General features: G+C 41.9%; 2 protein-coding genes, 1 non-coding gene and 1 pseudogene across 3 annotated transcripts; 2 read left to right on the forward strand and 2 right to left on the reverse strand.

Annotated features, from left to right (window-relative positions):
* Positions 1–13,820: 13,820 nt before the first annotated feature.
* On the reverse strand, positions 13,821–14,006 carry LOC121560036. The gene has a single exon (XR_005998866.2). It is a non-coding gene; the product is annotated as a U2 spliceosomal RNA (small nuclear RNA).
* A 12,411-nt stretch (positions 14,007–26,417) lies between these two features.
* Positions 26,418–27,763, forward strand: LOC123484643. The gene is made up of 2 exons (XM_045215208.1): positions 26,418–26,741; positions 27,374–27,763. The coding sequence occupies exons 1-2, from the start codon at positions 26,418–26,420 to the stop codon at positions 27,761–27,763; spliced, it is 714 nt and encodes a 237-aa protein (XP_045071143.1).
* A 1,733-nt stretch (positions 27,764–29,496) lies between these two features.
* Positions 29,497–30,520, reverse strand: LOC121559840 (annotated as a pseudogene).
* A 3,885-nt stretch (positions 30,521–34,405) lies between these two features.
* On the forward strand, positions 34,406–39,185 carry LOC123484644. Its single transcript, XM_045215209.1, has 4 exons — positions 34,406–35,245; positions 35,728–38,455; positions 38,579–38,666; positions 38,977–39,185. The coding sequence occupies exons 1-2, from the start codon at positions 34,890–34,892 to the stop codon at positions 36,818–36,820; spliced, it is 1,449 nt and encodes a 482-aa protein (XP_045071144.1). The 5' UTR covers positions 34,406–34,889; the 3' UTR covers positions 36,821–38,455; positions 38,579–38,666; positions 38,977–39,185.
* Positions 39,186–72,089: the final 32,904 nt, after the last annotated feature.

Consider the following 72,089-nt stretch of genomic DNA (forward strand, 5'->3'; position numbering starts at 1 on the left):
GGTCTCACCACTGCCCACATTGTGAGGAGAGTTTCTCAATTCTATCAAAGTTAAAAATACACCTACAAATACACACAGGAGAGAAGCCTTACTCCTGCTCTGACTGTGTAAAATGCTTCACAACATCAACTGAGCTAAAAGTTCATCAGAGAACACACACAGGAGAAAAGCCTTACTCCTGCTCTGACTGTGGGAAGAGTTTCTCTCGACTGGGCCACTTTAAAATACATGAACGTATACATACGGGAGAGAAGCCTTACTCCTGCTCTGACTGTGTAAAATGCTTCAAATCATCATTTGAGCTGAAGGTTCACCTGAGAACACACACAGGAGAGAAGCATTACTCCTGCTCTGACTGTGGTAAGAAATTCTCTCGACAGGAAAGCTTAAAATTGCACCAAAGGATACACACAGGAGAGAAGCCTTACTCCTGCTCTGACTGTGGGGCATGTTTCTCTCAACTGGGCAGCTTAAAAACACATGAACGTATACACACAGGAGAGAAGCCTTACTCCTGCTCTGGCTATGGGAAGAGTTTTTCTCAACTGGGCCACTTAAAACAACATGTACCTGTACATACAGGAGAAAAGCCTTATTCCTGCTCTGACTGTGGTGCAAGTTTCTCTCAACCTGGCAACTTAAAACAACATTACATTTACATTTTAGTCATTTAGCAGACGCTCTTATCCAGAGCGACTTACAGTTAGCGCATACATTATTTTATCGAACCCACAACCCTGGCGTTGCAAACGCCATGCTCTACCAACTGAGCTACATCCCCTGCCGGCCATTCCCTCCCCTACCCTGGACGACGCTGGGCTAATTGTGCGCCGCCCCATGGGTCTCCCGGTCGCGGCCGGCTACGACAGAGCCTGGATTCGAACCAGGATCTCTAGGGGCACAGCTAGCACTGCATGAACGTATACATACTGGAGAGAAGCCTTACTCCTGCTCTGACTGTGTAAAGTGCTTCAAAACATCATTTGAGCTAAAAGTTAATCAGAGAACACACACAGGAGAGAAGCCTTACTTCTGCTCTAACTGTGGGAAGAGTTTCTCTCGACTGGGCCACTTAAAACAACATGAACATATACATACATGAGAGAAGCCTTACTCCTACTCTGACTGTGGAAAGATTTTCTCTCAAATAGGCCGTTTTAAAAAGACACTAAGGTAAACATAAAGGAGAGAATCTTTACCACTGATCTAAAAACAACAGATGAGCTGCAAGGTCATCAGAGAACACACACATGAGAGAAACCTTACTCCTGCTCTTAATATGGCAAGAGTTTCTCCCGATTGGCAACGTAAAAACACACCAACGGTTACACACTGGAGAGAAGACTTATTACTGCACTGACTGTGAGACGAGATTGTCCATGCCCCGACGATTTAAGCCTGTTCTGATGACAGACTATGAGCTGTTCAGAAATGACAGGTCCAGCAAGGGGATGCGAGGAGGGGGTGTGGCTATGTATGTGAATCACAGTATGCAGGCAAAGAGAATAATAACTGACCTAGAGAAAGAAGAGTTTGAGTGTCTTCAGCTCTGTCCTAAACAACACCCCAGCTCAGTTTCATCTCTGGTAGGGGAGTGCTCTAACATCCACCATGGGCACATGACAAAACACTGCAGCAGAACACTGTGGATTATCTCATAATCACTGTCCATGTGATCAGGATGTCCTCTCCCCAAATGGATCTCATCCTGTGTGGAGACTTTAATCACCTGCCCATCAAGATGCTGACAAACTCCCATCCAGACATGAAACAAGTGGCCAAAGACAAGACCACAGAGGGGACTCTATCCTAGATCTGATCAACACAACCCACTGTCCTTGCCCCTCTCGGATCCAGTGATCACAAATGTCTGCTGTTCTCTCCAAACACAACATCAGGAGGGAGAAGAGAGGTGCAGCGGAAAAAAGGACATCTGGTAACCCAGAAAAGAAGGGAGACCTTTACACGATGTATGGCCAGTACTGACTGGTCTGCCATATATGAGGTGGAGAGTATTGATGCAAAGGTGGAGATGTTCAACTCCTGCATTCAAACTGCACTTGATGTATGCATGCCAATAAGAAATAAGAAAACAACAACACTGGACCAGCCCTGGATGACTGAAAGAATAAAGGCTGCCATCAGGAAAATACAGAATATTTTCAACAGATGGGGAGAAACAATGACATGGAGAAAATACAGAAACACAGTGCAAATGCTTATCAAGGAAGCAAAGACAAGCTACTACAAAACTGAAATCCAGGACCTAAAGAAGAAAAACCCTAAGGAATGGTGGGACTTCATTAACAAAGGACTGGGACCAAAGAAAACATCAGGAGGGAGAATACAGGTCAAAGGAATTGAAGACGACAACGTGGCTGATGTTTTGAATGGTTTCTTTGCTGAGGCATGGACAAGCACCACACCTCTTGCCATCTTCCCCCTGCCCATGCCTACAAGGCAGGTTGAGCTGTGCATCATTGGCCAGTTAAAGCAAGCTCTGACCAGACTCAGCCCACGTAAAGCATGTGGGCCTGATGGCATTCCAGCCTGGCTACTAAAAGAGCATGCAGAAGATCTAGCCCCTGTCATCAAACACATTGTTAAAACTGTCCCCTGCCAGTAGGAGGTGTTATCTGAGTGCACGATTCAGTATGACTACCTCCCAAAGTCCAGCACTACTACCGCCCTTGTGAAAGCCACATACTCCTGGCTGACAGCTACAGACTCCATAAACCCAACAATGGTGAGGGTGTTACTTGCTGATGTGTCCAATGCCTTTGATCGAGTAGATCACGCATAGTTCCTGCAACATCTGTCTGACATTGAACTGTGTCCAAGGTTACTAGCCTGGCTCCACAGCTACACCACCAAAAGAGGGCAGAGGGTGATGGCAACTGGCACATTTAGCCCTTGGTCAGAGGACCATCCACAACCTGCACCACTAATCCTAGGAGGACAGGAAGTACCAGTGGTAACAACAACCAAGTATCTTGGTTTTCATCTAGACTCTAACCTCAGTGGTGACATGTGGAGCAGCCAGTGAGAAAGGCCTCAAAACGCCTTTTTGACTGTTCTGGAATATGGTGGAGTGCTGTTAGTTGGATGCAGTAAAAGCAGCAGGCCCAACTAGACAGGGTGGAGAGGAGGGCCTTGAGGATCATCTCCAGAGGTGGAGCAGTCCAGCCACAGCTCCCGTCACTGCAGAGCAGGCGAGAACAGGCTGCAGTGCACCTGGTGAAGGACATGCACACTCTTGACCATCCACTGAATGACCTGCTCCCTCCAAGAAGAGAGAACTGCACCACCAGGCTCCTGAGAAACAGCCACAAACTGTCCTGTATAACTGCCCGTACAAACCGCCTGCGAAACGCCACTCTACCCACTGCTATCAGACTTCAGAATAACTCCAGCTCTTAAATGGTTTTCCCAAAAACTCTTTTTTTTTCCCAGTAACATTTTAATATTTCAATTTCCATCATGAAAAAATGTTTTCAGTGTTCTGTATTCTACTTATTTCACGTATTGTGTTATGTATTTAACAGGTAGCCTAGCGGTTAAGAGTGTCAACTAGGTCAAAAATGTGTCATTGTGGCCTTGAGCAAGGCAATTAACCCCAATTGGTCCTATAAGTCGCTCTGGATAAGAGCATCTGCTAAATTACAAATATGTAATGAAAAATCCTGTTTGTACATTATGCTGGGCAACCTCTTCTTCTCTTGTGCATAAATATAACAAAGTGTTTAAAGTGAAATAGTTAGTCTATACAGTGCATTCTGAAAGTATTCAGACCCCTTGACTTTCTCAACAAAAAAATAAGTTACAGCCTTATTGTAAAAATGATTATTATTTTTTTTTTTACAAACAACAACAACAAAAATCCAATCTACACACAATACCCCATAATGACAAAGTGGAAACAGGTTTAGACATTTTTGCAAAACCTTATTTACATTAGTATTCCAGACTCTTTGCTATGAATCTCAAAATTTTGCTCAGGTGCATCCTGTTTCCATTGATCTTCCTTGAGCTGTTTCTACAACTTGATTGGAGTCCACCTGAGATAAATTCAATTGATTGGACATGGTTTGAAAAGGCACACACCTGTCTATATAACATCCCACAGTTGACATTGCATGTCAGAGCAAAAACCAAGCCATGAGGTCGAAGGAATTGTCCGTAGAGCTCAGAGACAGGATTGTGTCGAGGCACAGATCTGGGGAAGGGTACCAAAAAATGTCTGCAGCATTTAAGGTCCCCAAGAACACCGTGGCCTCCTCCATTCTTAAATGGAAGAAGTTTGGAATCACCAAGATTCTTCCTAGAGCTGTCCGCCCGGCCAACTGCGCAATCGGAGGAGAAGGGCTTTGGTCAGAGCCTGCTCCAGAGCGCTCAGGACTTCAGACTGGGGCGAAGGTTCACCTGGCCCAGCCAGAGCCCAGACTTGAACCCGATTGAACATCTCCGGAGAGACCAGAAAATAGCTGTGCAGCAACGCTCCCCATCCAACCTGATAGAGTTTGAGAGGATCTGCAGAGAAGAATGAATGAAACTCCCCAAATACAGGTGTGCCAAGCTTGTAGCATCATACCCAAGAAGACTCGACGGTGTAATCGCTGCCAAAGGTGCTTCAAGAAAGTACTGAGTAAAGGGTCTGAATACTTAGATATTTCTGTTTTTTATTAATAAATTAGGAAAAATGTCTAAACCTGTCTTTTGCTTTGACATTATGGGGTATTGTGTGTAGATTGATGAGGGGACAAAATATTTAACGAACTTTAGAATATGGCTGTAACGTAATATAAAATGTGGAAAAAGTCTAGGGGTCTGAATACTTTCAGATTGCACTGTATTATAGCCAAGCTATCATTGACTAGGTATTGGCACCCCATGTATATAGCCAAGCTACCATTGACTAGGTATTGGCACCCCATGTATATAGCCAAGCTATCATTGACTAGGTATTGGCACCCCATGTATATACCCAAGCTACCATTGACTAGGTATTGGCACCCCATGTATATAGCCAAGCTACCATTGACTAGGTATTGGCACCCCATGTATATAGCCAAGCTATCATTGACTAGGTATTGGCACCCCATGTATATAGCCAAGCTACCATTGACTAGGTATTGGCACCCCATGTATATAGCCAAGCTACCATTGACTAGGTATTGGCACCCCATGTACAGTGGGGAAAAAAAGTATTTAGTCAGCCACCAGTTGTGCAAGTTCTCCCACTTAAAAAGATGAGAGAGGCCTGCAATTTTCATCATAGGTACACGTCAACTATGAATGACAAATTGTGAAAAACATTTCCAGAAAATCACATTGTAGGATTTTTTATGAATTTATTTGCAAATGATGGTGGAAAATAAGTATTTGGTCACCGACAAACAAGCAAGATTTCTGGCTCTCACAGACCTGTAACTTCTTCTTTAAGAGGCTCCTCTGTCCTCCACTCGTTACCTGTATTAATGGCACCTGTTTGAACTTGTTATCAGTATAAAAGACACCTGTCCACAACCTCAAACAGTCACACTCCAAACTCCACTATGGCCAAGACCAAAGAGCTGTCAAAGGACACCAGAAACAAAATTGTAGACCTGCACCAGGCTGGGAAGACTGAATCTGCAATAGGTAAGCAGCTTGGTTTGAAGAAATCAACTGTGGGAGCAATTATTAGGAAATGGAAGACATACAAGACAACTGATAATCTCCCTCGATCTGAGGCTCCACGCAAGATCTCACCCTGTGGAGTCAAAATGATCACAAGAACGGTGAGCAAAAATCCCAGAACCACACGGGGGGACCTAGTGAATGACCTGCAGAGAGCTGGGACCAAAGTAACAAAGCCTACCATCAGTAACACACTACGCCGCCAGGGACTCAATCCTGCAGTGCCAGACGTGTCCCCCTGCTTAAGCCAGTACATGTCCAGGCCCGTCTGAAGTTTGCTAGAGTGCATTTGGATGATCCAGAAGAGAATTGGGAGAATGTCATATGGTCAGATGAAACCAAAATATAACTTTATGGTAAAAACTCAACTTGTCGTGTTTGGAGGACAAAGAATGCTGAGTTGCATCCAAAGAACACCATACCTACTGTGAAGCATGGGGGTGGAAACATCATGCTTTTTGGCTGTTATTCTGCAAAGGGACCAGGACGACTGATCCGTGTAAAGGAAAGAATGAATGGGGCCATGTATCATGTGAGATTTTGAGTGAAAACCTCCTTCCATCAGCAAGGGCATTGAAGATGAAACGTGGCTGGGTTTTTCAGCATGACAATGATCCCAAACACACCGCCCGGGCAATGGAGGAGTGGCTTCGTAAGAAGCATTTCAAGGTCCTGGAGTGGCCTAACCAGTCTCCAGATCTCAACCCCATAGAAAATCTTTGGAGGGAGTTGAAAGTCTGTGTTGCCCAGCGACAGCCCCAAAACATCACTGCTCTAGAGGAGATCTGCATGGAGGAATGGGCCAAAATACCAGCAACAGTGTGTGAAAACCTTGTGAAGACTTACAGAAAACGTTTGACCTGTGTCATTGCCAACAAAGGGTATATAACAAAGTATTGAGAAACTTTTGTTATTGACCAAATACTTATTTTCTACCATAATTTGCAAATAAATTCATTACAAATCCTACAATGTGATTTTCTGGAGAGAAAAAATCTCATTTTGTCTGTCATAGTTGACGTGTACCTATGATGAAAATGATAGGCCTCTCTCATCTTTTTAAGTGCGAGAACTTGCACAATTGGTGGCTGACTAAATACTTTTTTTCCCCACTGTATATAGCCAAGCTACCATTGACTAGGTATTGGCACCCCATGTATATATCCAAGCTACCATTGTCTAGGTATTGGCACCCCATGTATATATCCAAGCTATCATTGACTAGGTATTGGCACCCCATGTATATAGCCAAGCTATCATTGACTAGGTATTGGCACCCCATGTATATAGCCAAGCTACCATTGACTAGGTATTGGCACCCCATGTATATAGCCAAGCTACCATTGACTAGGTATTGGCACCCCATGTATATAGCCAAGCTACCATTGCTCATCGTGTATTAATTCCTTGTGCTACAATCTTTTTCCTATTATTATAATTGTTGTATTGTGTTCTCCATTGTTGGTCAACATTTCACTGTTAGTCTACACCTGTTGTTTACCAAACATGTGACAAAATGAAATGACTACGTATTTAGTTAATTGTCTTCTAAAACTATACTGAAAAAATATATAAACTTGACGTGTAAAGTGTTGGTCCCATGTTTCATGAGCTGAAATAAAAGATCCCGGATATTTTCCATACCCACAAAAAGCTTATTTCTCTCAAATTTGGTGCACAAATTTGTTTCCATTTCTGTTAGTGAGCATTTCTCCTTTGCCAAGATTATCAATCCACCTGCGAGTTGTGGCATATCAAGAAGCTGATTAAACAGCATGATCATTACACAGGTGCACCTTGTGCTGGGTACAATAAAAGGCCACTCTGAAATGTGCAGTTTTGTCACACAACACAATGTCTACATTTTGAGGGAGTGCGCAATTGGCATTCTGACTGCAGGAATGTTCACAAGAGCACAGGACCTCCACATCTGTCTTCTTCACATGCAGGATCATCTGAGACCAGCCACCCGGACAGCTGATGAAACTGAGGAGTATTTATATCTGTAGTAAAGCCCTTTAGTGGGGAAAAATCATTCTTATTGGCTGATGGGTGGGCCCCTGTCATGTGAAATCCATAGATTAGGGCCTAATGAATGTATTTCAATTGATTGATTTCTTTATATGAACTGTACCCCAGTAAAATTGTTGAATGTTGTGTTTATATTTTTGTTCAGTTAGTTAAAATATTACAAAACAACTGATGATGAATATGTTTGTAAAACTGCATTGATCTGCCAATGAAAAATAACATTAGTACATGAATTTGTACTGGTCAACCTCTCCTTCTCTTTTGTATTCAGTTCTTCCATATTAGATCTGACAGTATGAATGGTTCTTATGGGCTGAGTGCCTGGAGTGTTTTGGTATGACCACAGTCAGGAGTTTTCTCTGACCCTGTGATCTCACCAGGACAGAACCACGTCTCTATCACACTCCAGCCCAGAAGGTGGCAGTGATGTAACGTTGGTCTGAACACCACCAATAAACACCATAGAAGAAGAATGCCTGCTTAGCAACAACCAAGGGGCCATGCAGCTTTCCACTGTTCCAAAGACTGTCTATTATATGGAACAGATTGGCATGTGACCACTCTAACAATGTAGACATGTCCTCAAAGATTGGACATGAATCTGTGTTGGTCAAACTCTTCTCTTCTCTATCATTAAATACAACAAAACTATGTTTTAAGTTAAATATTTAGTGTTTGAAGCTGGAAAAAATACTTGAAATGAGCATCACAAAGATACATTTGACCTATGCACTAACAAGCTTTTTCAAGAGACAGAATCATTAGATAATTTGTTTTGGTTCTGTCCATTTGTAGCTTGTTTTTGGACACAGGTCCAGGAATGGCTAAAGGATTGCAATATTTACCTGGAGCTAACCTTGCAGATAGCATTACTGGGTGATCTGAAAAGTCATAGTCAATCGATCAATAATATAATAAAATTTTTAGCAAAAAAATATATTTTTAATTCACAATCTGTAGAAGCAATGAGAATAGAAAGGTTCAGAACGTTTGTAAAACATCACAGTACGGTTGAAATATATATGGCAAATAGAAATCCTATATGGATGGTGTTAAGAGATAGATGGGAGGTATTGAATGGAGTTGAAGGATGGGACTAATAACAAATAACAACAAATAATAACAAAGATAGCTAATAATGTAAGAATACTGTGTCCATAATTTTTACCTCACGAGTGACGCAGTGGTCTAAGGCACTGCATTGCAGTGCTAGCTGTGCCACTAGAGATCCTGGTTTGAATCCAGGCTCTGTCGTAGCCGGCCGCGACCGGGAGACCCATGGGGCGGCGTGCAATTGGCCCAGCGTTGTCCAGGGTAAGGGAGGGAATGGCCGGCAGGGATGTAGCTCAGTTGATAGAGCATGGCGTTTGCAACGCCAGGGTTGTGGGTTTCGATTCCCACAGGGGGTAGGAAAAAATAAATAAATAATGTATGCATTCACTAACTGTAAGTCGCTCTGGATAAGAGCGTCTGCTAAATGACTAAAAATAATTGATTAGGATTCAAACCATGTCTTAAACTGCTACCTAGCAAGTTACAAGCCACAACACACATGTAGAGATGCTGTAGAACTGTTTCATGGGGTGTGAAAATATATGTAATCAAAACTACTGGATATCTTTAGAAGGAAAATCTTACACTTTGAAAATGTGGGATAGTTTTTGTAGGTCGGCAGGATAAAAACTACATTTAATCTCTATTAAGATTTAAGCTTGCAATATCTAAAGGGTGTGTAGACTTTCACTGTGACTGTATACGTACCATTGACTTGCAATGGATTTGTGCCACAAATGCTAAAAAGTTAGCAGTTATAACAATAGTAAGATAAACAATATATGCCCAGGACTATATTGAGGGACAGACTGTTGAAATGCCCAGTTGATTATGGAAACAGTCTTGTAGAACTCTGGCATTGATGGTCCATCTGAGGGTGAGTCATTGATATGAATGCTCAGAGTAAAAGAGCTGTGAACTCACCTGTGATGGCCCACGTCTACCACAACCTTTCCTATTGTGTTTGTAAGCACCACAGCATTTTAGGCAGCCATTGTTCAAAATGTGTTCATACATACAGTACAATGGGAGGGTGTGTGGAAGGAACAGGGGAGAAACAGGAGTTTGATCTCTGACTTCTATTTAGGACTGGGATCCCTCTGTGGGCCGGCCTTTTCAGAATATCTCTTGATTCTCTTTTAAACATGCTAGAAACCTAAAGGACAGCCTAGTAAGAGCAGATGAATATGTTCCCCCTCAGCATTTACTATCCACCCTCCCCTCAAATCATTGTGAGAACTGTAATGCGATGACCAAGGGGGATTTCTTTCTTCACCCTCATACTGGAAATAAAATGTATGTCCTGGGTAGAATTTCCTGTAAAACAAAATGTGTGGTATATTTCCTGATGTGCCCATGTGGCTATTATTATGTTGGAAAGTCTAAGAGAAATTTGAAAGTTGAAAGAGCAACTCCCCTGCAGGGTTGCCAACTAATTTTCAGGGGAAGTTGTTAGAGGCAGGTCGATTTGTTGCTAAAAGACGTTGTGATGTCATTGCGTGATGACATCATTACATTTACATTTTAGTCATTTAGCAGACGCTCTTATCCAGACCGACTTACAGTTAGTGAGTGCATAAATTTTTCGTTATAACATAAAATTGCATTATTACGTAGAATACACAATAACGTTATTCAAATTGACTGGCGTCTCGGCGACAAATATTATTTGACATTTGTTAGTTTAGATTTGTTTGTTTATTATCACATATTTGTATTCCTAAAAGTAATATAAACACATCACATTTATATGATCAGATATTTGTATTTATAAACACAACACATTGAATTATTGAACAATTACACATTACACATTATTGAACAATTACACATTACACATTATTGAACAATTATATTTGATTTATTTTCTTATTAACTAGTAAACCTACACATTCTGAACAATTATAGTTTCAAGCAGTGTATTGGTAGTTAGTTAACATGCTACCTGACTGATCAACCATTATAGGTACAAGCTAATAACAAGGTATACAGTGAGGGGAAAAAAGTATTTGATCCCCTGCTGGTTTTGTACGTTTGCCCACTGACAAAGACATGATCAGTCTATAATTTTAATGGTAGGTTTATTTGAACAGTGAGAGACAGAATAACAACAAAAAAATCCAGAAAAACGCATGTCAAAAATGTTATGAATTGATTTGCATTTTAATGAGGGAAATAAGTATTTGACCCCCTCTCAATCAGAAAGATTTCTGCCCCAAGGGGGGCACTTACCCTGCGACTTAAAAAAACGCCCCTTTTCTAAAAACAACATTTCATTAAATAACTAAAAAAGTGTAAACTGTAGCAATTTATTTCCCTTTATAGTTTATTAGCCTAAGCATGACCTTCATCCACATAATCCCCCCCCCACCAATTTTTTTTGTGTGTGTCAGCAATTAGACATTGTTCTTAGGGGGGCGAGTTACCCCCTAGTACCCTACCGCCAGTCTCCTCTAGGTACATAGGATGGCTACTTCCCAACCAGAACCCTGGCCTGATGCGAACGTGAGTAGATTACGTTGAAAACAACGGTTGGCCATTTTTAATGTGAAATCCTGTTAAGATCGGAGAGAGAGGACAAAGGAAAGGTGAAGGAGAGAGGTCTCATGGCCAAAACTGCCTATGGGGGACGAGAGGGACAATACCCAATCTCTGTCTCAGCCAGCATAGGTGGAAAAGTAATGATATGACATGGAATGTACCATTTACAATTCTTTTTCACAACATAGGAGCGTCCCTGAAAGCACACCCCAAGGCTACCTAACAAGAGGTAGATTACAAAATAGCAGACGCTCTCAAGCATGCACCAGCTCGGCTCCAGAGTAAGAGAAAGGTATGATTAAAAATAACACTTTATGATTGTTTAGATTTTTTTTACTTCACTTTAATCCAGTCGGTAATATAACTTTGGTCACGTCCTGGAATGTAATTTTGTTAGCTGGGAAAGCTCACTCTAGAAACGTATTCCAGTTTCTGCCTGCCAGCTGAAATGGAAACCTTTGCCAGTGGGTGTGCGTGTGGAAACTACCTGCTCCTCCCCTCTGAAGCATAGGTTACTGTATCCTACTGACAACGTTACAAGCATGATTCAGAAATTAGGGAGATATGTTTAATTTGAGAAGAATGGATGAACTTTTTCAATGCTAGTTAAGGATACTATAGTCACCACGTTTCACATTGGATTTATTAACGACAAAAAGGTAAGACCTGTTTTTAATTCTAGTGCTGCACTGCACTGCACAAACAAGGTTGTTAGCTAGCTAGCTAACACTGCACAAACAAGGTTGTTAGCTAGCTAGCTAACATCTGCTCTGGTCCAACGTTAAACCAACTCTGAAGTTCAGACATTCAAAGTTCCTCCATAGAAGCCGCTCCTCTGTAGGTATAATTCTGTGGGCCTAATTCAGTTAATACAGGTCATAACACGATGCCCAGCTCTTCAATGCAAGCTTTCTCTATCCTCTAACGAGCTCTCCACACCCGCAAAATGTCGCACCTTACACTGTGATTGGCAGCACAGTGTGCTCTGAATGATTTTCTTATACAGATACTCTGTGGTGTGCTAGTGTATTTATTCTCCCACTTGGATGTCACTTCCACAAGCTTTAAATTGAGGGCCAGGTTGTCAGGATAGGTAATGTACTGTACACATTAATTACAAGTACTCCTAAAGATACACTTCATTTTAATTAGCTAAATCCTGTGTAACAACTAGTAATTACATTGTACTTGGCTAACATTACATGTACTATGCTTTGAAATAGTGTCTTATTCTTCATCTGGGATTTGGATTTGTAAAATGTATTATAAAATGTATTTAATATGTCTGATCAGGCTCAGGTAGCATCAGGTTTGTATTTTCATGCTGATCAAAGCTCTAATCAAATCCAGACATTTATAAGCGTTATAATGCTTTTGAATGACACTTCCGGTTTTGGCGGAAAATACCGGGTTACCCGGGAGAAGAGTGATTTATTTTTGGGATGGAACATTTGTAAAACACCGGGGAAATATTAAACCCTGATGCGCATACCAGTTGATTCACAAGACACCAACTAAGTAACTTACATATACGGTATCTTCATTAGGCCTAATGGCATTTCATGTCCATGATAGGAAGTTTGTTGTAGTGACTCAGTAAGGCTAATTGTAAAAGTAACCCTCTAAAGTGCCATGTTTGTACAGTTTATTATGTGGAGGAAACATTTAGGCAGCCAGGGCCATACACCAGGACCGCTCCGTAGGCCGCACTGTAGGCCTAGCTCTTACTGCAGTCCAGTGCCATGGACATCTTTGAAGTTTGGCCTCTAGTAATTTAGGACGGCAACTTTATGAAGGCCTCTTCACCGTGGTCTTATCGTACAAGGCTCTACAGACATGTAAAATAAAAACAGGCTATTTTTATTGTTCATATTATTTGCGTTGATGATGTATGGAAGTCAAGTGGTTCAACATTCAAATGCGACGGTCAGTGGAACACTTGCGCCACCAAGTGGACAATTGCTCAGTTCCCTTGTGGCATCAACGCTACCAGAGATATTTGATATAAGATCAAATGTTATGTCAATATTATTATCTCCAAATTGATTCCCCCACCCGTATTTCATATATTATTATTCCGATTTAGCTGTTAATCTGGATTTAATTTATAAACACTTTCTGTCATTTCCGATTGGAGGGCAGATGACCACGTGACTTACGAACCTACAAATGTGTTACTTTGTAACAGTCTAAAGTGGTTATTCCCAACGTTGATAAACTCCCAATCTATGCCAAGATTTTTTAAAGCATTATCTTTAAAGCATTATCACTGTACCATTTACACCCTGTATCCTGTGCATGTGACGAATAAACATTGATTTGATTAGATGATTAACGCACCATTCACATCAGCTATCATAGTCAATATAACAGTGACTGACTTCACCATCACTTTCTAGCCATCATTGACATTGAGATGAAGATGGTCAAACGTGAAAATATAAAATACATCGTGATCCTAATGGAATATAACAAAGCAATTATGTTGTCTTTGCCTGCTTTATCTTTACAATGACAGGGGGTGCACCGTTCCTGGAGGTACTGCTATACCAGGTCGATGCGTGGAGTGGACGGAGCAAGCCCCTATTCCATCTCCCTGCTCCAAAAATCAATTTAATATATGGTCCCCAGATAGGGGACGTATCAGATATTAAACTGATAAGAACAGATCTTTTTATTTTCATTTCACATTCAAATACAAGTACAAATTCAGTGCATAACGTTGTACATAACATGGATTTACAAAAACAGTACCTTAACCGTATCAAAATAACAAAACTCCTAAAAAAAGTGCTGTTCTGAGGAACCTGACCAGCTAAAAGGCCTTCATTCAAGAGAAGCATGTAAACAATTGCCTCTAACAATCTCCCAAAGCTGATATTTCAAAGGAATAAAAACACTTATAGAAATAAAATCATACACATATACCAAAGGGAACTCTGAATAAACCTCAGTGTATATCGAATATTTACAAAGGCTTAGCCTACATTTCAATTTACATGACAGAATACAGTTATACATAGGCCTATATATAGGCTACAAAAAAAACGTTTACAAAGAAGGGTATATCCCTTTCCATCTATGTTTAACAGATGTGATGCCCCACTTATCTATTTCGAATTGTATTTTTTTCCAAATTTCTTGTTTTATAAATTTAACCAATCCCGTCGGTGACCACTTGAGGGTGTCATTGACCGCACCACATCTGGCCTCCCAAAGTTTGGTCTTGATAAGGGACACCAGAGTCACTAATTCTAATAATTGCACCTTTTCCACATTTTTTAGTTCAAATTTGGCTACCCCTTCATAATCAATGTTTTTTAAAATATTAAAATCTATTTTAATTTTCTTCCAAAATATTTGGGCAAAAGAGCATTCCCATAAAACATGGGGAATTGTTTCAATTGCGAAACAGTTGTCCCTGGGACAAAATTTATTCAGGGTCAAATTATGATCATATAATGTTGAACGGACCGGAAGACGTCTGTGTAAAACAAGCCAATTAAAATCTTTCAGTCTGTTGTCTAAACCTTTTAATTGTGCCCGTAGCCAGGTGGAAGGTGATATAGGTAATCGGTCTCTAGGACGACAATTTTCTATCAATTTCACATATAGCAGTCTGTGGTTGATTACATTTTCTTTTACTTTGCAGACTGGGTTTTTCCTTGCCCATTCAACTATTTTCTTAAAATGTAATGGGATAATTTCAGCTTTTGGCTTACTGTTATCCCACTCCACCATAAACCTTAACGGTATGGACAGCCAGAATTTGATTAATATATTACATTTGTGTACAGAAGACGACAAAAGACAACAAACGTTTGAGTAGAACAACGCATCTAGTTTGAGAGGAATATGAGGGAAATCCCTTCCACCAGCCTCTATAGGCTGGTACATCCGATCTCTTCGGATGTACTCATATCCCCCCCAAAAGAATTTAAACAGTACACGTATGAACATTTTCCTTAGAGACACCGGCATGGGAAACACATATGCAAGGTGGAGTAATGAAGGCAGAATGTCTGCCTTCAGCACTAACACCTTGCCACTAAAAGATAGTCGCCTCACTTTCCACAGTCCCAATCTTTTATTAAGCGAAAGTAGTTTTTCTTTCCAATTAACCATGTCATCTTTAATTTGATTTCCGAAAGATATCCCGAGCACTACCATTGGTCCTGTGCACACAGTCAAACCACATAACTGATCAGATCTCCATTTCCACTGTCCCATATATTTTATTTCTGTTTTATTCTTGTTAATCCTAGACCCGGAGGCAACAGAGAACTCATCAATGACTTTGATAACCTCTTTCAAGCTCAGGTCGTCTTGTAAATATAAAATGGTGTCGTCTGCGTATTGTGAAATTTTTAGAATATCCCCTCCAGGTAATATAATGCCTTTGATGTTGTAATTTGTCCTAATTGCACATGCGAAAGGTTCAATATATAAAACATACAATAGCGCAGAGAGAGGGTCCCCCTGTCTGACACCTCGTAATTGCTTGATTACATTTCCAATATTCCCATTAATATTTACTCTGCTTCCCACATTACTATAAAGAATTTTTACCCATTTCATAAAATTATTTCCAAAACCACATTTTTTCAGAACTCTAAACAAAAACTCATGGTTTACCATGTCAAAGGCTTTTTCCTGGTCCAAATTTACAGTAATAGCTGGCAGGTGCCTTTCCTCTAAATATGCTTGAACGTCTCTGTGCAATTGCAAGTTCCAGGTTAACTTTCTCCCTACCACACCACATGTTTGGTCTAAACCAACAACATATGCCATGGCAGAAGACAGACGATTAGTTATGGCTTTACTTAATACTTTATAGTCTACACACAACATTGTTAAAGGTCTCCAATTTGCTAGTGTCTTGGGGTCTCCCTTTTTGTAAAGTAGCGAGATTACCCCCTCGCACATTGAACCTCCCATATGCTCCAAACCAAAAATAACTCTAAATACTTCCAAAAGATGACATCCAATTAAATCCCAAAAAACTATGTAAAACTCTTTAGAGAGCCCATCCACTCCTGGTACTTTGTTATCTTTCATGCTCTTCAGTGCCATATATATTTCATCTAAATTCAATTCCCCTTCTAATTGGTCTCTAATATCTAAAGGTATCTGCACATCCACACATTTTAAAAAAAGTAGTCCCCTTCTCATAATTAATTGTTTGCTTTTGGAATAGCTGAGAAAAGTGCTGGGTAGCGACACCAAGCATGCCATCTCCATCCTCAACCGTCTCCCCGTCTTGATTCAATAAAGCCGAAATGGTCCTCCTCTTTCCCCGTGACTTAATTTGTTTGAAAAAAATATGCAGAGCACTTCTCATCATTATCCCATTTATCTTGTTGACTTTTAAACATGAAATCTCGAGCTTTCTTTTCAAAAAAGGCCTGCTGCTTTTTCTGCAGGATACACAATGTGTCTTTATCTAAACCACCACCATTCAAATTACCTTGGATGTGCAGATCTTCTAGTTCGTTCTGCAACTTATAAAAATCTTTGTATTTATTACGTGCTTTATCTTTGCAATAATTCTGAATAAAAATCTTGATTCGTAATTTTGTGCTCTCCCACCAGTCTATGACAGTAGAATAAAAGGATTTCATGGTTACACAGCCCTGGAAAAAATACCTAAATCTAGTCTCAAATGTTTTGTCATGTAAAATACCATTATTAATTTTCCAATATCCTTTTCCAAATTCAATTGTTTTTAATTCTACTGTCACAGACAGGCAACTGTGGTCAGAATAAAAAACCGGAGTGACGCGTGCAGAGGACACACCGAGTCCACGCGGAACAAACACATAATCTATGCGGCTCCTCGCGCCCCTGCTGTTTCCCCAGGTGAAACCGGGATCATTTGCATGCGCCACTCTATAAGTATCCACCAAATTATATTTCTCTATTAGATTTTTTTACAAGATGCCCGCCCAGATTACCTCGGTCATATGATACATTAAAATCTCCCCCCATAATAACCTGTCTGTTTGTCATAAAAATAGCGTCTAGGTTGTTCAGCATTTCCCTCCTTTCCTTGGGTGTCGATGGTGCATATACATTAATTAACCGAAGACATTTGCCCCTCCAATCAATATCTACTATTAAAACCCTCCCGTGTACTGCCGAAAAACTTCCCACTATTTTTAAATCCCTATTTCCACATAGAACACCAACCCCTGTAGAATGCACCCCGCCAACACTCCACCTTGACTCTCCCTGAACCCATTCCCTCGTAAATCTCTCCACATCATTTTGATCTTTTAAATGTACTTCTTGTAAAAAACACACAGAGAAGCAAATGGAGGACAAATGGGAAAAAACAGTCGCCCTTTTAACGGGGTTCCTAAGCCCTCTAGCGTTTATGCTAGCTATGTTCAAAAAGGGACGACATGGGGAAAGGAGGGAAGCAGACAACTATCTAAATATGACATGAATTTCCAGACTCACTTTAAGTACAGTTCCTCGTTAGGAGGCCTGTCTGGGAAACGGTGGTCCCCAGGGGGAGGACTGTCCACAAAGATAGGGGTCGGGAAAACACTTTCCTCCTCAGTCAGTGTGGGTGCTGGAACACCGCTGGGTGCGAGACCGCTGCTGTCGGTAGAGCTCGCGCCTGACAGGGAAAGCAGAGTCTCCTCTGCGCTGCCCGGGTTTCCCGCGCTTTTCTCCTCAGACTCCCCGCTTGCAAAACAACTGAAACGATTCCCCCCCAGGGCGGACTCCTCCGTCGCCTCCATGCGGATGAGTGGGGAAACAGGGCTCATCTGCTTCCTCTTGACAGAGCTCTTCCTCCTCTCTCCCACCGTGGTCCAGCTCTCCGGAGCGGAGGGCGCGGTGGGCTCTCCCGTAGCCTCCTCCATTTGCTTGCTCCAGCTCCTGTCTCCCGCTCCGCTCTCCTCATGAGGTGATGATGGCGCCTCACTCCCGCTCTCCTCAGACTCTCGCAGTTCTCTCTCCATCACTAGCTCCTTCACGACCTCCTCAATAGCGCGTAGCTCTATAACTTTCACCTCATCTGCTCTTTTCCCGCTCACCGCTCTGGCGTAGGAGGGGGCTGCCTTTGGGCAGTGACGGAACAGGTGCTCCTCTGAGCTACACAGACTGCAGCGCTTAGGCACGGTGCAATCCCTCATTACATGGCCGAGGGCCCCACAGTTTCTGCACCTTGTCTGGGTGCAGGCATCAGCGAGGTGCCCGTACGTGCTGCACTTCCTGCAAAAACGAGGCTGCCCAGCATACATGAGGTAACCCCTGTCTGCACCGATAGAAAAAGACGCGGGAGGATGGAGGTAGCCATCATGGCCGCTCTCGTCTTCTTTTAACAGCACGCGAAACTGCCTCTTCCCTGTCCAGATGCCTAGGGCGTCCTTAATGTCTCTCACTCCTGGCAAGATGGTCACATACCGGCTGAGGTAGCACACTAGCGTTTCTTCAGTGACCCAGGGGTTGAACATGTGCACCGTTAGCACCCTCAGATTGTGCCTGCACAGGGACTCAACTTGAAAGCTACTGAGGGCGGGTGCTGTCGAGTTCGCTCGGAAGAGCCCTCTCACCTCCTCCAGCCTGGTGATGGTGTAGAACGACACATCATAAAACTTCTCCGGTGTGTTTTGTTGCAGACAGTGCACATCGTCTGCTGTCAGGCGTAGAGGTCCAAAAAGAACGTCCTTTCCAAAATTAACTCTTTCCATCAACTTTTCTTTTCCAGTCCATTGAAAACGCAGCGTGTTCTTCAGTCCGGCGGCTGCCGACTGTGACGTGGACGATGACGACATCGCTCCACCTTCAGGATCTCCTTGGTACTGCAACTTGATCTTGATCTTAGCCAAAAGGCCGAGAAGCGATACCGCAATGCTTTCGGGAGGAAGGTGCCGTTCTCGGGCACGTCATATTCGATGACGTTTACACAAAACGTAGCTCTGTAAACTGTCCGCCAAATATCAAAGATAATGATTTAAAGAAAATCGTGTCATAGATTGGGAGTTGATCAACGTTGGGAATAACCACTTTTGACTGTTACAAAGTAACAAATTGGTAGGATCGGAAGTCACGTGGTCATCTGACCTCCAATCGGAAATGACAGAAAGTGTTTATAAATTAAATCCAGATTAACAGCTAAATCGGAATAATAATATATGAAATACGGGTGGGGGAATCAATTTAGAGATAATAATATTGACATAACATTTGATCTTATATCACATATCTCTGGTAGCGTTGATGCCACAAGGGAACTGAAGCAATTGTCCACTTGGTGGCGCAAGTGTTCCACCGACCGTCGCGTTTTCCAAGCAGTCCTGTGTGGTCCATCCAACTACATTTGAATGTTGAACCACTTGACTTCAATACATCATCAACGCAAATAATATGAACAATAAAAATAGCCTGTCTTTATTTTATATGTCGGTAGTGCCTTGTACGATAAGACCAGGGTGAAGAGGCCTTCATAAAGTTGCCCTCCTAAATTACTAGAGGCCAAACTTCAAAGATGTCCATGGCACTGGACTGCAGTAAGAGCTATACCTACAGTGCGGCCTACGGAGCGGTCCTGGTGTATGGTCCTGGCTGCCTAAATGTTTCCTCCACATAATAAACTGTACAAACATGGCACTTTAGAGGGTTACTTTTACAATTAGCCTTACTCAGTCACTACTTCATATCATGGACATGAAATGCCATTAGGCCTAATGAAGATACCGTATATGTAAGTTACTTAGTTGGTGTCTTGTGAATCAACTGGTATGCGCAATAGGGTTTAATATTTCCCCGGTGTTTTACAAATGTTCCATCCCGAGAATAAATCACTTTTCTCCTGCTGTGTGAGACTGCTGTCTCCTGGCTATCAGCCCTGTCTCTGTGTTTGACCAAAACTGGCTCTCCTTCAGCGCCATGGAGTGCACAGGTATTACGGTTGCTGTCCTTTCAGCACAACAAGCCTTTCACATCTGATGTGACACTGTTGTTGTCTCTATTGGTGATAGTGTGATAGTGGTGCTGGCTACCATTAGCTGTGCAAACAGTGCATTATGTTCAAATCAAATTGTATTGGTCAAATATACATATTTAGCAGATGCTATTGCGGGTGTAGCGAAATGCTTGTGTTTCTAGCACCAACAGTGAAGTAGTGTCTAACAATTCACAACAATACACACAATACACTCAAATCTAAAAGTAAAAGAATGGATTGAAGAAATATATAAATATTAGGATGAGCAACGTCAGTGTGGCATAAACTAAAATACAGTAGAATAGAATACAGTATATATATATATGTGATGAGCAAAGCAAAAATATGTAAACATTATTAAAGTGACTAGTGTTTCATTATTAAAGTGGCCATTGATTCCAAGTCTATATATGTAGGGCAGTAGCCTCTAAGCTGCAGGGTTGCGTAACCGGGTGGAAGCCGGCTAGTGATGGCAGGTGAGTTCCTGCCGCTCTGATATCCAAAAGTTATTTCCGGCTGTAATGTAATAACACAAAAAAAATTCTGGCCAAATAATGTAAGAAATAACACACAAAAAACACAAAATACTGCAAAGTTGCTTAGGAGCTAGAAGCAGAGCTGCCATATCTGTCGGCGCCATCTTCAAAATTCTATGTGTTATGTTGTGTCCCATGCGGGTTCTGTCTGTGTCCGCGGCAGCCCGAAGCGCGGCCTGTTTGATTAATTCATAATGTCATCAAAAAGCATTGCTCCTCCTTCACGAGAACTAGAATGGGCCGACTACAGAATATATAATGTCTGGCGTATTAAGTGATGCTATGTTTTCTGTTATTTTCATGACATTTTTTTTGATTCAACGTATTGGTAGATTTTTGGTCCCTCTGAAGGCCTTGGTCCTATAGTCACGGTTCGCTACTGGATCTAAGTGAAGGCTTAAATTAAACCTGGCCAGAGGCAGGTTTAACTTCAGATTAATGGATGTTGGCCCCCAGGTTGACCTGGGCAATGAGAGAAAATTGATTACCTGGACTATTTCAATGATCTCAGAACAACTAGTGTTTTATCTGCTATCTACTTCTTTTGATTATTTCTCAAGTGGATGTAAATTCTGGTGTAGGCAATCATTTGGAAAGGTGGAATTATTTAATATTATGTTATATTAGTAATACAAATAATAACAATGTATCAAAAGGAACAATGTATTTATACCTCTAGATTTTATATTTTATTATGAATTCGTTTTACTAGCCATTTACCAAACGTATTACTGTGTTGATAATTTATTTTAAATATTGATAATGCTTTTAATATATATACAGTACCAGTCAAAAGTTTGGACACACCTACTAATTCCAGGGTATGCAGAAGATAGCCTTATTTGGTAAAAGACCAAGTCCATATTATGGCAAGAACAGCTCAAATAATCAAAGAGAAACGACAGTCCATCATTACTTTAAGACATGAAGGTCAGTCAATCCTGAAAATATGAAGAACTTTGAAAGTTTCTTCAAGTGCAGTCGCAAAAACCATCAAGCGATATGTTGAAACTGGCTCTCATGAGTACCGCCACAGGAAAGGGGAAGACCCAGAGTTACCTCTGCTGCAGAGGATAAGTTCATTAGAGTTCCCAGCCTCAGAAATTGCAGCCCAAATAAGTGCTTCACAGAGTTCAAGTAACAGACACATCTCAACATCAACTGTGCAGAGGAGAGTGCGTGAATCAGGCTGAGGAAGCTATTGCAGTGGATGCCCCTCAGCCTGTTGAGATACAAAATGTTGTTCGCTATTTTAGGGATACTGATACACTGATTGTAAAGAAGGTGGATTTTGTGACATTTATTGCGCAAGTGAGTATTTCTACTGCCCAAACGAACAAGAAGTCTAAGAAACTGGACATACTGTAATTGTATGTGCGGCTGAATGTTTTTTGAGTCTTCAGGAATTAACAGCCGAAGCGTTGCAGGGAATCCTGCCTGAAGATGTTCCCCCTCCCAGGCCCCTGAGTCGGGATGTGATTTGGATTGGACTGGGACTGAAGAAGTCGTTTTTTTTTTTTGTTGATCTGTTTTTGTATTTTGTGTGATGACGTGAGTCCCCCCCTTGTATTTTTTCTCCAGTTTACTAACCATACAGTAGGTTGTGGCAGACAGATGATGAATGATTAATGGCCGTATGAGCTCTTATAAGGTCCTTACTACTGAATAGTGTCAGTTCACATTACATTTGTGTGAACGTCATTATACCAGAGAATAATAATTAATTAATTCATCAGTCCCAATAGATGTTGCTGTGGTTACAGGTGTAAAGCTTATGGGCATGTGGCAGCAGTGTGTTGGAGGGATATTCGTCCCGTGTAGCTCAGTTGGTAGAGCATGGCGCTTGCAACGCCAGGGTTGTGGGTTCGATTCCCACGGGGGACCAGTATGAAAAAAATATATGCACTCACTAACTAAGTCGTTCTGGATAAGAGCGTCTGCTAAATGACTAAAATGTAAATATTCCTAGGTGTGAGAAGTGTGCAGAAGGGGCATGAGTCAAATAACTGTGTCGTTTAGTAGTATCAGGAGAATAAGTGTTTTATTTGTACGGGTGCCCATGGTAGAGACAGGTTAGGGTTAGAGGAGTGCAGGGGGTGTAGTATGCTGAAGCAGTGAAGAAAGTAGAGGAGGACGGGTCAAGGGGGAGGGATCCTGAGAGGATCCGTGTGAGGTCTGTGCCAGCACAGAGGGATAGGCCAACGCGTGATGTAAGGTTGGCTTCTTAACGTTCATAGCAATGGTTATCAACTGTACTGCAGAGATGGAACGTAAATCACAGAATATAAATGTTGTGGTGGCAGCTGCAGAGAAGTATTTGGGTATACGAGATCTGATTTCAGAAGAGTTACAGGGTGTGTTGAGGGGTGGTGTCCCGCCTTCCCATTCCGTTGGCATGGTGCAGGAGCAGATAGGGTCAAAGTAGTGGAATGGGGTAGTGTGTTTTTAATTAGTGTAGAGTTAGTTGGAAGGGTATTTTTATTTGGGGGGGGGGGGTGTATATTTTCATTTTTTGTGTAGTCATTTTTTTCATTTTTATTACAAAGTATAATTGATTTATATTATAGTACAGCTGGGGGCGGTAATGCAACATATTTGATGCCAACCGCAGTTAAACTCCAAAGGAGAAGAAGAAGTAGTTCCGGGCAGGCGCACACCATTCTTCAGAATGTAGAAAGCGCCAGAACTGTGCTGTCAAGAGGATAACCTTTGTGTCTGTTTGTATTTATTACTACAGGTATGTAATAGCACGTTTACACTTTATAATATCGAAAGAACATGTCATAACGTGCTAGTTAACAAATCTATCAAGATATTACCACGTTTGGTGATGGTTGCTATGTGTTGTTTTTGTGTCAAACCGAGTGATTGAAGAACGCGAACAAATATTTTACAAGTCACATAGCTAGAGATTTGGGGTTTGTCTTTTTGAAAGTACTGTACGTCAGTTCAAGGTAATTTAGTACAGAATCAATTATGTTGATTTAATTGAGATGTTATTGGTTTTGTGTAAAATAAGTCTCACGAGCTGGTAAAATGGCGTCGTCTACTGTCTGCGTTTAATGATATGACACACAATAGCACCAACAATTGTAATCAGTTAAGAAAAAGACACCTGTGAGTATGTGTATCTTATACGAATATCTGTGCTTTTCTACTAAACAACAGCCATTTGCAAAACTTTAATGATGATAGAGAAATGTAGCATGTTCTGTCTCCATTGTTTTGTAAGGATTGATAACCTGTAATCAGAATATAATAATAATAATAATATAATATGCCATTTAGCAGACGCTTTTATCCAAAGCGACTTACAGTCATGCGTGCATACATTATTAATTTCTTTTTTAACGTATGGGTGGTCCCGGGGAATATAAATACTCTTACCAGTAGCGGTGCATGGGTAACATTACTGGGGAAGCCAAAAACACATTACAACCTATGTGTTGTGATAATTGGGTTGTTTGAGCTATAACCTGTTAGTTCATATGCCTTGCCACCGGGATATATAGGCTGAAGGCCGAGACAATAAGAAGACACAGTGGCAGAATCAATTCAACCACACATTTGTTTCATTACCAAACCGGAGAGCAACATCTGTCAGGTGAAGTCTACAAAACATATTACATGTAACAAACAGTTCCATGACCTACAGCAGGGGTCAAGCAAGGTCATGTTTCCCACATTTTCAGACTACTAAACAACTATTGATTTAGAACCATGGAGAGTTAGTACAAGTCACAAAGAAAACAGCAGCTGCCTCCACTATTCCAGCCCCATTTCAATATTTACATTTTAGTCATTTAGCAGACGCTCTTATCCAGAGCGACTTACAGGAGCAATTAGGGTTAAGTGCCTTGCTTAAGGGCACGTCGACAGATTTTTCACCTAGTCGGCTCGGGGATTAGAACCAGCGACCTTTCGGTTACTGGCACAACTCTCTTACCCACTAAGCTACCTGCCGCCCTACAAATCAACATCATCTAATCATCTATGCTTGGTCTAATACAGCGACAACTAAAAGATACCAACAACTATTTAGTGCAATCAACATAAGCTAAATATGATGTGGCTGTCCATGGCACTGATTTCTGTTTGTGTGTGGATGCGTGCAAGTAGAACAATCATGTCTCACTCTACTGGTAGAGAAATGCCAAGGCCATCCTCCTCTTTCATGTTGCCTAAACGGTCTTTGAGGCTTTTAGTTTTTGTTGTCCTAGGCTACCTGGCTAAAATGCTTGCTCGCTAGCCTGACTTCCTTTCATTAAAATACTACAGTTCATTCGGAAGGTTTTCAGACCACTTCACTTTTTGCACATTTTGTTACGTTACAGCCTTACTCTAAGATTGATTATATATTTTTTCCCCCTCATCAATCTGCCCATAATGACAAAGAGAAAACAGGTTTTTAGACATTTTTGGAAATTGCTTAAAAATAAAAAAACATACCTTATTTACATAAATATTCAGACCCTTTGCTATGAGACTTGAAATTGAGCTCAGGTGCATCCTGTTTCCATTGATCATCCTTGAGATGTTTCTACAACTTGTTGGAGCTGTGGTAAATTCAATATTAAGCACAAGTTTTAAATCCTCAAGGGATTCCTGCAGAGCTATAAAATGTGACTGTAGTTTTGATACAGCCAGATCAACAGTTGGGGCGATAACATACATAGTAGTATAGATGAAGTTAACATTTTTTTTTACAGATTGACCAATGGTGTTTATATAAAGAGTGACGAGAACAGGTCCCTAAATCGATCCCTCAGGTACTTCAAGAAAATAACTTAACCCCATCAATCACGATGGCCTGAGTTCTGTCACTAAGACAATCATGAAACCATGAACAGGCGTCAGAGCTCAGGCCTATCGAGGACAATTTATTCAACAAAATAGCATGATCAACAGTATCGAAAGCTTTTGACAGGTCCACAAACAAAGCATCACATTTCATTTTAGTGTCTAAAGCATTGACAAGATCATTAACAACTAAAGTGGTTGCTTTAATAGTGCTATGCCCAGGCCCTTATTGGTTTAAATTCTAAATGCATTTCTCAGAAAGAAAAAAAAGTTGTACATTTACCAAGGATTCAATCATCTTATCTAGACAAGGAAGCCTTTGAAATGGGGCGATAAATATTGAGATCACTACTAGCTGATTTCCATACTTTTTGAATATTTCCTGATAACAATGTTAAATAAAACATGTGGGTTATTGAGCCAACAATGATGGGTTGTAAGCAACATGTAAGCAGACAGGGATCCAATTGGTCGCCCCCTGTGGATTTCTTGTTGTCTAAGCATCCAGGACTTATTTTTCTGTAAATAGCCTAAAAGAAAAGCTTTGGCTATAATTTTTCTGAACATTCAACCATTTTTCCCTATCTGCATCCAGCCCAATATCATTGTGAACACACAAGTTTACGTGCTGTATCCCGGGTGGCGCCATAACTCTACACAAATGCATTTAATTTCCGCCGGAAGTTGTTGGCACAACGTCTGCCGGTGTAAACACAGCGATGTCGACGCTAGCTTGGGAACACGGTTCTACTACTTTGACTGGAGATGGCGCTACTCTCCTCCACCCAAATTCAGTGCAGAACTGGGAGGATAACGTGATGACGTGGCCCAACATAACGTACAGCAAGATTTGCTCCTACTTCGTGCAATCCATGGCAATAGATGGAAAAGCAATGGACAATCTGAAAGCCTCAGAGGCATATCAATATCTGCACAGCAACAAAGTCGGTTGTGTCATGTCATACAAACATGATCGTTTTGTTTATCTGAAAGCAAATGTAGAGCCTAGCCAGTGTTTGAACAATGCATGGCATAATGCTTGGGTGCTGGTAACTGAAGCTGGAGAAGTCAAAACTGTGGGATGTACGTGTGTTGCTGGACCAGGGAGATCTTGTTCCCACTCAGCTGCGATCCTGTGGAAGGTAATTATTTCACCATTGTAGCCTAGGCCTATGTCTTCTTTTCAAAACGCTATAAATCCATAAATTTGTTATTTAAAAAAAAAACTTTTGTGTTTTAATTTTCGTGTTTGCATTTATGAGGAAAAAACAATGTTAGGCCTACGACAGTTCTCCATTACGGACGTGAGCGCTCTGAAAGCGGCTCTAAAGACTTTCAAACTTTCACAGACACCTCAAAACAGAAAGAACAAAGCCTTTAAAGCGAATTTCATTTTGTATTAATTGTATCTTAATTTTAATACATTTTTCATTAACCAAATTCCTGTATTTAATAAATAAAAAATAAATGTAGCAGACAGACAATAGATAATGACAACATAAGGCTCCGGCCTGAACTGGAGCTTATGCATGAACCGAACACTTGTTTATGAATAAACAATTAAAATGTCTCATTGCAATATTTTACATATTCATAATCATTACTTTTGCTGGTTCTTTGAGACAGCTTTTAGGTGCCGTTTAGATAAGCGCGCTCATAATTGAATTGAATTATGATAATAACGCATTTTCTTCATATTCGTGTTACATCATATGACATGTGTGCAGTGAATCCATTATAATATCTATGCACTGTTTTTACTATATCTCTCTAGGTAGAAAATGCTGTGAGACAGGGGAAAACCGGGCGTGCCTGCACAGACGGACAGAACCAGTGGAATGCTGGGTCTAAAAGAAATGCTGGTCAGAGGAAGATGAAGTATGTCCGCTTCAAACGACCCAACAGGAAGGGTCTCTACCAGCCGCCATCCTCTACCACTCCAGAACCGGCACAGGAGGTGACACTCTTTAGGACTCATGAAGAGTGGAGGAAGAACGCACTTGCCTCACCAATGGCAGCACTTTTCCATTGGCCTGGGAATAGCCTCCTGCAGCTCTGCTTTAATGCTAACACCTCCTCCATCACCGAGCCAACACCATGTCCACACCTCCATCTCCTACACCATGATGAGCACTGTTATGCTATAGCAGCATTTATGATGTAGACTAAGGCACACGCAGGCAGGCACACACACACACACACACAATTAATGATGTAGCTATCGTGGGCATTGTTTGTCCCATCTCCAAAACAATCAACTGCCTTAGCAAAATACCGGTAGCAATGTTAATGTATGACAACTTCTTCATAATTAACAGTATTGTCAGCTTCATAGCTAAAGTTGCTGAACTTACCCTCAGATTCAAGTCTGCGTTTCTTTATCTGGGGGAGGCAGTGGTCCGCTGGGTGAGTTGACGCCTCTTTGGCTGGGGAGGGCGATTGTATCCCAACCACAACTCTGGGAAAGGATTATCCTTGGTAGGTTTTTGGTCAACAAAGTGATAGGAACAAACAAAAACGTTGAGGGGTGGTTTCTTTAGATTCAATGCCTTCAGCCAGGTCCTTGATTCTGAGTCGGTATCAGGCTTGCGAAAAAATTTAAACAATGGAGCACGTGGACATTGCCTCTTCGTAGCTGGTTTGTGGTCGTAGCACTCTATCTAACCACTCGTTCAGGTGCTTTCTCGAGTTTTTGCAACCAACTACCGCACACGTCGTTCCCGAACCACTTTTCTTCATGTTGTAATTGTAATTTTTATATCCTCTTTGTCACTGCGATATCAGTGCTTTGTCGGCACAACGGAGCTAGCTAGCAAAACAAACCCAGCCCGGCAGAACGGAAGTGGATTGCGTCGACGGGAGGAGTTCAGGAAGTAGAGCGGAAACGGCTCAAAAACGTGTGTTTTGTGTCAAGATGTTCCCATTGAACCATGTTCTCTCTGGATTTAAACATTGCTATAGTGCCCTCAAACGCAACCCTAGACCAGTTCCAGTTCCACTGCCCCCCATCACACTGATTTAGACCTTGGACAGCAGGTGGGTGCAATTCAGTATCAGGTAGAAGATCAAACCAGAAGGCTCCAGACCTCACAGGGTAAGCGTTGAATACCCCTGCTACTAAGTTGCACCAACTCAAACAGGAACCAAGTTAGCAGGCATATAGGGCAACGGCCTGCGTAGAAGACTGGTGTATTGTCAGGTAAATCAACAATGTTGCAGTTGACAACACCTACCCTTTTCAACGCAATAAATGCCTACATCTGTGACATTGCACCAACAGGCCCCAAGTACATTTCTACCAAAACCTCCCATCAGGCATGCCCCACAATGGAACGCACCAGTGTCAGTCAGAACGGTTCCTACACTGTGGTGGTGGAATTGGGTTGTTGACCATTAGGAATTCACCCCACGTCACCGGCAACTACTCTGCATACTGTAGAGGGCACCCTGAAGGGTAACGCCTTAAACAAATGGCACGTACGTAACATTTTCCACAGCATGACTTGTCATTTGTTATGGATTTATTGAAGCCCCTTCAATAGAGGCCCACATGCACTGAACAGAAGCCAGAGGACACTACCAATTATTTTATCAAAACATGTTCACATGTCCCAGTCCCCTACACAAAGCCCCCCGCAGTTTCAAAAGTAAACTAGGCGAGCCTCGCGTATTCTAATTCATGATTCTTTTTATTGACATGATTCTTTTTAAGTGCTTGAAAGTCACAAGGTACATGAACAAATTCCAGATCAACAGCATTCAGAATGGGTTTGATGGGGTGTAAATTCCAGATCAACAGCATTCAGAATGGGTTTGATGGGGTGTAAATTCCAGATCAACAGCATTCAGAATGGGTTTGATGGGGTGTGAGGAGAAAAGTTTCCAGTTCCATTTAGTTTACTCATACAGGAATCCATGTTGGCAGCTCTTGTACTCGACAATCTCCTCTGGCTTGAACCACAGGGCGATCTCCTTGTTGGCACTATCGAGGGACTCACTGCCGTGGATGATGTTCCTGTAATGGCAAAAGGCTACAAATCAGAAACTCTGCATCATGCGGATAATGGGCTTAGATTTATTGGAACTACAGCAGGGTACATATTCCTCTATACATGCCAGTTTGCTTGTAGAAAATTCATTATAGCTTGAATATTTCATCAGATTCCTGTCCAATGATGTACACCTTTACAGGTTGCACCTCTACTCACGTTGGTTGAGCACTTCCTACTTTCCATATCAGAGTCTGTATAAACAAGCATCAGTGGACACATACCCGCCAAGCGTGATGCAGAAGTCTCCGCGGATGCTGCCGGGTTTGGAGTCTGCAGGGTTGGTCTCTCCCAGCATCAATCTGCCGTTCTTCACAACGTTCAGGCCTTCCCCGATCTGAAAGCAAGGGAGGATAAAATAAATGGAGAATTGAGTGGAACAATTAATTATATCACAAGCACTGCTCAAGAGAACCTGAAGTATAGTGTCCAGGGTGGCATTAGCAGTGAGCCACTATGAATCTAGCAATGAGCCAGCATTTTGAAACGGCTGTGCGTAGTGCATGCGTGGGGAGGATAGTTACCATGGCAACAACTGGACCGGAATGCATGAATGAGCAAAGGCCGCCATAGAAGGGCACGGCCTTCAGGTCAATGTAGTGCTGCTTGACAAGGTCCTCAGACGCCTGCAATCACACAAAAAAAAAAAAAACTCAGTTCAATGCCTCAAAATCAATATTAAGCAGTTAAATGCCATTGAACCCTACTAGAAGCACCTCGAACAGATTCAGTTATTCACATACCTGGATCATCTTCATGGCCACAAGCCTGAAGCCCCTCTGCTCAAAGCGCTTATTATATCTACCACAAGCCCCCTCTGGACACCATCAGGCTTGATGGCAATGAAGGTACGTTCGGTGTTAGACATGGTGCTGCAACACAGGAGGATAGATATTGAGTGACTGAAATGGCAGTGGGACATCAGTGAAATGCACATTAATGGAAAAACAGCCTAATTTGTGGTCTTGGCAATCCAAATCCCCCGTAAACTGAAATTGTTGAATTAGCTGGAGTAAGCCAGGCCACTCTGCACAACCTTTGACCAATGTACTGCCAGTTGACAGCTCTTCAATGTCACCTAGACTGCTATGGAGTGAACAGATGTACTGTGGCTAGTGGGAAAGTGGGCAAGGACAGCACAATTCTATTCTTATCACCCATCCTGCGGAAAGTATTCCCACATGCCCATTCCATGCCTATGGGGTATTTAGTATGAACAATTTGCTTTCGTTGCCAATGCGCAACTGATGTTTCATACATGGGCAAACGAGACATTTTTTACTGGTACTGTAGCTTAGTTACTGTTGTGCAAAGTGAACTCAGGCTTTAGTATAGTTATGTTTAGATCTATAGAAAGTACAGTTCACTACACTGAACTGCAGCCAGATGCTGCAGCAGTGTTAAACTGTCTGGTTCAAACGTCATTTCATTGAGCTTTTTAAAATAGTAATATTCAAAACCTACACCGACTTAACAGCATTCAAACTATAAACGAGTCATCTAATCAAATCACAACCACACCCTGCGCCGGAACCAGTCGAATTGTGCACATATTTGCAAGCTTGGCAATACATTAGTTAACATTTTTACATCGCGATGGGCTGATTGTTAAATTCTCCCACCGTTTGAATGACAACAAACCACGAAAAGTAACTAGTTAACTGGCTACGTCCCGATTAAATACAGATCCGAGTGTTACACCGGCATTAATATACTTTTCAAAGCGAGCTAAGGACGTTAGCGCCATGAACTTGAGTACATCCCATTGTTGAAAGCAAGCGGCCATATTTGGTTCAGATCAGATGTCACATGGCCCGGCTTTCCACGGTCTTTAATCGAAATAAATTCCAAGTAGATTAAAGTAGAATTGTCAAGTACTTGCCACCTACAAGTGAGCTTATAGTAACACGAGAGGGACAAATAATTGGTTTATGGTAACCCCCAAGGCTTAACTAGTTAGCCATGTGAATTAGCAGTGGTCACCCCGTAAGCCAGTCACGTCCGGTGAAACTGAAATGCACAGCACCGGAGTTACCGCGTTACATTCAACTAATTAACTATCGTTAAGCATGCTATAACTACTCCAAGTCATTGGTTAACTATTAGGATGAGACTTAACTTTAAAAAGAGTCACTCAATGTATATCAATTAACTAGCTAACGTTAGTTAGGTATAAACGGGCAAAACACCACGCCGTTACGTGGCATGTTAGCTAGCTAGTCAATGCCAAAGGCAAAACACAACCGACACGGATCCACCAACTTCCTAAAAACATGAAATGAATAGAACCGCAACGTGAGATGCGTAAAACACAATGCTATGATATAATGCAAAAGGAAGGGAGTTGTAACACCACCATTCAAGCAGCATACCTTTAAAGTTACGCTGTTGAGACTGACAGAAGACCCTGGACACAACCGTTCAAGACAGAGACAACATCAGTAAGGCTGAGATGATGATGATGAGAGCTGGTTTATAAAGGCTGCCCGGTGAATGGATGGGGCTTGGATGAGGTCCAACATTGATTGACATGTTGCCTGCTTTTAATCACCCATGTTCTTTTGTGCATTCTAGCGCCACACAACAGTTAATGGTGATATCGACATGTGCTGTCAAATATTCGAGTCTAGACATTGGGAAGTGCTAATTATATACCATAGCAACACCAAAGGTTGATATCAGCAGACTAATTATTATTATTATTAACCGAAATGGTATCTGTTGCAAAGGGTGGGTTGGGTTTTTTAAGTGGGTGTACATGTTTGTTTGTTTGTTTTTTATCAAAGAAACAGGCGTAGGTGTAAATATATATCAGAGCCTTACATTTTACAAACACACTTTGAAACAATTTTCCTTTACATATTTTGGATGAAGTCTACTTGTGGTGGCCGATTTTTATTTTTTATTTTTTATGAGGCAGAATTGATTTGACTGGAATAGTGTCTAGTCTGGCATCTGTTGTTGTCATTTAAGCAATAATGCCTGAGAACCCGATAATTATTGTGTGACAACTCACGACAAGGCTGTTCTGAGGCCCGAGGCGAAGCAACTTTTTTTATGAGGCAGAATTGATTTGACTGTAATGGTGTGTAACGCTCAGTGGTCCAGTCTGGTATCTGTTGTTTTCATTGTTGATTTTGCCGCTACCTGCTGACTGTTGCAGTTACCGCACAATTACGTCTGCGATGTATATCTATTACGTCATACGTGATCACGTTCGAAACAGATCAGAAAACATTTGACTATTCATTCAGTCATCAAGTTGGTGTCGTTGGTGGTTGAAAATGTATTATCCCGCATTTTATTGCAATGTAATTGTATCATAATTTTTTTAAAGCATTAATATGTGATACAACTGGAGACAATATGGAGAAGAAAGAAGTGGAGGTAGGCTTTGTTTTTCAGATTTTTTTAAATAGAGATGTATATTTTTTATATTAAACATTTTGAAAGGCAAGATAAGTCTTGCCATCTGCCAAATTCAGAAATAGTGAGTAATTGGGTAAAGGTGATCGCCAAGGTGATATATAGTGATAAATAATGTAGGCTAATTAATGAGAGTTGAGAAAGGTGATATGTAAAATCTCAGAGAGAGATGCAGGAGGCTGATCCAGAGTCAGCCGGACCATCTCAGTCAGAGGAGACTGAAGCAGAGAGAGAGATGCAGGAGGCTGATCCAGAGTCAGCCGGCCCATCTCAGTCACAGGAGACTGAAGCAGAGAGTGAGATGCAGGAGGCTGATCAGGACTTAGCCGGCCCATCTAACACATGGGAGCCACAGCAGACTTTTCATTACAACCTGTCCTTGGCCCGGAGAAGCTCCTCCTCAGAACTCGAATTCTCAGGGGAGGAGATGAATGAGAAGTAGGTAGCTCTTTGTCTTCCCCATACTTACCTCCTATTCTCTATACTGTGTGTTCTGCAACTGACCAAAGAACCAATCAGAGGGTGTGTTTGTGGTGTACATGTATATAGGCTAGTCCCGTAGAGGTCAAGGGTTAGATAGTTTTAATAATTAACAGTACTCATCTATTTATCCCTTTTGCAGGCAATGGATTCTTTCCACTGAGAATCTGCATGAAAGGGTGAGTTAGAGTTAGCGCTGGAATTGTCTAACATCAGGGAGACGGTAAAATAGACTATGGGTGCATCCCAAATGGTGCCATTTTCCAAATATCTGCCCTACCTTTGGTCAGAACTCTATGGGCCCTGGTCAAAAGCAGGGCACTATATAGGGAATAGGGTTCCATTTGGGATGCAGTCTAGATCAGGGATGGGCAACTGGGGGCCGTGGATCCCCTTTTGTAAGCCCGCGGATCAATAAAAAAAAAAGAATGGAACTCAGTCAGGGTCTCAACTTATTGCTGAGAGTTAGAATAGTAGAATACACAAGGTGCCGTTTTCAATTTTGGTTTTGCATCAGCAGTTTTTCTCTTGCTATGTCAGTCACTGACAGTCACTCAATTAGCCCATGTCAGCTAAAACATTTTTTGGGGGGTAAGTTAGTCTAGCGGCCAGCTATCTAAATTTGTAGTAATCATGGTCGAATGGGGAGGGGGCAATGGGGAGGGGGCATTGATTTTGTTAGTCACGCTCACTCAGATATCATATTTTAAAAAATGATCTGTGTCCCATGGCAAAATGAGTAGAATTACATGAAAGTAGTTCTACAATTTCAAAATGTTCTCTCTGCCCCAGGGTAAAATTTGTAGAATTGCAGGAAACTTGCTTTAAAACGGCAACATTTTCTCTACGCCACATGGCAAAATGTGCAGAATTGCAGGAAATTAACCCTAAAACTTCAATTTTGTCTCTCCACTGTCAAGAGGGGATCCGCTAAAATCATTTGCTGGCAGAGTGGGGGGCAGGCCCCAACAAAATGTTGCTTGGGGCCCCCAAAACGCAAGGGCCGACTCAGACTACATGTGTGGGTATGGATGTGGGAATGAAGACCCGCGAGCCACTGCGGCCCCTCATGATGAGTTCAGATTTTTTTGGCCCCCACGCCCATAAAAGTTGCCGATCCCTGGCATAGATATTCTATTACAATACTACAGTAAATGTACCAGGAGCTGGCGAGTCAGCACTTTGAGTCTAGACAATGGGAACCTGGTGAGCAGGCTTTATATCTCAACAACAAGGTCAGAGGAAGTTGAATAGAATAACTTTATTTAATAAGTTGTGGCATTCAGGTTAGATAATAAAGACATCACAATGTAGACAGACGGTGGATTTAATTGAATGTTCAATTTTAGAACAATCTTTCCCGGCTGTTCTTTTACACTACAGTTCACCATAGTTGAGGCTCATGCTAAGTGCAAGAACATCGTGTCATGGGTGAAGGAGGACTCTTCAACAGTGGTGGTCCCTGCCCTTGATCTCATCATGAACAGGCATTTGCCCTGGACACCATCATCATCATCATCAACTTCCTCCTCCTGGTCTTCAGTCGTAATCAATGTAGCAGATCTGGAAGTGGCCTCCATATGCCGCAGCATCAGATTCAACCTTGGGCCAAGTCATGGGCCAAGCGAGGTCACCAGCCCTAGAACTGGTGCCAGGACACGGAACCCAACTCCCTTCCCCTCCCCCCTTTCGTATGTACCCCCCTGTAGCTTATTCCTCCCCATAATGGTTGGAACAGTTAATTCCTTAACTTCATACATGTGTATAAATAATGACTTCTCTAAAATGATTTATTTCCACTGAATACAGATGTAGGAATTTACGTTTGCTACAGCAGGAAAATAATCCTGCAGCATTAGGAAATGTGAATTAATATCTGGATTATAATTAATGGACATTTTTGAAGGGGTTGATACATTATTCGTAAGGGAAAAAAATCTAGTCTGAAATTTCAAAGTGGACTTCAGAAGCCTTTTAAAACCTCAAATACACTATACGTTTTACATTTCCTACATTGCAGGAAAGTTCTCCTGCAACAGGGTGATCAAATTAAGATCCTGCATCTGTATGACTTTAGTTGATTCTTTTAAATAATGTTTTAAAGCAGTGTTTGTGTCCAGAAAGGTTTGTTATTGTCGTTGTTACCATATCTTTGTTGTGGGGTGCTCTTCAGGTCAGAGGAGTCTTTGGGAAATGAGGAAGAAGATGACAACCCAAGAAGATATTCCTCAGCATCTGAGAACGGAGATAGAGAGGATTGGGACAGATCCCCCTCAGACCCCCTGAGGTCTGTGTTCGGACTGTCTCACAACTTTATCTTCAGTCAGGTTCACAGAGATGCCCGCAGGTCCCTGAGTGAGGTCATACTGCCATCCATCCAGAGGAGACCAAAGAAGATGAGGCCTATTATTCTGTCTGCGGACACCAGGCTGATCATGGCCATTGTGGAGATCATCATCAAGCAGATCAACGCCAGACTAGCCCAGCTCATGCTGATAGGAGGTGCCAGTCAGGGAGCCGAAGCTCCTTCCACCAGCATCAGCTCACCGAGCAGTCAGTTTGCTGAGCAGATGCTGCGGACAATCACAACCACAATGAATGGCCATACTATGGGACAGATGGCGCTCACTTGGCTGTCTGGAAAGTCCGCTAAGGAGATTGAGAGAGAGCTAGGACGACTGGCAGGCCAGGTCATTGTTGCAACCATCAGCAGCATCCAGAGGGCGAAGAGCGACGCTCAGACAGGACATGAGGTGCGGGTGTCCTACTTCCTGTCAGCGGTGTCGGCCGAGGTGCAGAGTCTGGTGGTCCAGAGAACGGAGACCAGGATGTCAGTCAGACAGTCAGGAAGCGACCACCTGCTGAACCTGTCTCGGGCAAAGATCAACAGGGCCGTCGAGCTGAAAATGGCTGAAATGTACGGTGGATCCCTGTGGGATTGGTCCCTGACAGAACAGAATATCCAGCTAGGTCATGACAGAATCACTGCCATGTCCAATGATTTGGTGGATTTGGTGGTCGATGATACCCTGAATGCCCTTGGTTATCTAGAGAACCAGGCATTTTCCAGGTCCCAGAGCGCTGGCTCCCGGACAGGGATTGAAGGCCTCGACATTGATGGTGTGGCAAGGGACATGGTCCGGAAAGCTGCAGCCAAACTCAAGGCATCCATGTCTGAGTTTGAGCTGGAGGGGGGATCCAGATACTCACAGGGCAGCAGTGGTCCCTCGAACCACTCACCTCTGTCTCGTTCCACTCCGACCTGAGGATGCTCTGTGTCCGGTCAGCAGTGTCAGTCAGAACTGCCCTGCAAGTGATAAAAACAGAGCTTGACAGCAACTCAGATGAGTCCTTTGTTCCATGCCAGATGTCTAGAAACCTTCTAGCACGTCTAGTGTTGAGTGTCGAGAGCATCAGCGATCTGGAAATTGGTGAGATGCTCCAGGGCCCCTCAGCAATCATGGAGCCGGAGGCTGTGATAGAACACCAAGACATATCCTCCACTGCCATCTACCACTCCCTGCTCATTGATGGTCCATTCCCACCATCAGAGAGGATTCAGGAAACAATTATTCTAAGCCGTCCACTCACTGCACAGGATGTGACCACACAGGGGGAAAAGCAGCATCCTGCTGACCTTCAGACCGACAACCTAATGGCAGAATACTCTGCCAAGGCCCAAGGGGTAGTGACTCAGGTCATAAGAGATGCTTCTTTGACCATGGACATCCTGTCAGCCCACGTCTCCTCAAGGAACATTGCTGAGGCCTCAACTAGCATTCTTGAGTCCCTTCTAGTGGACTTAAACGAGGCAATTGAGGTGAGTAGGGCAGGTAGGATCAAGTTCTGGGAACAGGTCCAGTTATCCTCCCAGAAACTTTACAGCACAGCTGTGAACGAGCTGAAGAGTTTGTACACTGGTTGCCACCTCACCAATGAGCGGGACCACCAGGATACCCATTTAACTGCTGACAAAATCCAGGACATGGAAGTGTCTACCAACAATGACCTCAAAGACCCAACAGTTGCAGTCAGCCAGGAGTCAGTCAGACACAGCGCCAAGAAGATCCTCAGCAAGGTTCTGAATGTGATCAAGGCCGGAGTAGCTGCCTCAGAGCACTCATCTGTGGGTGAGCAGATGACCGAAGAGTGGCAGGTTGCCATGGAGATGTTTGACTCCATTCTGAACAGGCTAGAAGATGATGAGCCTGATGTGGGTGAAGAGGATCATCTTCATGTGATGTCGGTCCGTGACATCTACCAGGATGTCTCATCTAAAACCTCTCAGGTTTGTATGGTGGTGACTGGCCAGGCGATGGACACGCTGACCGATGATGTGTCAGCCGCGACCTCTGTGCGTGGTAAGTAAAATGACCACTTTTCATTTATTTTATTTTGTAATATGCACTAAATTGATTATTTTATTTATTTATTTTTTATTTCACCTTTATTTAACCAGGTAAACCAGATGAGAACAAGTTCTCATTTACAGATGTGTCCTTGCCAAGTCTCCTGTCATGTAGGATTCACTCATGAGCTTAATAGTTTTATTGCAATTGTGTTCATTGGATTTTCAAGATTGTGTATTATTGTAAAATATACACAACATAATTATTTTATCTCTTCTGCCCCCAGATATTCTTCTGCCCAGATCAAAGAGATGTCTCTTCCAGGCCACAAGTACCCACAGGTCAGGCACTAGCCAGGCCTCCAGTGACGTTCTTGTTGAGTACATGTCTGAGCTCCATGCCAACCACCCTGACACCGCATTGCCTGTGAAGTGCACTTCTACAGCTGTTGCTGATACAGAGACTCGTCACGTCCCCTCTGCCAGAGTGAAGAAGAAGAGCCAGGGCCGGAGGTTCAGTTACTGCCCAAAGTTGCCAACGGTCAAGATCAAGGTATGGAGCTCCATGTTTGGGGTTTTTCCCCGTCATTACGGCTAAAATAGAATCCAAAGCTAATGGGGTCAGAGTGAGACATTGTGGGGCGTCTAATGGAAGGATGAATTTACTCGGCAACAGGTGTTCAAGAGCAGAGTGGAACCAGAGAGCCACCCCGCTCAAAAGGAGCTGCCTTCGCAGCGTTTCAGCACCTCTCGAGTTGCGCTGGGTAAGCGACACACAATGATGATCATTTGATTTTGATGCATTGCCAAGATTTGGCCTGTGGTCAGAGTGAATGCAGCTTTACTGAGTTTAATGCTAAGATGTATTAATCCATCCATAATGCTTTCTCTGATCAAGGCCACTGAGTTTGACGAGCTGTCAGGCAAACATTGTAGCGACTTTCACATTTCCCAAGGTCAAAATCGTAGATTCTGTCATTCTGATGTATTACCATTTGTTTGTGCTGTGGTTGGAGAGAAGGAAAGTACATTTGATATGTTCAATTCTGACCCTGCAATGTTCTCTTATCACAGATGATGATCATGCTGTCCCATTCATTCCCCAACCTGAGGACGACCTGCCACCAGCACCTGCACAGGAGTCCCGTAAACATCCCCTGTTGGTCAGGGTGTTCCGGGCCATTTCCAGAGCCATCTCGAAACCGTTCAAGGGCTGTGATTTTTGCAAGAAGAATTAGAAAGATTTAGCCATCACCATCTAATAAACATATTAGCAGCATTGATTTGTGTGTCTGCAGTCATATTTAATAGACTCTCTTGACATGGCATTTTAGTCATTTAGCAGACACTCTTATCCAGACCTACTTGGGGTAAATGCCTTGCTCAAGGGCACGTTGGCAGAGGTGTCATTTTTCACTTAGTCAGCTCGTGGATGTGAACCAGCAACCTTTCGGTTACTGGCCACCGCTCTAAACCTTCATATCTGCAAACACTGAAGTGATAAGGGGTTGGCCCAACTGAACATTTCACACCCGATTTGTATGTTCCATTTGCTGTGTTAAGAACATTTAAATATTTGTAATATACTTGCAATAAACTTGCAAACTGAGAAGGCATTTCAAAGCAGCTTTGATTGTATTGACCTTGGTGAAAATGTGTTTAAATTACATTGCATATATATATATATATATATATATATATATATATATATATATATATATATATATATACATACACAGTGGGGAGAACAAGTATTTGATACACTGCCGATTTTGCAGGTTTTCCTACTTACAAAGCATATAGAGGTCTGTAATTTTTATCATAGGTACACTTCAACTGTGAGAGACGGAATCTAAAACAAAAATCCAGAAAATCCATTTGTTTTTCAATGAAGCTGGTTGAGAGAATGCCAAGATTGTGCAAAGCTGCCATCAAGGCAAAGGGTGGCTACTTTGAAGAATCTAAAATATAATATAATTTGTTTAACACTTTTTGGGGTTACTACATGATTCCATATGTGTTATTTCATAGTTTTGATATCTTCACTATTATTCTACAATGTAGAAAATAGTAAAAATAAAGAAAAGCACTTGAATGAATAGGTGTGTCCAGACCTTTGACTGGTACTGTACATCTGGGGTGTGTTCATTACGCTGATTCTGTAGCAAAACGTTTTGTCTGTTACAAAACGTTTTGCAACAACTCCAACGTGAAGTAAAATCGGTTGGGTTCTTAAACAGAAGTTGTAGTTAATTTGTATTTTATGGTTGCCATTCCAATCCGAAAAGTTGGGGTAATGAATACACCCTTGATTCCATACAGAATGATGCTGCCTGCCAAGGTTCTGAAATATTCTCATTGGATTATGTTGCCACATTGTCAGCATGGTATAGATGTAAATCCAATATTGATTGATAGTTAGTTACAACCAGGTACTAGACTAATAATCTCCAGTGTCATATCCGTCTGTCATTACATTTAAATTACATTTTAGTCATTTAGCAGACGCTCTTATCCAGAGCGACTTACAGGAGCAATTAGGGTTAAAGTGCCTTGCTCAAGGGCACATTTACGTCATTTAGCAGACGCTCTTAACCAGAGCGGCTCACAAATTGGTGCATTCACCCTATAGCCAGTGGGATAACCACTTTACAATTTGGGGGGGAGGGTAGAAGGATTACTTTATCCTATCCCAGGTATTCCTTAAAGAGGTGGGGTTTCAAATGTCTCCGGAAGGTGGTGAGTGACTCCGCTGTCCTGGCGTCATGAGGGAGCTTGTTCCACCATTGGGGTGCCAGAGCAGCGAACAGTTTTGACTGGGCTGAGCGGGAACTATGCTTCCGCAGAGGAAGGGGAGCCAGCAGTCCAGAGGTGGATGAACGCAGTGCCCTCGTTTGGGTGTAGGGACTGATCAGAGCCCGAAGGTACAGAGGTGCCGTTCCCCTCACTGCTCCATAGGCAAGCACCATGGTCTTGTAACGGATGCGAGCTTCAACTGGAAGCCAGTGGAGTGTGCGGAGGAGGGGGGTGACGTAAGAGAACTTGGGAAGGTTGAACACCAGACGGGCTGCGGCATTCTGGATGAGTTGTAGGGGTTTAATGGCACAGGCAGGGAGGCCAGCCAACAGCGAGTTGCAGTAGTCCAGACGGGAGATGACAAGTGCCTGGATTAGGACCTGTGCCGCTTCCTGTGTAAGGCAGGGTCGTACTCTCCGAATGTTGTAGAGCATGAACCTGCAGGAGCGGGTCACCACCTTGATGTTAGCGGAGAACGACAGGGTGTTGTCCAGGGTCACGCCAAGGCTCTTCGCACTCTGGGAGGAGGACACAACCGAGTTGTCAACCGTGATGGCGAGATCATGGAACGGGCAGTCCTTCCCCGGGAGGAAGAGCAGCTCGGTCTTGCCAGGGTTCAGCTTGAGGTGGTGATCCGTCATCCATACTGATATGTCTGCCAGACATGCAGAGATGCGATTCGCCACCTGGTTATCAGAAGGGGGAAAGGAGAAGATTAGTTGTGTATCGTCAGCGTAGCAATGATAATGGAGACCATGTGAGGATATGACAGAGCCAAGTGACTTGGTGTATAGGGAGAAAAGGAGAGGGCCTAGAACTGAGCCCTGGGGGACACCAGTGGTGAGAGCACGTGGTGCGGAGACAGCTTCTCGCCACGCCACTTGGTAGGAGCGACCGGTCAGGTAGGACGCAATCCAGGAGTGAGCCGCGCCGGAGATGCCCAGCTCGGAGAGGGTGGAGAGGAGGATCTGATGGTTCACAGTATCAAAGGCAGCAGACAGGTCTAGAAGGACAAGAGCAGAGGAGAGAGAGTTAGCTTTAGCAGTGCGGAGAGCCTCCGTGACACAGAGAATAGCAGTCTCAGTTGAATGACCAGTCCTGAAACCTGACTGGTTTGGATCAAGAAGGTCATTCTGAGAGAGATAGCAAGAGAGTTGGCTAAAGACGGCACGCTCAATAGTTTTGGAAAGAAAAGAAAGAAGGGATACTGGTCTGTAGTTGTTGACATCAGTGGGATCGAGTGTTGGTTTTTTGAGAAGGGGAGCAACTCTCGCTCTCTTGAAGACGGAAGGGACATGGCCAGCGGTCAAGGATGAGTTGATCAGCGAGGTGAGGTAGGGGAGAAGGTCACCGGAGATGGTCTGGAGAAGAGAGGAGGGAATGGGGTCAAGCGGGCAGGTTGTTGGGCGGCCTGCAGTCACAAGTCGCAGGATCTTATCTGGAGAGAGAGGGGAGAAAGAAGTCAAAGCATAGGGTAGGGCAGTGTGAGTAGGACCAGCAGTGTCATTAGACTTAACAAACGAGGATGGTTGACGAAGTCATCCACAGAGAGAGAGGAGGGGGGGATTCAGCAGGGAGGAAAATGTGGCAAAGAGCTTCCCTAGGGTTAGAGGCAGATGCTTGGAATTTAGAGTGGTAGAAAGTGGCCTTAGCAGCAGAAACAGATGAAGAAAATGTAGAGAGGAGGGAGTGAAAAGATGCCAGGTCGGCAGGGAGTTTAATTTTCTTCCATTTCCGCTCCGCTGCCCGGAGCTCTGTTCTGTGAGCTCGCAGTGAGTCATCAAGCCACGGAGCTGGAGGGGAGGACCGAGCCGGCCGGGAGGATAGGGGACACAGAGAGTCAAAGGATGCAGAAAGGGAGGAGAGGAGGGTTGAGGAGGCAGAATCAGGAGATTGGAGGGAGAAGGATTGAGCAGAGGGAAGAGATGATAGGATGGAAGAGGAGAGAGTAGTGGGAGAGAGAGAAAAAAAAAACATGAGCAATGGACATTAGACCGGTGGAAATCTGTCCTTTGGTCTGATGTGTCCAAATTTGAGATTTTTAGTTTAAACCGCAGTGTCTTTGTGAGATGCAGAGTAGGTGAACGGATGATCTCTACATGTGTGGTTCCCACCGTGAAGCATGGAGGAGGAAGTGTGATGGTGCTTTTCTGGTGATTTATTTAGAATTCAAGGCACACTTAACCAGCATGGCTACCACAGCATTCTGCAGCGATACGCCATCCCATCTGGTTTGGGCATAGTGGGATTATCATTTGTTTTTCAACAGGACAATGACCCAACACACCTCCAGGCTGTGTAAGGGCTATTTGACCAAGAAGGAGAGTGATGGAGTGCTGCATCAGATGACCTGGCCTCCACAATCAACCGACCTCAACACAATTGAGATGGTTTGGGATGAGTTGGACCGCAGAGTGAAGGAAAAGCAGCCAACAAGTGCTCAGCATGTGTGTGAACTTCTTCAAGACTATTGGAAAAGCATTCCAGGTGAAGCTGGTTGAGAGAATGCCAAGAGTGTGCAAATCTGTCATCAAGGCAAAGGGTGGCTACTTTGAAGAATCTAAAATCAAAAATATATTCCGGTTTGTTTAACACTTTTTTGGTTACTAGATGATTCCATGTGTTATTTTATAGTTTAGATGTCTTCACTATTATTCTACAAGGTAGAAAATAGTAAAAATTAAGAAAAACCCTTGAATGTGTAGGTGCTGTATATTTGCCACTGCTTGACAAAAAAAAGATAACTTATAGTTAGATAGAACCTGCTCTTACCATGAGAAACATATTTCCCAATCTTCTCCTCCTCTTCTTCATCTTTAATGTTGACATTCAGCTCCTGTGTTTGACTGCAGTCTTCCAGCTTCACTGATGCCATCTCTGGATCCTGCAGTGCATACTGGGCTCCGCTGTCACAATCAGGACCCAGTGACTGTAGGTTTGGACTCAGTGTGGAAGGAGAGAGGCAGGCTGGGTTTGTCCTTACTGTTGATGTTACCGGCCTCAGACTTAATCTGAGTCGTCCAGTAGTAATATAGAGAAACGGACACAAAAGTTAGTCTTGACATTTCTGGCACTTTCTTTATTCTCTAAAAATATATTAGATCAGGTAGCTAAGCATTGACAACAAACCATTTATTAATTTCACATTAGACACAAATTGCACACTTTGAATTAAACCATGTAAGTGCACTTAACCTATAGTAGATTTCAGAAATTCTCATAAATGACTCAAAAACCATTTAGTACAAGGTTGCAGTTTGTTTTAGGCAGCACTATGTAATATTTTCCTTTATAACCTTGTCTTCACTGTATTATTTAAATCAAAACCAATTGTATTTCCCGTTCACACCATAATAACAATTATAGATAAAGATAGAAACAACTGAATGTGTCTGAATATATGGAAAAAGGGGAGGGGTCTGAATACTTTCTGAATCCACTGTAAGGAATTGGCAACTCGTTCTCATTCTGAGAAATAAGGTAGGCCACTTGATTTCAACATCTGAACAAAGTGGACAGGCTAACATGCTTTTCAAACAGTTGGAGACAGACAAAATGGTGAGTTCATAACAACTCAACTGTTCAACCTTGTTAGCAAACAGATCCAAGTTGGCTAATCTTGAAATAGCTGGTTAATCACTAGCACGTGAGCTTGAGAGATTGTTGATGAGACCTGTGTTAATTGTCTATAGCCTAATGCCTGCTACAATAGGTTTGTCAATTTGTAACAAAAAATTGCATTTTCATAGACAGACTTGAAAGCCAGATCAGTGATTATTGCCAACAAAAAAAAGCAGGTTAAACTATTTTATAAAATAATACAATAATTAGTGGGTCTTATTGGTTGTGGATGGCTTATATTTAGCCTAGGTATAACTCTGAATTCATTAGATTATAGCTGACTGTTTGAAATGCAGTGTATTTTACCTTTAATTGTACAAGCTTACTTAGAGAAAAACAAAATCAAGATATATATCGTGAATCGCCCATAAGTTTAAAGAAACTCAAGATACAGCTGTATGATTTTTAGTCCATATAGCCCAGCCATAACAGAGTACATTAAAGTAGAATCCAATACAGTACGTTATACTGTCCTATACTCTGTACTGTTGTACTGTACTGAACTAAACTTCTCTTTCCTGTACTCTGCTGTACTGTACTTTCCAATCTAGAGAAACAGTAGCTATGTTTCCAATAACTTGTCCAGTGCTTTGTTTCTCGACATTAAGAAAAAGTTTGCATAGAAAATAGATACGACAATTGCCATCTAGGATGTGTTTCCATGTAACTATCCTGTGTCGATAAAAACAGCTGGACGTAATGACTCACCCTGTACCGTCAAAATGATTTGGCAATCATTCATTTAAAAAACACTGTTTCAATCTCACTTGTCAGAATAAATAAATTTTGACAAAAGAAAAACCCACCCGTCCAACGATTTAAAATGTTGTTGAGCTTTAGAACATTTCTCATATATCTGCCGTCTCCATTACACACGTCGCAAAGATTATTTTAGCAACATTGCTTTTGTCGAATGCACCTGGGTCAATGGAAACCTGGCTAATGTCTGAGTGATTGGTTCAGATTTGGTCCGGTCTAATGTTTGACCCAATGGTTGGGCCAAGTCAGTTAAGAACAAATTCTTATTTACAATGACGGCCTACCTCGGACGACGCTGGGCCAATTGAATGGGACTCCAATCACAGCCGGATAATGATACAGCCTGGAATCAAAGCAGGCTCTGTAGTGTCTTAGACCGCTGCGCCACTCAGGAGCCCTGTGACTAATCATTTTGGCTATTTAAGCTCTGAAAAGGCCTATCAGCTACCCAACTTTATCAGGAATTATCCTGAGCCTCTTTACAATGAGAATCAATGCATTTGCACAGTGGGATATTATTTAATAGTATTTAATTTTTTGCTATGATCATCTCGCCAAAAATGTACAGACAAACTTGAAATCACTGATTATCATGACAATTTAGCTGACATGGTTAAACTCCTGGACAACAGTGGTTTCAGAGTCCTGCAATAGAGTGAAGACGCTAACAGGTAGCTTAGTGGTTAAGAGCGTTGTGCCGGTAACCGAAAGGTCGCTGGTTCTAATCCCCAAGCCGACTAGGTGAAAAATCTGTCGATGTGCCCTTGAGCAAGGCACTTAACCCTAATTGCTCCTGTAAGTCGCTCTGGATAAGAGCGTCTGCTAAATAACCAATTATTATTTAATTATTTACTAACATTTGTATAAGGGCACGACAAAAGCCTATTCCCCCTCAGGAGACTGAAAAGATTTGGGGTCCTGTAATGGACTCCGCGCCGTGTGCTGGTAAAATATATTTTATCACGTTCTTCAATCACTCGGACTGACACAAACATTACACAAAACCTTTCCCAAACGTGATAATACCTTGACTGATTTGTTATCTAACATGTTATTACATTATTTCGATATTAGACCGTTTAAAAGTGCTATTACATACCTGTAGTAATAAAGAGAAACGGAAAGCACAGCCATGTGGTTTGCTTTGTTATGAAGAATGTTGCGCGCCTCCCCGGAAGTTCCTGTTCCCCAACTACAACAGAGCAACAGCGACATCTTCTTCTTCTGTGGGTTTTATGGCAGACTACATCCAAAAGTTGCATTGCCGCCACCAACTGGACGGTTTGAAACCACAAAATAAATTGAATAAAAAATAAATCCATACTTAATAGTGATACTAACTTACTCCACCCTAATAAAAATAGTACATTGCCAAAACAAACAAAACTCCCATTTCTTCCTTCCTTTAAATCTCCATATCTCCCTTCTCAGTCTCTAGGACCTGAGATGGTGGTACGGCTTTTGACAATATTCCATGTAACTCTTTTGCCGCGAAATCTTTCAGCCCCAGGAACCGTTCTGCCGCAACCACAATGATTTCTATCTTCCTAGATCTTTTCGCCACCTTGGCAGTGCCGTTAATCACCATTGCGATAAAGGCCACAAAGTCCACCTTTTTAACCTTTAAAATGTCAGGATCATCTTGTTGAAAGGCAACCCCTGCAGCTTGCATTGAAGGCTTATCCACCACCATTATATTTATTGTAAATATAACCCCCAACAACTACAATGATTCAGTAGATCAATAATGTTACAGTACTCTAGCATGTCACACAGCTGCTTATGCTGACAAAACATGTTAGTGAATAGGTCAGATTTAGCTTTGTGATGCTCATTTAAACTTCCTGTCTTGTTCAGCTTCAGAACAACAGTAAATATGTCACTTGAAACATCGTTTTTTGGTAATTCATTACACAAAAGAGAAGAGCTTGACTAGTACAAATTCATATACACACTATTTTTCATTGGCAGATAAATTAAACAGGTTTGAATTAAGCCTTAATGACTATTAATGACTAAAATAACTAATCTAGTTTTAAAATACAATTTAATAAATAAAAAGTATCCACCCAAACTAATGGTGAAAACTGATCATCACAACATCTCTATCTGATACATGTTGTGTCTACTAGCTCATTCCCACAGAAAACTGCAGAGGGAAGCAAAACAACCCAGTCAACCATCAGACTCCATTGTGAGACGCCTCAAAGAGGATACTCAACCCTAAGGGCAAATCCAAGGTATTCTCAATATCTTTACAGTAGAAGCAAACAAAACACACCAAAACTGACCAGGTGAACACTGATCAGTAAAGTAAAGAGAGGCTAACATTCTATAACGTTCCCTTTGATTTTGAATTTACTCCCGTCCAGAGAGCTAGTGCATTCATCTCATGATCGCCAGGAGAGACAACCACATCACAGTGGTATTCCAACCATGTATCACAAGCATAATACAATGCAAAATACAATATAAAAATACATCTGAAAAAATCTGTCTCTTCAAATCAAATTTTATTTGTCACATACACGTGTTTAGCAGATGTTATTGCAGGTGTAGCGAAATGCTTGTGCTTCTAGCTCCGACAGTGCAGTAATATCTAACAATTTCACAACATATACCCAAATACACACAAATCTAAGCAAGGAATGGATTTTAAGAATATATAGTTGAAGTCAGAAGTTTACATACACCTTAGCCAACTACATTTGCATTACATTTTAGTCATTTAGCAGACGCTCTTATCCAGAGCGACTTACAGTTAGTGAATACATGTTTTTTTATACTGGCCCCCCGTGGGAATCGAACCCACAACCTTGGCGTTGCAAACGCCATGCTCTATCAACTGAGCTACATCCCTGCCGGCCATTCCCTTCCCTATCCTGGACGACGCTGGGCCAATTGTGCGCCGCCCATGAGTCTCCCGGTCGCGGCCGGCGGCGACAGAACTACATTTAAACTCAGTTTTTTTTTTTTACAATTCCTGACATTTAATCCTAGTAAAAATTCCCTGTTTTAGGTCAGTTAGGATCAACACCTTATTTTAAGAATGTGAAATGTCAGAATAATAGTAGAGAGAATTATTTCTTTCAGCTTTTATTTCTTTCATCACATTCCCAGTGGGTCAGAAGTTTACATACACTCAATTAGTATTTGGTAGCATTGCCTTTAAATTGTTTAACTTGGGTCAAACGTTTCGGGTAGCCTTCCACAAGCTTCCCACAATAAGTTGGGCGAATTTCGGCCCATTCCTCCTGACAGAGCTAGTGTAACTGAGTAAGGTTTGTAGGCCTCCTTGTTCGCACACGCTTTTTCAGTTCAGCCCACACATTTTCTATAGGATTGAGGTAAGGGCTTTGTACTGGCCACTCCAATACCTTGACTTTGTTGTCCTTAAGCCATTTTGCCACAACTTTGGAAGTATGCTTGGGGTCATTGTCAATTTGGAAGACCCATTTGCGACCAAGCTTTAACTTCCTGACTGATGTCTTGAGATGTTGCTTCAATATATCCACATAATTTTCCTTCCTCATGATGCCATCTATTTTGTGAAGTGCACCAGACCCTCCTGCAGCAACGCACCCCCACAGCATGATGCTGCCACCCCCGTGCTTCACGGTTGGGATGGTGTTCTTCGGCTTGCAACATACCCCCTTTTTCCTCCAAACATAACGATGGTCATTATGGCCAAACAGTTCTATTTTTGTTTCATCAGACCAGAGGACATTTCTCCAAAAAGTACAATCTTTGTCCACATGTGCAGTTGCAAACCATAGTCTGGCTTTTTTATTGTGAGTGGCCTTTTTTATTGTGAGAGGTTACGTTGATATATGACTTGTTTTACTGTGGATATAGATACTTCTGTACCGGTTTCCTCCAGCATCTTCACAAGGTCCTTTGCTGTTGTTCTGGGATTGATTTGCACTTTTCGCACCAAAGTACGTTAATCTCTTGGAGACAGAACGCGTCTCCTTCCTGAGCGGTATGACGGCTGTGTGGTCCCATGGTGTTTATACTTGCGTACTATTGTTTGTACAGATGAACGTGGTACCTTCAGGCATTTGGAAATTGCTCCCAAGGATGAACCAGACCATTTTTTTTCTGAGGTCTTGGCTGATTTCTTTTGATTTTCCCATGATGTCAAGCAAAGAGGCATTGAGTTTGAAGGTAGGCCTTGAAATACATCCACAGGTACACCTCCAATGGACTCAAAATGATGTCAATTAGCCTATCAGAAGCTTCTAAAGCCATGACATCATTTTCTGGAATTTTCCAAGCTGTTTAAAGGCATAGTCAATTAGTGTATGTAAACTTCTGACCCACTGGAATTGTGAGACAGTGAATAAGTGAAATAATCTGTCTGTAAACAATTTTTGGAAAATGTCCTTGCACTAAGTGGATGTCCTGACTGACTTGCCAAAACTATAGTTTGTTAAAAAGAAATGTGTGGAGTGGTTGAAAAACGAGTTTTAATGACTCCAACATAAGTGTATGTAAACTTTCGACTTCAACTGTATATATATGGACAACCAATGACAGAGCGACATGGACTAAGATACAGTAGAATATTATAGAATACAGTATATACATATATGGACAACCAATGAAAGAGCGACATGGACTAAGATACAGTAGAATATTATAGAATACAGTATATACATATATGGACAACCAATGACAGAGCGACATGGACTAAGATACAGTAGAATATTATAGAATACAGTATATACATATATGGACAACCAATGACAGAGCGACATGGACTAAGATACAGTAGAATATTATAGAATACAGTATATACATATATGGACAACCAATGACAGAGCGACATGGACTAAGATACAGTAGAATATTATAGAATACAGTATATACATATATGGACAACCAATGACAGAGCGACATGGACTAAGATACAGTAGAATATTATAGAATACAGTATATACATATGAGATGTGTAAAATGCTTCACAACATCAGCTGAGCTAAAAGTTCCTGTTGTTATTTTTTTTAAATGTGCCACAAGGTTTATTTTAATGTTTTTTTGAATCTGGTTTTATTGCTAGTTTGAGTTACCTGCAAGAGAGTTCCATGTAGTCATGGCTCTATTTAATACTGTGTGTTTCCCAGCATCTGTTCTGGACCTGGGGACTGTGAAGAAACCTCTTGCTGCATGTCTTGTGTTGTACCAATGAGTGCCCGAACTAGCTAATTCCCACAGAAAACTGCAGAGGAAAGCAGTACCACCCAGTCATCTATCAGACCTCACTGAGTGTATTCAACCCTAAGGGCAAATCCAAGGTCATCTCAATGTCTTTACAATAGAAGATAACAAAACACACCAAAACTGACCAGGTGAACACTGATCAGTAAAGAGAGGCTAACATTCTATAACGCTCCCTTTCCTCTGCACAGTTCTCTCACAGTGAGAAACAATAGGATTACAATTAGGGGTGTAACGATTCTGTGTTTTTCCCACCCTGCTGAATGTATCCAATGTTCCATATCAAATGTGTCCTATTATGACACATCTGGCAGTTTCTTCTCTCCATCTTTCTTGGCCTAGTATCATTTTTTACAAAAATCTGTGTTTTTTGTTCAGTACCATGTCAGGAAAATACCATGGTACTAGTGCAACTACCATGGTATTTCCCTGACATGGTATTACAATGAAAAAGATACCACGGTACTATCATGTTTATTGGGTCACTACAGTGGCAGGAAAATGCCATGGTATTTGCACCAGTGCCATAGTATTTTCCTGCCTTGGTAGTGACCCAAAACACATCATAGTACAATGGTATGTTGTTGTTCATTGTACTACGATGGTACATTTTTGTAAGGGCTGTCCTTTACATCGGAGCGCTAATGCTGGCTCTTTGCGTCTCTTGACCATGTCGCGTGGACCGGGCACAAAGCTCAAGGAGCGCTCTCCACTTCCCTCCGGTAGTTATTTAGCAAGCCTGATAACACATCACTCCCGACAGACACAAGCAAAAACTCTTGCATAAATGTAGAAGCCTATACACCTAAACACTAGCGATCTGACCTGCTGTATTGCATGGAAACTGCAGGCTACTAACAACAGCAGCTACAGTGACTTGCAAAAGTATTCACCCCCTTGGCATTCTTCCTATTTTGTTGCCTTACAACCTGGAATTAAAATTGATTTTTGGGGGGTTTGTGTCATTTGATTTACACAACATGCCTACCACTTTGAAGATGCAAAATATTTTTTATTGTGAAACAAACAAGAAATAAGACAAGAAAACAGACAACTTGAGCGTGCATAACTATTCACCCCCCCAAAGTCAATACTTTGTAGAGCCACCTTTTGTAGCAATTACAGCTGCAAGTCTCTTGGGGTATGTCTCTATAAGCTTGGCACATCTAGCCACTGGGATTTTTGCCCATTCTTCAAGGCAAAACTGCTCCAGCTCCTTCAAGTTGGATGGGTTCCGCTGGTGTACAGCAATCTTTAAGTCATATCACAGATTCTCAATTGGATTGAGGTCTGGGCTTTGACTAGGCCATTCCAAGACATTTAAATGTTTCCCCTTAAACCACTTGAGTGTTGCTTTAGCAGTATGCTTAAGGTCATTGTCCTGCTGGAAGGTGAACCTCCGTCCCGGTCTCAAATCTCTGGAAGACTGAAACAGGTTTCCCTCAAGAATTTCCCTGTATTTAGCACCATCCATCATTCCTTCAATTCTGACCAGTTTCCCAGTCCCTGCCGATGAAAAACATCCACCATGCTTCACTGTGGGGATGGTGTTCTCGGGGTGATGAGAGGTGTTGGGTTTGCGCCAGACATAGCATTTTCCTTGATGGCCAAAAAGCTCAATGTTAGTCTCATCTGACCAGAGTACCTTCTTCCATATGTTTGGGGAGTCTCCCAAATGGCTTTTGGTGTTTGCTCATTTTTTTCTTTAAGCAATGGCTTTTTTCAGGCCACTTCTCCGTAAAGCCCAGCTCTGTGGAGTATACGGCTTAAAGTGGTCCTATGGACAGATTCTCCGCTGTGGAGCTTTGCAGCTCCTTCAGGGTTATCTTTGGTGTCTTTGTTGCCTCTCTGATTAATGTCCTCCTTGCCTGGTCCGTGTATGTCCATTACATGAAATCCACATAAAAATCAATTTAAATTACAGGTTGTAATGCAACAAAATAGGAAAAACACCAAGGGGTATGAATACTTTTACAAGGCACTGTACATAGTCTAGCCTACTATGGCCCTGTCCCTCTGGCCAGGGTAAACAAAGAGGTAATGTTGGTAATGTTGTGTCTTGTATATACAGTATAGGCCATTTGTTTGGGAGAATGTGAATGGGATCAAATGTGTTTTATATATAGACACTATTTCACTTAAAACAGTTTGTTTCATTTAATTATACACAAGAGAAGAAGATGTTGCCCAGCATAAATTAATGTACAAACATTATTTTTCATTACATTTATGTCATTTAGCAGATGCTCTTATCCAGAGCGACTTACAGGACCAATTAGGGTTAATTGCCTTGATCAAGGGCACAACGACATATTTTTCACCTAGTTGGCTCGGGATTCAAACCAGAGACCTTTCAGTTACTGGCCCAACACTCTTAATGGCTAGGCTACCTGCCGCCAAATCAATTAACTTGAATACAGTTATCCGAATACATTCATAATCAATTGATAAAATAATGAATCTACTTGTGGTCCTCTGTAGCTCAGCTGGTAGAGCACGGCGCTTGTAACGCCAAGGTAGTGGGTTCGATCCCCGGGACCACCCATACACAAAAATGTATGCACGCATGACTGTAAGTCGCTTTGGATAAAAGCGTCTGCTAAATGGCATATTATTATTTTTATTATTTTAAAAGACAATTTAAAAAACACAAGTAGTGGATTCATAGCCTGTTTATCATTAAACAAAAGTTTAGTAATATAAAATCATCCACCCAAACTAATGCTGAAAACCGATCATCACAACATCTGTCTGATATACACTGAGTGTACAAAACATTAGGAACACCTTCCTAATATTGATTTGCACCCCCCTTTGTCCTCAGAATAGCCTCAATTCATCGGGGCATGGACTCTCCAAGGTGTAGAGAGCATTCCACAGGGATGATGGCCCATGTTGACTGCAATGCTTCCCACAGTTGTGTCAGGTTGGCTGGGAGTGGACCTCTATTCCGAATAGCTCATTCCATCTCTTCCCACAGATGCACAATTGGATTGAGATCTGGTGCCTCGGAAGGCCACTGCAGTAAGCTGAATTCACTGTCATGTTCTTGGAACAATTCCTGGACAAGGCTTGTTGCATGGGGCATAATCCTGCTGAAAAAAATATATTTTGCAGATGGATACACCATTGCCAAGAACACATACTACCATTAAGGGATGCACCGGATTGGCAATGATGTTTAGATATCCTGTGGCATTCAAACGTTGCTCCACTTTTATCAAGGGGCCCAATGTGTGCCATGAAAACACACCCCACACCACCACCACCAGCCTGCAATGCTGACACACGGCATGGATGCATGTACTCATGGTTTCCTCCATACCTTAGTCCTCCCATCAGCATGAAACAGCAGGAACCGGGATTCATCAGACCAGGCAATGTTTTTCAAATTCTCCAGTGTCCAGTGTTTTCATTCCTTAGCCCATTGCAACTGCAGTTTCTTGTTTTCTGCTGAAAGCTAATGGGGATCCATAATAAATACACCACAACTACATCAGTAAGGATCATAGCTTTCACCTGGGTTCACCTGGTCAGTCTGTCATGGAAAGAGCAGGTGTCCTTAATGTTTTGTATACTGTGTATGTTGTGTCTACTAGCTCATTCCCACAGAAAACTGCAGAGGGAAGCAGTACCACCCAGTCAACCATCAGACTCCATTATGAGACTTCTCAAAGAGGATATTCAACCCTAAGGGCAAATCCAAGGTCATCTCAATATCTTTACAGTAGAAGCTATCTAAGCACAGCAAAACTGACAAGGTGAACACTGATCAGTAAAGAGATGCTAACATTCTACAACGCTCCCTTTCCTCTGCACAGTTCTCTCACAGTGAGAAACAATAGGATTACAATAGTGTTCTACGCTTTCTTCATTTGAACCAATCCACTACCACTTCTTATGTATACGTTGGTGTGTTTTTAAATTGCCCAATCTGCAGAATCTCGTCTCACAGTCAATGCAGTGATAAGACTCTCCAGTGTGTAACCATTGGTGTGTTTTTACATTGCCCAAACGGGAGAAACTCTTGCCATATTAAGAGCAGAAGGAAGGGTTCTCTCCTGTGTGTGTTCTCTGATGAACTTTTAGCTCAGTTGATGTTGTGAAGCATTTTACACAGTCAGAGCAGGAGTAAGGCTTTTCTCCTGTATGTATACATTCATGTCTTTTTAAGGTGCCCAGTTGAGAGAAACTTGCCCCACAGTCAGAGCAGGAGTAGGGCTTCTCTCCTGTGTGTATACGTTCATGTGTTTTTAGGCTGCCCAGTTGAGAAAAACTTGCCCCACAGTCAGAGCAGGAGTAAGGCTTCTCTCCAGTGTGTATATGTTCATGTGTTTTTAAGGTGCCCAGTTGAGAGAAACTTGCCCCACAGTCAGAGCAGGAGTAGGGCTTCTCTCCTGTGTGTATACGTTCATGTGTTTTTAAGTTGCCAAGTTGAGAGAAAATCTTTCCACAGTCAGAGCAGGAGTAAGGCTTCTCTCCTGTGTGTGTTCTCTGGTGAACTTTTAGCTCAGTTGATGTTGTGAAGCATTTTACACAGTCAGAGCAGGAGTAAGGCTTCTCTCCTGTGTGTATACGTTCATGTTTTTTTAAGATGCCCAGTCGAGAGAAACTCTTCCCACAGTCAGAGCAGGAGTAAGGCTTCTCTCCTGTGTGTGTTCTCTGGTGAACTTTTAGCTCAGTTGATGTTGTGAAGCATTTTACACAATCAGAGCAGGAGTAAGGCTTCTCTCCTGTGTGTGTTCTCTGATGAATTTTTAGATCCATTGATGTTGTGAAGCACTTTACACAGTCAGAGCAGGAGTAAGGCTTCTCTCCTGTATGTATACGTTTATGTATTTTTAAGTTGCCAAGTTGAGAGAAACTTGCCCCACAGTCACAGCAGAAGTAAGGCTTCTCTCCTGTGTGTTTTCTCTGATGACCTTTTAGCTCAGTTGATGTTTTGAAGCACTTTACACAGTCAGAGCAGGAGTAAGTCTTCTCTCCTGTATGTATACGTTTATGTTGTTTTAAGGTGCTCTGATGAGAGAAACTTGCCCCACAGTCAGAGCAGGAGTAAGGCTTCTCTCCTGTGTGTGTTCTCTGATGAACTTTTAGCTCAGTTGATGTTTTGAAGCACTTTACACAGTCAGAGCAGGAGTAAGGCTTCTCTCCTGTATGTATACGTTTATGTTGTTTCAAGGTGCCCTGACGAGAGAAACTTGCCCCACAGTCAGAGCAGGAGTAAGGCTTCTCTCCTGTGTGTGTTCTCTGATGACCTTTTAGCTCAGTTGATGTTTTGAAGTACTTTACACAGTCAGAGCAGGAGTAAGGCTTCTCTCCTGTATGTATACGTTTATGTTGTTTAAAGGTGCTCTGATGAGAGAAACTTGCCCCACAGTCAGAGCAGGAGTAAGGCTTCTCTCCGGTGTGTGTTCTCTGATGAACTTTTTAGCTCAGTTGATGTTTTGAAGCGCTTTCCACAGACAGAGCAGGAGTAAGGCTTCTCTCCTGTGTGCACTCTCTGATGAACCGTCAGAGTCTGTGATGTAGTGAAATTCTTCCCACAGTCAGTACAGGAATACAGATTCTCTCCTCTGTGTTTTTGTAGGTGTATTTTTAGCTTTGATAGAATTGAGAAACTCGCCTCACAATGTGGGCAGTGGTAAGACCTCTTAGCTCTGTGATCTTCCTGCTGTTGCTCTCTGGATGTAGAGAATGTCTCAACATGGTGTCCTGTGTGAACAACATCAGAAGAACCAGTCAGTTGGTGTGATATACATGTCAATCAAATGTATTTTATGAAGCCCTTTTTACATCAGAACTTGTCACAAAGTGCTTTATAGAAACCCAGCCTAAAACCCCAAAGAGCAAGCAATGCAGATGTAGAAGCCATATCATCCTCCACTCACTATCACAAGGGTTAGTAACTACACTGACTCTTTTAATAGAACTTTAAAACATTGGCAGTTTGTCTCCTTCACTTCTTTAGTCTACTCTCTGATCACTCCAGATAGCCCAGTGAATAAAACACATGCTGACAATACTGGTGTCAAACCATGTAAGTGTCAGTAGCATGAAATAATATCTACCTTCTCATTGAAACAGTTAATCATGAAACAGTTCTACTGCAACTTTTCATGCACAGTGAGAAGTTGGAATGAATAACACAAACTTAGATAGATAGAACCTGCTCTTACCATGAGAAACAGATTTCCCAATCTTCTCCTCCTCTTCCTCTTCTTCATCTTTAATGTTGATATTCCGCTCCAGTGTTTGACGGCAGTCTTCCAGCTTCACTGATGCCATCTCTGGATCCTGCATAGCAAACTGGGCTCCACTGTCACAATCAGGACCCAATGACTGTAGGTTTGGACTCAGTGTGGAAGGAGAGAGGCTGGCTGGGTTTGTCCTCACTATTGATGTTACCGGCATCAGATTTAATTCTAGTCGTCCTGTAGTAAAATTGAGAAACAGACACAAAAAGTTAGTGTCTTGACAGTTCTTGCACTTTCTTTATTCTCTAAAAATATATTATATTTCTTCTTGTTAAATTATCTAATTCAGTGCTTGACTTGGGCTGAAATAGGTGCCAGTACTCATTTTGGGTGCCGGTACTGTTTATATTTAGGTGTAGAAGCTCCACAATACTGTTGAGCTAACATTCTATAAGAGGAACATGAGCTCAAGCACTAGATATTTGAGGTGCCGGAACTTAACCTATAGCAGATTTTCCCAAATTCTTTATTTTTACTATTTTCTACATTGTAGATTACAAAGATTCTACAAAGCTGTCATCAAGGCAAAGGATGGCTACTTTGAAGAATCTAAAATCTAAAATATATTTGATTTGTTTAACACCTTTATGGTTACTACATGACTCCATATGTGTTATTTCATACTTTAGATGTCTTCACTATTATTCTACAATGTAGAAAATAGTAAAAAATTAAGAAAAACCCTTGAATGAGTAGGTGTGTCCAAACTTTTGACTGGTACTGTAAATGCATAAATGACAAAAGCCATTTAGTACAAGGTCACTGTTCGTTTTAGGCAGCACTATGTACTATTTTCCTGAATAACCTGGTCTTCACTGTATTATTTCAATCAAAAACCAATTGTATTTTCCGTTCACACAATAGTAACATTTATCGATAAATACAGAAACAACTGAATGTGTCTGAATATTAGTACACGTAGAAAACTGATAATCATTACATTCAGCTACAAAACAGTAGTGCAACCGTGAAATAGTCTCTCTGCTGCACTGAAATCCGTTGATGCTGACTGAGTGGGTGGCGCCATTTTACCAGCTCGTTAATTTGACACAAAACCAAAAATGCTAAACAAACTCGGAAATCTAAAATAAATTGATTCTTTATGAAATCACCTTGAGGAAATGATGTACATCCATTCAGACAAACCCAAAGTATCTAGCCATGTGACTTGTAAAATAGTTACCAGGTTTACTCAGCTTGACATAAAAATAACACATCAAACCTTTACCAAACGTGATAATACCTTAATGGATTTGTTACCTACCATTGTATGACATGTTCTTTCGATATTAGAACGTTTAAACGTGCTATTACATACTGATATTACATATTTTATAAAGTATTAGTTAATGTTTGGAATATTGAGAGCTGCATAAGGATTTGGAGGATGACATACATTCCATGTATTTATTTCTGTCACTGGTGGGTGCCAGAAGGTATGTGGGCCAAGATAGCTGGGGGGCCACTGGTGCTAATCTTAGAAGGAGTACGTGATGGAATATCCTGACTAGGGTGCAACACGATACCATATAGGGTGATCCTATATGTGGCGAGGAGTGACACTCAATAATGGTTGGCAACTGTTGGATGGAATTAGCTTGGAAAAGCATTATATAAACTAAGAATTAGCTTTCTTTATACTGAGGAATGGTGCGTGCCTGCCCGGAACTTCCTGTTCCCCCACTACCACAGTGCAGCCACAGATAGAACAATGAGACAGATATTTCACTGGATGTATAATTGTGAAGCATCCGCTTGGCGTTTCCACTCACTACCAAATATGGCAGTGAGAGGAAGCACACTGGCCGGCAGTGGGAGAAGATGGAAGGAGATGGATTTTGGCCGACATTATGCAAATGTTCTAATCGATGAAACATCTGATCGATGACAGTTCTGTTCCCAAAACTAAAATCTGTTATGCACAGTGGACTAAGTTGTCGACTTACCTGTTGCAAAATTTTTTTTAAATCACGTTATTTAGAAGGAACGCAACGGCGAATTGAGTTATTGCACACGAGCACTTCACAGAGGAGGCAATCCCTAACAGAAATATGCAGATGTCTGCTAGAACACGCCAATAGGATCTCGCTAGCTCGTGCTTGGCTCTGCCCACTATGACTCATCTGTTCCCATTGGAAACGACCAGCTGTGGTCTATCTTGGTTTAGTTATAAAAAATATTTGGTGCGTTCAGGGATCCTTGGGATGGCCCTATCCCATTATATGAGAACGGCGGTGCTTAATTTGAGCAGGATCCTCCGGTACCTCTCAGTTTTGTAGTCGTTCGTTCCGGAACCCATTTGCCAGGATCAGGTAGCCTACCTCTTGTGGCATGAAATATATTTTCCACTGTTTGCAATGTAAAAATCCTAATAAAAGCAATCAGAGAAATTACATTTCAATTCCTCTGTAATTGTCATGCCCCCTAAAAAAACAAGAAATGCCTAACGTGTGGCAAATCTGTCAGTTAACAGCATGCAGCCAAAACAGGCCTTTCGCAAATATTTATAATACAATCGCTGGAAAACACAGGTTGTAAAGCAAATGGATCCTGCTGAAAATAAAATACTAATGTCTGTATGTTACTAAGTGAACAACTTCCAAATAGGCCTATTGAGCGAACAGCATTGTTTAAAAAAGTAAAGCAAGAGAGAGATAAGCTTTTGGCCGGTGAGTGAGCTGCACATCATTGGGTGAGTCAGTGAAACCGGAAAGCTTTTTTAGGACTATATCTTCCTCCTCATATTGTACAATGTGTTTCTCTGCACACTTAGGGGCCTCGGCTATTGATGGATTCAAGACAAGGTCGTTTTTATTGATCTCAGATTCTCAGTGTCAAAGTAGCCTGTCATTTTGGTCATTTGTGAGGTATTAAAAAGATTCTGCGAAAGACTCCAGTCATCTAAAATGATGTAGAATTGCATGAAATCCATTTATAAAAAAGAACACATTTTTCCCGGACTCTAGGCTACAAAAAATGTGTAACTTCTGCAAGCGGCTCCACACCACTGCTCTATGCCCGTACGCGAAAGCCATGATAATGCATGCAATGCTTTGTTATAAAGGTTGTTTGTTTTTATCCGTTCTGGTACCTCAGAGCCCCCCAGGTCACCCCCCTCTCGGGCTCACTTTTGGTTCCGGCACCGCCCAATTTACAAATGAAGCACTGGAGAAGTGGGTAGCTGCCGCTGCCTCCTCCGGGACACTTCTCCTTTGCATAAAGTTAATCAGGCTGTTGATTGTGGCCTGTGGAATGTTGTCCCACTCCTCTTCAATGGCTGTGCGAAATTCCTGGATATTGGAGGGAACTGGAACAAGCTGTGATACACGTCGATCCAGACCATCCCAAACATGCTCAAATGGTGACATGTCTGGTGAGTATGCAGGCCATGGAAGAATTGGGACATTTTCAGCATGTTCAATTGTGTACAGATACTTGCGACATGGGGCTGTGCATTATCATGCTGAAACACGAGGTGATGGAGGTGGATGAATGGCAGGACAATGGGCCTCAGGATCTTGTCATGGCATCTCTTTGCATTCAAACTGCCTTCGATAAAATGCAATTGTGTTAGTTGTCTATACCTTATGCCATCCTATACCTTAACCCCGATACCACCATGGGGCACTCTGTTCACAACATTGACATCAGCAAACCGCCCGCCCACACAACGCCATACACGGTGGTCAGCAGTTGTGAGGCTGGATGGGCATACTGCAAGATTCTCTAAAACAACATTGGAGGCAGCTAATGGTAGAGAAATTAACCTAACATTCTCTGGCAACAGCTCTGGTGGACATTCCTGCAGTCAGCAGGCCAATTGCATGCTCCCTCAAAACTTGAGACATCTGTGGCATTGTGTTGTGTGAAGAAACTGCACATTTTAGAGTGGCATTTTTGGATTTGTTAGGGATCCCCATTAGATGCTGCCAAGCACCTCCTCAGCTACTCTTGTCCCCAGCACAAGGTGCACCTGTGTAATGATGATCATCCTATTTAATCAGCTTCTTGGTATTTCCCCACCTGTCAGGTGGATGGATTATCTTGGCAAAGGATAAATGCTCACTACCACCTACTGTACTGGTGTGTGAGGCCATTCACAGACTACATACATTAAATTCATTGATACAGTAATTAATACAAAATTGCCCTGCCAAGTATTAGCCCACTCTAAAAAATGTGAGGGAAAATTTTCCTGGTTCGTACAGGTGACTGACCTCCTCAGACCAATTGGCAGTACGCCCAGAACATTGATCTGGGAACCAAAAGGGATATCTCAGTTTCAAGGTCTCAGCTTGGAGAGAAGAAGCCTTGTGAGGTATTGGTCGGTTACATGCAGGAACCAAATGTTAATGATTAATTAATTATTAATAAGCTAAATCATGCAAATATAACTTGTCTGTGTAAGCAGTATATAGGACAACTAACGGGACTTCCCCGGCAGAGCTCCCGACTGACGTGTACTATGGTGCTTTTAAGTTTGTTGGAACCTCTCCAGCTTGCTGATAAAAAAATAATTATTCATTTAAGTTTGAATTTGAGTCCCTTCGTGGCGATTTTCCACGACAAAAATCCACCACCCCATTCCACTATTTAACCCTATCTAGTCCTACGCCAGACCACTACCACTCAACACCCCCTGCAGCTGTTCTGCAGTAAATCCACGCAATCCCAAGTACTTCTCTGCCGCTGCCACCACAGCCTCTATTTTCTGGGATAGAGAAATGCAGTACAATTGAAAACCATTGCTATAAATGCTAAAAAGCCCACCTTACTGAAGCACATATTCTTCCCATCACTCCCTCTTGGTCTCTGCCTACTCACAGGAATCCTCTCAAGATCCCTCACCCTGTACCCATCTTCCTCTACCACTCTCTTCACTGCTTCGGCATACAACACTTTCTGTACTACTGTAACCCTGGCAACCTCAATCTGCCTTTCTCTCACCTGACACCTCAGATCTCCAGCCCGTTAGCACCCCCACAACTAACACACAGAACATTCTCCACCGATACCACACATTTCTTCATCTCATGCCCTCCTGCACACTCGTCACATTTAGGCATCTCACGTCTACACACTGCTGCAACAGGCCCAAAAACTTCACCCCTAAAACACGAGGCCCAAACTTTGAGTTCCTCACCGCAGGTAAAATTCATCCTCACTCTCACCAGGTTCCATCTCTGAGCTACTGGAGGACGTATCCCTCTTTATACACTAGACGATAACCTCCCTCACCACACTGCTTCCCTCTACACTCAGTTCCTTCTCAGCGGCCATCACTGCACCTGCCACCACAGTTAATTCATCCTCACTCTCGTCACTTTCACTTTCCTCCTGTAGCTCTTCTAAAAGTTCTGTGTGATCTTCCATTCCATATTCACTCAAAACATATTCCACTTTTCTCCTTTGTCCTTGTCCACCATCTTCTCCTTCATCAGATCTTCCAGAAGGTTTGTGCATCCCCCACAGCAATCCCCCATTCCACTTTTTTTCTTGTCCGCCATCTTATCACGTGTCTCAGCTCATCCACACCCCACTAGCTTCAGGTAGCTGCACACCAATGGAGTACCACAGTATAAATCATATTACCCATAAAACCTAGCAGTCAAACAGGGAAATGTTTCCAATCATTTTTCCACCATTCATTTTTCCCATAGGAGATTTTATTAACACTTAAAATAAGGGCTGTGTTTCGTGTAGGCTTATCCTGGCGTGGCGTTTTGATAACCGTGTGAATCTCTCTAGGACAAGGTGACTTTTATCAATATATTGGCCTGTATTTACCCCTACAAAAATGAAATGGTAATTAGCTGCTAATGTGGCTATCATAAAGAACTACAAATGCCATGATGATCTGGACAAAATTGCCGAATAGAGTCAAAGGTAAGGATCTCTGGGTTAACCATCTAATGTTAGCTAAATTTAGTAATGAATAAATAGGCTACATTTATTTAAAATGGTCAATTCTGTGAACTGTCTTGTGCAAGTTTTAAATTGACACAATACCTGTTAGCAAAGGTGTCAGCTAGAGATGACGTGCAGGAGATTGCAGTGATTTGTTGTTTTGCATGATGTCTACTTTGATGATAATTAGCATTTTATAATCTGAGAGGAAATAGAGCCAAATATATAGCTAAAAGTCACTAGGGTAAGCCTACACGAAACACAGCCCTTATTTTAAGTGTTTCTAAAATTAATAAAAAGGAAAAATGATCGGAACGAACCATTTCCCTGTTTGACCGCTAGGTTTTATGACACCTAAGGACAAACTTCTAGGTCCACTTTTGGATATGTACAGTGCATTCGGAAAGTATTCAGACCCCTTGACTGTTCCCACAATTTGTTACGTTACAGACTTACTCTGAAATGGATTAAAGAAAAAAAATCCTCATCAATCTACACACAATACCCCATAATGACAAAGTGAAAACAGGTCCTTAGAGATTTTTGCAAATTTATTAAAAATGAAACCGCAGAAATATCTTGTTTACATAAGTATTCACACCCTTTGCTATGAGACTCGAAAATGAGCTCAGGTGGATACTGTTTCCATTGATCATCCTTGGAGTCCAACTGTGGTAAATTCAATTGATTGGAGATGATTTGTAAAGTCACACAACTGTCTATATAAGTGACCAAGAACATGATGGTCACTCTGACAGAGCTCCAGAGTTCCTCTATGGAAATGTGAGAACCTTCCAGAAGGACAACCATCTCTGCAGCACTCCACCAATCAGGCCTTTATGGTAGAGTGGCCAGACGGAAGCCACTCCTCAGCAAAAGGCACATGACAGCCCGCTTGGAGTTTGCCAAAAGGCACCTAAAGGACTCGGACCATGAGAAACAAGATTCTCTGGTCTGATGAAACCAAGATTGAACTTACATTTACATTTTTTTTTCTTGGCCTGAATGACAAGCATTGCGTCTGGAGGAAACCTGGCACCATCCTTATGGTGAAGCATGGTGGTGGAAGCATTATGCTGCAGGGATGTTGTTCAGCAGCAGGGACTGGGAGCCTAGTCAGGATCAAGGGAAAGATGATTGGAGCAAAGTACAGAGAGATCCTTGATGAAAACCTGCTCCAGTGCGTTCAGGACCTCAAGACCGGGGCGAATGTTCACCTTCCAACAGGACAACGACCCTAAGCACACAGCCAAGACAACGCAGGAGTGGCTTCGGGACAAGTCTCTGAATGACCTTGAGTGGCCCAGCCAGAGCCGGGACTTAAACCCAATCGAACATCTCTGGAGACCTGAAAATAGCTGTGCAGCGACGCGCCCCATCCAACCTGACAGAGCTTGAGAGGATTTGCAGAGAGGAATGGGAGAAACTCCCCAAATACAGGTGTGCCAAGTTTATAGCGTCATACACATTAAGACTTTGGCTGTAATCACTGCCAAAGGTGCTTAAACAAAGTACTGAGTAAAGGGTCTGAATACTTATGTAAATGTGATTGTTTAGTTGTTGTTGTTTTTGCAACAACTGATAATACCCCATAATGACAAAGCAAAAACTGGTTTTTGTGTGTAGATTGATGAGGGAAAAAAAACAATTTAATCAATTTTACAATAAGGCTGTAAAGTAACAAAATGTCGAAAAAGTCAAGGGGTCTGAATACTTTTCGAATGCACTGTATATAGACAGGTGTGTGCTTTTCCAAATCATGTCCAACAAACTTAGTTAGATAGAACCTACTCTTACCGTGAGAAACATATTTCCCAATCTTCTTCTCCTCTTCTTCATCTTTAATGTTGACATTCAGCTCCAGTGTTTGACTGCAGTCTTCCAGCTTCACTGATGCCATCTCTGGATCCTGCAGTAAACTGGGCTCCACTGTCACAATCAGGACCCAGTGACTGTAGGTTTGGACTCAGTGTAGAAGGAGAAAGGCAGGCTGGGTTTTGTCCTCACTGTTGATGTTACCGGCCTCAGACTTATCTGAATCGGCCAGTAGTAATAAAGAGAAACAGATACAAAAAGTTATTGTCTTGACAGTTCTGGCACTTTCTTTATTCTCTAAAAATATTTTCACTTTTTTCTTGTTCAATTATCTAATTCAGTGCTTGTCTTGGACTGAAATAGGTGCTTGTTATGATGAGTTTCTCGGGTGTTCAAAGAATCAAGGATGCAAGGCTATACTGAGACACTTTGTAGAAAGTTAATACAATTATTTAATGATCGGTACCGGGTTCGTGACAGCAATGACCAGAGCTTTGCCCTTGATGCTACGAACTAACTAACAAAGAAGACACTCTACCTTATATAGCCTGTATTACCCTTCTGCTGGCATACATCTGGCAAGTCTCCATGGGAACTCCCTGTCTTTGATGTTCATCACTTTTTACCCCAAGTCAGTATCCTGCCCATCACTCATGCTATTCTAAACATCTCTAATCTACCTTGACATAAGGAATGTAGACTTTATGGCCCCAAACCACTCATCTCTTAACTCTTTCACTGTCCTCAATCCTATGACATGACATCATTACAGTGCTAATACTCATTTTGGGTGCCGGTACTGTTTATATTAAGGTGCAGGAGCTCCACAATACTTTTGAGCTAATACCTAACCTATAGTAGATCAACGCATAAATGACTCAAAAACCATTTAGTACAAGGTTACAGATTGTTTTAGACAGCACTATGTGCTAATTTCCTGAATAACCTTGTCTTCACTGTATTACTTAAATCAAAAACCAATTGTATTTCCTGTTCACACCATAGCAGCATTTTTTGATTAAGACAGAAACAACAGAATGTGTCTGAATATTAGTACACATGTAGAAAACTGATAATCATTACATTCAGCTTCAAAACAGTAGTGCGACCGTGAAATTGTCTCTATCTGATGCACCCGCACTGTCCTCACTGAAGTCCGTTGACGCTGACCGAGAGTAGCAGCCATTTTACCAGCTTGGGAATTTTACACAAAACCAATAACATGCAAAACGAACTCAAAATCTCAAATAAATTGATTATTTATTAAACTAACATGAGAAAATAATGTACATTCACTCAGACAAACCCAACATCTCTAGCTATGTGACTTGTAAAATAGTTTTTATCACGTTCTTTCACTCACTCGGTTTGACACAAAAATTACACATCAAACCTTTAACAAACGTGATAATACCTTAACGGATTTGTTACCTAGCATGGTAAGTTCTTTCGACATTAGAAAGTTTAAACGTGCTATTACATACCTCTAGTAATAAATAGAAACGGACACAAAGGTTATCTTCTTGACTGCACAGTTCAGACGCTTTCTTTATTGTGAAGAATGGTGCCCGCCTGCCCGGAACTTCCTGTTCCCCCACTACTAACGGTCCGTGCATTCCGAGATCAGATTACAACATTTCATTAAATTACAACAACAAAAAAGTGTAAACTGTAGCAATTTATTTCCCTTTATAGTTTATTAGCCTAAGCATGACCTTCATCCACATAATTTCTCTAGGATTGGAACCGGTTCAGGGAAAGAACCGGAAAAAGTGTTCTATACTTTTTAGGAACAGCACAGTTATTTTAAAAGCATGTAATCCAGGTAATAACCTTATTTTCCTTTCCGGGTATTTTTCTCCAGTCCCACAAAAATCGCAGCAAAGCTCACTCTAGAAACTTATTCCAGTTTCTGCCTGCCAGCTGGAATGGAAATCTTTGCCAGTGGGTGTGCGTGTGGAAACTACCTGCTCCTTTCCTCTGAAGCATAGGTTACTGTATCCTACTGACAACGTTACAAGCATGATTCAGAAATTAGGGAGATATGTTTAATTTGAGAAGAATGGATGAACTTTTTCAATGCTAGTTAAGGATACTATAGTCACCACGTTTCACATTGGATTTATTAACGACAAAAAGGTACGACCTCTTTTTAATTATAGTGCTGCACTGCACTTTACAAACAAGGTTGTTAGCTAGCTAGCTAACATTAGCTCTGTTCCAACGTTAAACCAACTCTGTAGTTCCGATAAGCTGACAAGAGAAGCAGACGGCCTGACCGATAAGCTGACAGAGAAGCAGACGGCCTGACCGTTAAGCTGACAGAGAAGCAGACGGCCTGACCGGTAAACGACAGAGAAGCAGACGGCCTGACAGATAAGCAGACAGAGAAGCAGAGTTCAGGACTGCTCTGAACCAAGTAATGGAGGCCATAGAGGATAATGATGAAACTGGAGATGATCCGTACAGAGTTCAGGACTGCTCTGAACCAAGTTATGGAGGCCATAGAGGATAATGGTGGAACTGGAGATGATCCGTACAGAGTTCAGGACTGCTCTGAACCAAGTTATGGAGGCCATAGAGGATAATGGTGGAACTGGAGATGATCCGTACAGAGTTCAGGACTGCTCTGAACCAAGTTATGGAGGCCATAGTGTTACGATCCGGCACTGTTGGTCCTGCCCCCGCTTGTTTCCCTTTTCCTTTTTTCCCCTGTGTGTGTTGTCTGTGTCTGTCTCCCCCTGCTGTGCAGCCCAGTCAGAGGATCTAGGTCAGGGGGCGTGGCCATTCTCGCTCATGCTCAGTTACCTCCAGCTGCGGCTCATTGTCACCAATCAACCAGCAGTTATCTACCCGGGCTGGACACCTCTCCAGCGCCAGTTCGTTCCTACACCACCTGTGATCCCGTCTGTTCCTGCTGCCTGCCTGCCTGCCTGCCATTCCCACGCCGCAACCTGCTCCTCTGTTGTCTGATATCCTCGTCATCCAGCTCTCAGGACTACTGGCTCTCCACCCCACTCAGCTCCTACCCCGGCCTGAAGCTACTCCACCCTGAACTGCTTCTCTCTGCCAAAACACGCTGTATAAACTACATCCTAATTCACCCTCTTTGTCCGTGTGTCCGTCTCTGCACCTGAGTCCCCCACCCAACCTAATAGAACGAACTGGCCAAACATGGACTCAGCAGAGATGCCACATGAAACAACGGGTGATGGCGTACAACGCGCCCTCCATTCACAGGGAATGTTATTGGGACAACACGACCAACTCATCCGGACTCTATTGGATAACAACCAGCAGTTGTTGGATCAAGTATCTCATCTCACCTCTCAGGTAGCTAACCTGGTAACACTCACTACCCTTCCTCCCTCTGTTTCTCCTCCACCTGTTCCTCCTACAGTGGCTCCAGGATCGGCTTCCGCTCCTGCCCTTCGGGAACCCCCTACAACCTCACCCGAACCTTTCACCGGGGACCTGAACAAATGCCCCCATGTTTTTTTTATTTTTTATATATATACTCCCCTTTATTACTTTTCAACCCCACCATCGTTTCCCTACTTGGAGTAAATTAGTGAACAACAATGCCCAGGCCTCTACTTCCGGTCTATACTTACTATCTACACCTTATGGACAGAGTTAATTTTACAATAATTCTATTATATATATATATATATATTTTTTTTATATATATATATTTTTTTGCTCCTGAACTTCTACTACTCTCAACCTCTCCGATCATTTTCATGATGTCCATCCGGTTTGCTTCTATATGCCATATCTTTCTAACTGTGCTCTTTTCCAAAAGCTCCCAACATACAACCTATATACTTATTATGGACACAGTATGCTTTACATTATTAGCTATCTTTGTTATTATTTGTTGTTATTTGTTATTAGTCCCATCCTCTATTCAATACCTCCCATTTATCTCTTAACACCATCCATATAGGATTTCTATTTGCCATATATATTTCAACCATACTGTGATGTTTTACAAAAGTTCTGAACCTTTCTATTCTCATTGCTTCTACAGATTGTGAATTAAAAATAAACATTTTTGCTAAAAGTATTATTATATTATTGATTGATTGACTATGACTTTTCAGATCACCCAGTAATGCTATCTGCAAGGTATGTTCCAGGTAAATATTGCAATCCTTTAGCCATTCCTGGACCTGTGTCCAAAAACAAGCTACAAATGGACAGAACCAAAACAAATGATCTAATGATTCTGTCTCTTCACAGCAAAATCAGCAGAGCTGGGAAGATTGTATCCCCCATATAAATAACATTCTATTGGTAGCAAGAATTTTATATAATAATTTAAATTGAAAGATTCTAATTTTTGAATCCGGTGTCGTTTTGCGTGTCAGTTCATAAACACTATGCCATGGGATCGGTACGTCAAAGATCTCTTCCCAACTATTTTGCAATCTATATGGGACGGCTGTCAATCCTTTGGTCCTTAAGTGAAACTGATATACTTTTTTATTTATCACAGTTTTCCTTAACCAATTATGTTCTTTAATGCAAGGCCGACAGACAAGTTCCTTACTTTCCTCTTCCACTTTTGCGGTAAGGCTGCAATTATTTGGTTGTAATTTTGGGTAGAGCAGACATTTCCATATGTTTTTGTTAGCTGCATGTGCGACATAACTCCACCAGTCCTACCGATGATATCATTTACGAAGATTATACCTCATTAGTCCACTGTTAATACAATGCCAAAAATGTTGCATGTTAGAAATCAAGTTTTCAAAATACAGCACTTTCAGTACAGAGAAACAAGTGTGATGATGCAAATGAGGAAAATGATAATTGCATACAATTTGCATCATCACACTTGTTGCAATGTACTACAGTGTTTCCCAATCCTGGTCCAGGGAACACAAAGGGGTGAGCTTTTTAGTTTTTGCCCTAACACTCACACAGTGGACTCAACTAAGCAACTCCAGCCTTTGAATGGAATAAGGTATGTGAGGGCAAAAACAAACAAGTCCACCCCTTTGGGACCAGGATTGGGGAACACTGCTGTACTGAAAGTCCTCCATCTTGAGAACTTCACTGCTGACGTGCACATTTTGAGGGTTTGTATACTGACGTGCACATTTTTGGGGATTGTATACATGGTGAGGAAACCAATGTGTACATTTGTAATTTGATTGAACTATCCCTTTAATTAGACTTATTTTGGAGTTACACTTAGTCAGAGGTGCATTTGCTCTAAGCATGTGCTATAAATAAACGTTCTTTTATTTTATAAAGAAAACGTATTTTGTCATCTCTTAAGGATAGGCCAACTGAACGAGTGTGCTCGCATACTCCCTTAAAATACCTTTGCTTTAAAAATGAGAAAAAAGTGGCAGTAGTAGGGTTTGTCCATTTTGAGACGCCATAGACCCCTTTCTGTGTTAACAAACATAGCTGCAAGAGGGGGATGGACGCGAGTTGGTGGCAGAACAAGGGGGAGTTCTTATAGAACGCCAGCAAAAAAAACCTCTATTTAAATGTTGCTTATGAGTGCATTTCACACTATTTTGGATTATAATTGGATTTTAAGGCTCGTATGAATATCCTGCTTAATATAATGTTTGTGTCATCACAAATCAACTGCATTATACTTAAAAAACACTTCAACTTCAACCAGTAAAATGGCTCTTTGGCTATAGCCTATATCAATCATCGTTAGCATTGTAGCTAACAACTGCTGCATCCAAAATTGTTATTTTGCAAAGATCACAACCAAATATAATTTTAGCGATTGTTCAAGCAATTATCAAAACATAATTCTAAGCCTATGAGAACCCCAAAAAGTTATTTTGTTTATAACTAATAAAAATGTAAATCTAGACTACTGCCGCCAAGAGTCGCACGCATCTGTTTGTGACGTCAGTGTGTCATGTCCTGGAAAAGGGTCTATAGCCACTTCCTCAAAATAGTCATAAAACTATAATGTTTATATTTTTGCAGAGGAAATCTTAGTCGTGCAATTTTACATCTAACTAACATGTTTGGTTCAGTATTTCTCAATGAAAAAACCTGCATGAAAACGAGTCTTCTCAAGTTTAATGACAACAAAGACTTTAATGAAGAATCCCTACTGTTGACCAATCACCAACGCAGGGGCGTAGAGTTCGGCTACCGACTTGCCTCGAGGAAAATATGTTGTGTGCCCGAAAAGCCGAAAAAACCCTTACCGAAAGTCCAAAACGAAAACCTCACAAAAAGTTGTCATAATATATGCACAAACTCTTCCAAACTGTTTCGGCTGGAAAGCATGCTGACGCCTTAAAGGCTAACAAAAAGTATGTTTTTTGGTTTCAGTAGTCCTACATTGTCACAAGGTATAGATTATACCCCTATTTAGACCTGAGGTAGCAGACAGTCTAAATCCAGATTAGTGACAATATCGGAACGCTTAAACCATTTGTAACATAAGTATTGTTAGTCCAGCATAAAGTTTGAGCTTTCCTTTCAACACCATGGAGTGAATCCTTACCACTGCTACACCTGGCTATCAGCCACCGGAGCTTAGTGTTTATTCAGCCTCTTTTACTGCCTTAAAAAAGCATAGCTGATATGGCTGACTTGCTTAAACAAATATGGTTTCTACTGACTCCTTCTGCATTTGTGTAAGTCAATAGGAACTGCCGAGTTAAATAAAGGTTCAATAATATTAATAAAATATGTCCATAATAAAATGGCCACTGTAAAACACACAGGGTGTTCACTCCTTAGGCCTACCTTCCTTTCTGCGTCGGACTTCGGCCTCATGTCTGGGGTGGAAAATCTACTTCTGAAAGTACCATGCTTAGATGCATACTAACATCTCAGATTGAACATGTAGTGTATTAAAATTATGTCTTTGTTAAATGTTTTGCATGAAGAAATGGAAGGTTGATTATTGCTATCCAGAGGGAAGGTTTTAGCGTGACGTCACCTATGACAGACAGGAAGGGGGTGGTAAGATACGGGGATTGAACAGTAGAGGGAGCCAGTCAACTCTTGGGCTATATAAAGGGGGGAGCAATGACGAAGAGTTAGAATACAGCAAGATTTATTTGGGATCTGGTTCTCCGGATATTGTGTCCGTACTTACGCTGGAACCTCGTGGTTTGAATAAAGGCCTTTGAACACGATCCAACTTAAGCAGACTTCTTGATTGACGACAACACCTACAAATAACCTACACTACAATTTGGAGGCTCCGCTGAGATATTGATTGCATCGTTGTTGGTCCCTTTCCTGGATTCGCGAGTTGACTACTGGCCAAGCCGGCTCTAAAGGTGAGAGATTACTCACAAAGAAATTTGGCCATTGGTTATCCCGCTGATTCATGAGAGGGCTTTGACGGTGTACAGTTAAACGTACTTGGGTTGTGGTTGATGTGGAGTGTTGTTGTTGATTCGGAGTCTGATAACAAATATTCTAAATTTGGTTGATGGGTAAATGGGGAATAATAGCATGTTTAGGACAATGGATTGGTAGAGAATAAATGTTGGAAGATATCTGCATAATTAGGGCACCGGGGGATCTGGAAAAGCCCTCGAATCGAGGCGATTCTTTATGAATGGGCCATAAAATCCTTGCAACGCGTTATGTGGTGTAGGGTTAATTCTGGGGATTATTAAGCTGGACGAATTATATGTATGTTATATACTCATCGTATGGTTGACGAACTATAATGCTTGGGGTAACCTCTCTATGATTATCCAGAACTTACGGCAACACAAAGTTAGAAGGAGATATTATTGATAATCATGGACGATGATTGGGCCACGGTGCAGGGTGTTCATTTGTATAGCTAGTAGG

This window comes from Coregonus clupeaformis, unplaced genomic scaffold, assembly GCF_020615455.1.
Source record: "Coregonus clupeaformis isolate EN_2021a unplaced genomic scaffold, ASM2061545v1 scaf0392, whole genome shotgun sequence".
In the NCBI taxonomy this organism is placed as follows: Eukaryota; Metazoa; Chordata; class Actinopteri; order Salmoniformes; family Salmonidae; genus Coregonus; species Coregonus clupeaformis.

Coding starts and splice junctions, on each gene's coding strand:
- LOC123484644 (XM_045215209.1), top strand. CDS start 34,890: ATGTTCAATTTTAGAACAATCTTTCCCGGCTGTTCTTTTACACTACAG. Junction 35,246..35,727: donor CCCTTCCCCTCCCCCCTTTC/GTATGTACCCCC, acceptor GGTGCTCTTCAG/GTCAGAGGAGTCTTTGGGAA.
- LOC123484643 (XM_045215208.1), top strand. CDS start 26,418: ATGACGTGGCCCAACATAACGTACAGCAAGATTTGCTCCTACTTCGTG. Junction 26,742..27,373: donor CAGCTGCGATCCTGTGGAAG/GTAATTATTTCA, acceptor ATATCTCTCTAG/GTAGAAAATGCTGTGAGACA.